General features: G+C 34.8%; 1 non-coding gene across 1 annotated transcript; it reads left to right on the top strand.

Moving 5' to 3' along the window:
• Positions 1-35,495: 35,495 nt before the first annotated feature.
• LOC113594890 (small nucleolar RNA SNORA72) lies at positions 35,496-35,627 on the top strand. The gene has a single exon (XR_003415373.1). It is a non-coding gene; the product is annotated as a small nucleolar RNA SNORA72 (small nucleolar RNA).
• The last annotated feature ends 36,462 nt before the right edge of the window (positions 35,628-72,089 follow it).

Genomic DNA, 72,089 nt, shown 5'->3' with positions numbered 1-72,089 from the left:
GATAACCAGTCTTAATTTTATGTTATAATATTATATATATTTACAGTATTTAGCTGATACCAAATCTCTCTTAGACCTCATGTTCAACATAAAATATTCATCCTTGGTATGTGAAACAAGTGAAAAAGCTCCCTCCCCCCAAAAAAAGAATATATATATGTATATAGCAGATTTTAGCATCCCATTTGTTCACTGTTTTTGCCACCATTCCTGTACATGGATTAATAATTATACTTTTTGAACCTAATAATTTATGCATTAATATTTTGTCCTTGTCATGTCTTTAATTTTTGCAATTAATTGTTTTAATAATGGAAAGGTTAATTGTGCCATTCATCAGAATTGCTTGCTGTGACATGGTAGACAAATAAGAACCTTACAGATAAAGGGCATACTTACTAATCAAGCCTGTCATTTCTTTAGAAAGAAAACTTGCTACCACAACCTAATATATTTATTTAATTTGCAATCTTGGGATTCAGAAAGTTCCTGCTAAAACAAATAGAGTTACAACAAATTGTCAGATTTATATTTACACTCAGACATATCCAAAGCTGCATATATTTATTTATGTCTAAGTATATGTCCGTGCACATTTGTGTACACTAAGCACACATGTACATGGTCTGTATTCATTTATTAAACTCTTAAACTAGAAAACCAAAATTTCATTTTAAAACCATTATCATGGGTGCTTGGGTGGCTCATTCGGTTAAGGATCAGACTTCAGCTCAGGTCACAATCTCATAGTTTGCAAGTTTGAGCCCCACATCAGGCTCTGTGCTGACAGCTCAGAGCCTGGAGCCTGCTTTGTACTCTGCGTTTCCCTCTCTCTCTGCCCCTCCTCTGCTCACTCTCTGTCTCTCTCTCTCAAAAATAAATATAAAACATTAAAAAAAATAAATAAAACCATTATCAGAGATCATGCCTCTTCAAATTATTAGTGCATGGTAGAAACTTATTTCTGGAAAAGTACTGGAAAAGTGGTAGAAAGATATAATGAAATAAATTTCTGTACCTCCAAAACAGCAAGTCACAAAGTTTCATCTGGGTTGGGGGAGCTATTGGTATGAATGTGCATTTAGGAACTACCTTTGAATGTGTTAGGAACTACCACTCCCTTCCTACTGCTGGAGCTCTAAAGCCAAAGGATGGCTTCTTAAAGGTTCATATCAACAAGGTTTTTGTTGTCTTGTTCTTTTTTATTCTTTTCAATAAATTTCCTTCCAAAAGTTTAGTAGATTTCCAGTCTCTGCTTCTGGTTAATTCCTTGGTTGAATAACCACAACCAAAATCTTGTTTTCACATAGTTTTAAGCCTGGGAAACTCTTGACATTTACTTCGTACTTTGTAAGTTCTGCTTTTAATTACCATGATCAGTTTTGCCTGTTTACTAAGAATTAGCCATTGTGTCAAGAACTTTACTTCTAAGCTTCTTTCTTAAACTTTTGTCCCTGAAAACAATGGTTCAAGCAGGAAGACAATGGCTTTTTCCTGTCTTTACTAGAAGACTGGATACCAGCTTTATCTTCTGCTGAAGCTTTAGTTTTAAAGCCACCATGGACAACCATTTCAGTTTAGAATCCAGAAGCAGTTGGATTCTCAGTGTTAAAAGGTCCCTATTCATAAGACATTTCATTGACAAAGATTGGATAGCGGAAGATAGCAGAATTTTTCTTCCATGTCTCTTTTCAGAATAGCTTGCTCTACTCTGAGTTTATCTCTATCTTATAGAACTTTACTGAAAATGGCAAGAAGGGAACCAATAAAATGCCACCAGTCTTACCATTTACCTCTGTGGTTCAGCTGATTTCATTTTCTAAGTAATTTGTGAACTAACCACATCTTGCAAAGACCCTTTGTAACAAGGGTTATAGGTTGATCATTAGAACACCAACGATTTCATCCCTGATGTAGACTCAAGGAAAGGGAGAGAATATTAATGGTACTAATTCCAGCTCAAGTAGCCCCTTTATTTTTATTTATTTATTTTTTTCTAAATTAAAAATGTTTATTTATTTTGAGAGAGAGAGAGAGACAGAGTGTGAGCAGGAGAGGAGCAGAGAGAGAGGGAAACACAGAATCTGAAGCAGGCTCCAGGCTCTGAGCTGTCAGCACAGAGCCTGATGAGGGGTTCGAACTCACAAACTGTGAGATCATGACCTGAGCAAAGTTGGGCACGCAGCTGACTGAGCCACCCAGGTGCCCCTCAAGTAGCCCCTTTAAAGAGCTTCTTTGGAAGGTTAAGAAATACTTGCATGTCTCTTCAGAGATAGCATTATGTAATGCCATCTTGAGTAAAGATTCTTTGCCTTTAAACATGGGTTTTGCCCTTTCTTTTGGAAGCATTCATCATATAGATGGCCTGGTATTTGAGACAGAGAGGGATGCATTTCATTCATGCCACAGGAAAAGCTAGTTGCATTACGCAAGAAACCACGCTGGTCAGCGGTAAGTTCCCAAATTCTAAGGAATGACAATGTCAGTTCTCTCTCTTTTTTTTAATGTTTATTTATGTTTTTTTTTTTTTTTTTTTGGAGAGAGAGAGAGAGCAGAGGAGGGGCAGACAGACGGGGAGAGAGAGAATCCCAAGCAGGCTCCACGCTGTCAGTGCAGAGCCTGACATGGGGCTCGATCTCAGGAACTGTGAGATCATGACCTGAGCTGAAGTTAAGAATCTGACACTTAACCAACTGAGCCACTCAGGTTCCCCAAGTGATGGCATCAGTTCCTAAGAGAAAAGTTTGATTAATAAAGAGAGGAAGAGATTACACTCACAAGTTCAACCCATTAATAGACAGGATATTACAATAATTCTCACAGTCATGCAATAAACAGTCATGCAATAAACAGTCATTGAACCCTGTTATGTGAGATGCTTTTTTGGATTGGAGAAATAAGGATGAAACAAGGTTAATACAATCCTTGCCCTCAGAAACCCTGAAAGGTAGCATGGTAGACAGATGGAAAAGATATCCATGTTGTTATAAGAAATTTGGAAGAAACAGATTGCTAAGATATGATAACAAATATTTATTGAGTGTTTCTCTTCTTCTAGGCACTGAAGTGCTTAACTTTATTAGTTTATTTAACCTGACAACTCTATGGGGCATCATCATCATCTCCATTTTGTAAATTATGAAACTGAAGCATAGGAAGGCTGCCGTTGGTTGCCTACAACATTATTGATGGCAGACTAGGTATTAAAACTGTTATTTTAATATAGATCTTATATTCTTAATCATGCCACTACATCTCTTTCACAAGACAAGACAGGAGGGACTTATTTTAGGCGGGGGGGGGTGGGGTGGGGGGGAGTAAAGGTGACACCTGAGCTGAGACCAGAGGGATGAGAAGTCATCCATGACAAGTGTGAGAAAAGATTGTTTCAGGCAAATGAACTGAATGTAGGCGAATCTCAAGATGAAAATGGGTACAATGTGTTCAGCAAACTGAAACAGGCCAGTATGTTTGGAGAATTGTGAACAAAAGGGGCAAGTGATGATGGATCACATAGAATGTTTTGGCCCTGAGAAAAATTTAGATTTTATTCCAGGTGCAAAGGGAAGCCATTAAAGGGTATTAAAAACCATTTCATCTGCTAAACATTGCTGTCCTTTTCAAGGTATAATGAAGTTTCAGAATACTGTAGCAGAATGGTTAAAAATGAGATAGTCTTTTAAAATATGGCATCTGATCATTCTATTCTTCACAGAAAATCAAATCAACATGATTTCAAGTATTCTCAGAAAAAGGCACTTTAGGCTAAAATCTTTTCATTCATCCACATCCGTCTTTTGTCTTGTGGCTTCTCAGTGGAATACATAGCCACAAATACTTCTTGTTTCTTCAATCAGAGAGAAAGAAATAAACAGATGGGAGATCAAAGGAGCAGCTGAGCAGAGAATCTGGCAGAAATATGCAGCAATTTATAGGTGGATGAATAAAAACTTGAAGGGCTAGTATAGAAACAGACTATAAAAGTGACTCTTTCTATTCACATAATTATGGATATGGAGATAGTGTGTACTCTTTTCTAGTAGGCATTGGTATCAGAATTGGTGGCTGAGCTCTTCTCTAGATAGCCACAAGAATTGCTATCAGAACATGTGTACCTTTAGTTAGGTCCATTCTCCTCCTGTCAGATCTAGCAGGGATTTCTCTAAGTGAAACTGTGCAATGAGAGCTTCTAAATTGAACGTACTTTAAGAGCAAAGATCTGCTTAGGACATTCAGTCTAGATATCACTAATCTGTTTCTGCCATTCTGTTGCCACCTTCTTTTTTTTTCATTCAACATTATTATATGTTATTTTATATAGACACACTCTAGCGTCCTTTGAGATTGCCAGTTGTTTTATTCATCTTTCTAGGTCTTACTACAGCACTGAGTATACACTCAATAGCTTTTATGCAAATAGCACAGTTATTTACAATATAAGACAAATATTATCATAATTTAGGCACTTCCTGCTCTAGAATTCTTTGCTTCTGTAGCCTCCATAAATAAGGATTTAAATATTACTTATTGTTTTTTATTTTAATATATGAAAATAAATTATAGCTCTTGAAAGGAAAGTCCACTTAGTTACCTTCCATTTTCTCCTTGCATTCTTCCCTTCAAAATCTATTTAGGTGAAAAGATTTTTCAACATTTCTTCTTTAAACATTTATTTATTTATTTATTTATTTATTTATTATTTTAGAAAGAGAGAGGGCACAAGTGGGGGAGAGGGGCAGAAGGAGAGACAGAGAGAGAGATAGAGAGAGAGAGAGAGAGAGAGAGAGAGAATGAGAGAATGAGAATCTTAAGCAGTCTCCATGCTCAGCACAGAGCCTGACACTGGTCTGGATCCCAAGACCCTGGGTCATGACCTGAGTTGAAATCAAGAGTTGAATGCGTAACTAACTGAGCCACCAAGCACCCTATTCTTGAAAACTTTTTTAAAATGATTTTTGAATATATATTTTTTAATGTATTCATTTTGAGAGAGAGACAGAGAATGTGAATAGAGGAGGGACAGAGGGGGAAACATAGAATCAGAAATAGGCTCCAAGCCCCGAGCTGTCAGCACAGAGCCTGACACGGAGCTTGAACCCACAAACTACGAGATCATGACCTGAGCCAAAGTCAGACGTTTAACCAACTGAGCCACCCAGCCTCCCCTCTTTAAACCTTTTAAACACATACTTATTAATGCCCACAGCACTTTTTTCTATTTATGCAGGATCAGGAACACGATACGAGTGTCCTCTTTCATAACTCCATTTCAGTATCATACTGGAAATGCTAGTTAATGCAGTAAGAGAAGAAAAGGAAATAAAATTATATTTTGGGAAGGGATAAATAAAACTGTCTTTGTAGACGATGTAATTGTGTATGTAGAAAATATGAAAGTATTTGTTTAAAAAAAATCCTGGTACTAAGAAATAATTATAGGAAGAGTTAGGATACAAATTTGATGTCAGAAAGTTAGTTACTTCTATGTACACCATCAATGAACAAATGGAATTTGAAACACAAAAATGTAATACCATTTATATTAGACTCCCCTCCAAAATAAAATACCTAGGTATAAATTAAAAATGCACATGATATATAAGAGCAAAACTACAAAAGTCTGATGAAAGAAATCAAAGGAAAATTAAATGGAGAGCTATTTTGTGTTCACATATAAGAAAACACAATATTGTCAAATATTTTTTTCTAACATAATTTATAGATTCACTGTAGTCCCAGAAATTTATTCTATGAATATCAACAAACTGACTTTGCAGTTTATGTGGAGACACAAAAGCACCAGAATAGCCTAGAAAATATTGAAGAACAAATTTGGAGGAGTAACATATCTGACCTCAAGACCTACTCTAAAGCTGGAGTAATCATATAGTTTAGTGTTGGTGAAGAAATAGACAATTGGATCAGTTGAACAGAACAGGGAGCCCAAAATAGATCAATGCACATATAGTCAAATGAACTTCATCAAAGGAGTAAAGGCAATACATGGAGAAAAATAGTTTGTTCAGCAAATGGTGTTTAAACAGCTAATTGGACATCCACATGCAAATAAATCTATACACAGATTTTATATCCTTACAAAAGTTTACACAGTATGAATCATGGGCTTAAATGTAAAATAGAAAAGTATAAAACTCTTTCAAGATAATACAGATAAAAATCTACATGACTTTTGGTATAGTGATGACTTTTTAGATACAACACCAAAGGCACATTCCACGAAATAAATAATCGATAAGCTGTACTTCATTAAAAGTAGAACTTCATCCCTGGGAATGACACTGTCAAGAGAATGAGAAGACAAATTATAGACTGGGAGAAAATATTTGCAAAAGACACTTATGATATAGGACTGTTATTTAAAATATGCAAACAACTCTTAAAACTCAATAGAGGGAGGGGGGAAACAGTTAAAAAATGGGCAAAGACCTGAAGAGACACCTCTCCAAAGAAAATATAGATGGCAGGAAATACCTGAAAAGACATTCAACTTCATATGTCACCAGGGATTTGCAAAGTAAAATAACGGGAGACCACCACACACCTATTAGATGGTGAAAATTCAAAACACTGACAAAACACTGCCACCAAATGCTGGCAAGGATGTGCAGCAAGAGGAACTCTCATTCACTGTTGGTGGGAAAGCAAAATGATACCACCACTTTAGAAGGCATTGGCAATTTCTTGCAAAACTAACTATATTCTTACCACATGATCCAACAGTTTTGCTTCTTGTTACTTCCTGTAGTGAACTGAAATCTTACATCCACACAAATACTGCACACAGATGCTTATAGCTATTTTATACATAATTGTCAAAACGTGGGAGAAAGCAAGATGTCCTTCAGTAGGTGAATGGATGTATGAACTGGGATACACATAGATGATAGAATATTATTCAGCACTTAAAAAGGAATGAGCTACTGAACCATGAAAACACATGCAGGAAGCTTAAATTCATATTAGTGAAAGATGCTAATATGAGAAGGCTACATACTGTATGATTCCAATTATATGATGATCTGGAAAAGACGAAACTATGGAGACAGTGAAAAAGATAAGTAGTTCCAGGTGTTGAGAGGGAAGTAGGGATGAATAAGTAGAGAACACAGAAGTTTTAGGGCAGTGAAGCCATTCTGTATGATACTGTAATGGTGGGTACATGAAATTATACATATTTCCAAACCAATATAATGTACAACACCAAGAGTACCCGATGAAAAATGTGGACTTTGGATGATATTTTTGTGCCATTGTAGGTCCACTGATTGTAATGAATGAACTACTCAGTGAAACGGGGGTGAAGGGGGGGTGGCAGGGTGACTTGTGAATGTGTTTGGTGGAAAGCATATGGGAACTCTATACTTTATGCTGAGTTTTGTTTATAACATAAAACTGCTCAAAAATTAAAGGCTGTTTTTGTTTTGTTCTTTTTTTAATTTTTTATCATTTTATTTTATTTTATTTCAGAATCATAAGTATATTCTTTAATCCTCATCCACTATTTCCCCCATCCCCCACCCGCCCCTCTTCTGGCAACTATTAGTTTATTGCCTATTTCTTGGTTTCTCTCTCTCTCTCTCTCTCTGTATTCCTTTGCTCATTTGTTTTGTTTATTAAATTCAGCATATGAGTGAAACCATACAGTATTTTTCTTTTCCTGACTGATTTATTTTGCTTAGCGTTATACTCTCTAGCTCCATCCATGCTGTTGTAAGTGGCAATATTTCATTCATTTTTTATGAATGAGAAATTTCTTGTATGTGTGTGTGTACACATATCCAATATACACATATATATGCATACATAATGTATTATTTTTTTATTCATCTTTTGATGCACACTTGGTTTTCTTCCAAGTAATGCTGCTATAAAGATACAGGTGCATGTATCCCTTTGATATAGTGTTTTTGTATTGCTTTGGTAAATACCCAGTAGTGCGATTACTGGATTATAGGGAATTTATATTTTTAATTTTTTGAGGAACCTCCATACTGTCTTCCATGGTGGCTGCACCAGTTTGCAGTCCCACCAACAGTGCACAAGAGTTCCTTTTTTTTCCATATTCTTGCCAACACTTGTTTCTTGTGTTTCTGATGTTATTTGAACAGATGTTAGGTGATATTGTGGTTTCGATTTGCGTTTCCTTGATGATGAGCAATGTTGAGTATCTTTTCGTGTGTTCTGTTGACCATCCAGATGTCTTCATTGGAGAAATGTCTGTTCGTGTCTTCTGCCCATTATTGGATCACTTGTTTTTTGGGTATTGAGTTTTATAAGTTCTTTATACATTTTGGATACTAATCCTTTATTGGCTATGTCATTTGCAAATATCTTCTCCCTTTCTGTAGGTTGCCTTTTAGTTTTGTTGATTGTTTCCTTCACTGTGCAGAAGCCTTTTTATTTTGATATAGTCCCAGTAGTTTATTTTTCCTTTTATTTACCTTGCCTCAGGAGACATCTAGAAAAATTTTGCTACAGCCAATGTAAGAGAGATTAATGCCTATGCTATCTTTAAGGACTTTTATGTTTTCAGGTCTTATATCTAGATGTTTAATCCACTTTTAATTTATTTTTGTGTATGGTGAAATAAAGTGGTCTGGTTTCATTCTTTTGTATGTAGCTGTCCAGTTTTTCCAGCACCACTTGTTGAGGAAACTCTCTTTTTCCCATTATATATTCATTCCTCCTTTGTCAAAAATTGACCATGTAACTGTAGTTTTATTTCTGGGTTTTCTGTTCTATTCCATTGATCTATGTGTCTATTTTTAAGTTCCTAAAATTTTTTATTGATTTCTAGTTCTAATTTATTGTGATCAGAGAGTATATATCTCTGTTGCCCTAGTTGTCCCTGAATGCCTACTCGACTTTCTGAAAGGGAAGAATGACAATTTTAAGATTGACTCATTCTATATGAATATATTGAAAGCATTCACATTATATTCACATTACCTAGTTTTCTTCCATTTCATTAAGACCCCTGAACTTAAAAGGGCATTAAAATGTGAAAAGGACAAATGTCTTTATTTTAAAAGTAGAGTTTATTTTGAAATTCCTTGGCTTTCAGTGTCATTCTTTCTAGATGTTGTTTGGCAGTAAATTAAATTTCACATCCTAGGTCTGGTCTGTATTCCTGATGTTTCCTGTCTAAGCCAACATGTACTTACTACAAGACCTGTTATGCTTATTGGGAGCTAGCTCCTGGTACATTTCTAGACAGTCTTGTATTTTTGCTGATATGACAAATGTTCTAGGAAAAGCAGTCCTCCAGTTTCTTCTTTTACACTCAAAAGGCAGAGTGTTTTTACACATAGGGGGTGTTTTTTTTACTTCTGTCTTATTCTGCTTCTGACTCTTATTCACACTGTGATGTACATGGTTTTTTCCAGTAAGGTTTCCTTGAAATTAACTAATTATCATTTACCATTCTTTTGTTTGTTTGTTTGTTTGAAGTATGTAGAGCATCTAGTGTTTCAGTAGTAGTAAAAGAAACTATTTCATAATGATTGCTTTAATTAAAACAAACAAAAACAATATGAAGTGATAATGACAGCAATTTGTGTTTCAGAACAATAGAGAGGTTTTTTGTTTGTTTGGACACAACGTGTATCAACGTGTATCAGTGTTAATTTGAACATGGAAACTAAGTGGTCCAAGATCCTCATTGGTTTCTAACTAGTTGAACTTCAACCTCAGGTAAAAAGCAAACAAACAACCAAAAAACCAGAAAGCTTTCTTTAGATAGTCACCAGTTTAAATATAAACACCTATATTATTCTCAGTACACACTAGATTTATAGAGCACTGTTTTAATATCTACTAAAGTTGACGATTACAAAATAAGGATTTTTTTTCGTGGTTACAGAGTAGACTTAGAGTGGAGGAGGAACATGTATAGAAATGAAAATGAAAATGCCATTCAAAAATCATACTTCAACAAAATAAGCCAAGTTAGATGTTAGATTTTAATAACACAGTTCTAATTACACCTTTCTTTCTGCCTTCCACCATTTTGTACTTACATATCCCATATAAGAAATGGAACTTTTTGACATTTCCTAATATTTTAAAGTGATAAGCTGAAATTACCCTTTGGAAATCATAATTGTTGGTAATAAAAAGCTGCTATATTTCTCTACTATGAAGATGTATTTTAAGCACAAACAGGATACTTCATGTCTTAGCTGTTCTTGTGCATCAGTTAAATTAGAATGCTTTGATATGTTAATTATTTATCATCCTAAATTATGCATCTTCTAAAATTAAAGAAACACATAACCTATAATTTATTATTCATTTAGCACAAAAACGTGTTTTTATGTGGCTGTTTCTCTTCTAGGTACAGGATTTCTGCTTTCATGTAAAGCTTATTAACATATGGCTTCAAGTACAAGATGGGAAAGTTCAGTTATCTAAAAAGATGTACACGCAAAACCTGTATCATTTGTTTTTCAGTGCAGTTTTACCATTTTATATGTAATGATGGTAGAGGCCTGTGCTGTTAGAGATGTCTATATCTATGTATCTAGCTGTGTATGCATTCAGACAAATGCATTAACTTCATAGCAAGTTGAGACAAAGAGAGGATTCTCTGTAATGAAATATGTTACTATGTAGTATTTTGTTTATTTCTAACAGGAAAGATTCTACATTCTTATCTATCTCCAGGTTGCACTGAAGGGAACTATACTAGAAAAACTGACTAGAAAAACACAATATCCTTTACATTAGTGATCTAAAAAACAAAGAAATTATCTAGCTTACCATTTAATTTCTTAAATTAATATGATAGTTACTATTAATAGTTGATGTATATGTTAGTGATAGCTCAAAGAAGAATGCAGTAGATATAAATTCAAACAAGAAATGCTTCCTAGTTAAGGATCTGTGTTATTGTGGGATGTTTGTGCAGAAATTTGAGAGACAAATCTAAGGACTGGTTTTCCCATCTTAAAGTTTTCTCCTAACTTTGTTTAATGTTGTATTAGAAGTCATAACCCTCCTTTGTCATACAATCCTTCCAGAAGAGAAAGAATACCACATTTATTGAATACTTGCATCCATCAACACCCACTCTTGACCTTCACTTGTATTACATACCTTTTGGAGTATTTCTCTAAAATTTAAACTTTAGGACTTTTTAATAGGAACCTTCAAACTTCAATGCAATTATAGTTTTGAATGTCATATCTAAAGTATAACTGTGCTGAACGTATTTTCAAACCCAAATGGGATCAGGTGGTTGCAAGGCTAAATGCTTATGGTGACAATGGATCCGTATGTTTGGCATTATAAATAATTGAATATCCAGAGCAATTAAATTATATACACCTAACACACATTAAAAAAATGTTTTGAAGATACTAGGCTCAAATCTCAAATCTTTCCAATACGGGCTTTTGTGTACTATTTCAAATAATTTTGAATGAATAGTTGGGTAAGGCAGACTCTTAGAAGACTTCATAGTCCATTTATTACATGCTCAATAATTTGAATATATTGAGGGTAAATGATGCCCTGTCAAGCAGTCCAAAACATTTAATGAGGAACTAAGGCCCTGAGCTTCAACACATTATGAGGAAATAAGGACCGCGGTTAAAATCTTGTGAAGAACGAAATAAAGCCTTCCAACAATCACACAAGTGAGTTTGGACACAAATCTTGCATTGCACTTGATTTATTTGGCAGCAAAAGATAATCAGTGTGCAAAAAATAGTAGCATTCCTAAAATTCTAGGAACTCATGTTACTTTATACATAAACCTATTACCACCTGGTGTTTATAAGGGGTTAGTGGTATAATGGTCTTTTATTCTGGTTCCCATTACTACAAGAATTGTCTGCTGTTTTAATCCACTCATAAAACATTCACCAAACAAATTATTTTTCCAATGAAATACTATAGCTGAATGAGATGGTTGAATACTAAAAGACCAATGTCAATCCGTAAAAAAACCCTAAGGACAGCAGTATTTTATTGAGCATCTATTTAAATCACCTTTACTATTCAGCAAATTGAGATTATACCTCCAATATATTCACGTAAAAAGATCTCACTGATAAGAGAGCATTAGAAAGTACTTTTGCCAACATTCTATTTCTCTCATAATTTCTTATTATAAAAGATAATCATACCTTATAATCTAAGCCAATATTCCCTACAGCATAAATCATTGTAACATTAAACCTTTATATTTATTGCCTATTCTGTCTTGCTGCTGAGAGTCCTATTAATGCTTCGCTTAGCAAGTCAAAAAGCGACACCTCAGTACTATATAGTACTAGAAAAGATTGAGAAAACTCTTTGTACACAAATCAGTTGAAAGCATAACTTATCTGTTACAGCACAGGAAGATTAAATACATGGCCATAAAAATCCCTGCAATCATGGTAACTAGAGTTGAGGTTGCTTCTATTGCTTTAATAAATCCTTTAAGTATGCTTTCAATCTCTCAACGATTCCTGACAAAGCTTGTGTGCTGTTGTTGTGAATCTGCCTACCTCAAAAGTCCTGATGGTGAATATTTCATGTGGCTTACCACTTCTTTGTGTCTGTAGTTTAGGAGAAGCTAGTGTACTGTTTGCTTGTGCTTCTTAATACCTTATTAGTAGAAGATGGATTTGTACTTCTAGCCTTCAGCCACCTAATTTCATGCTATAGAAGATAAAAATTTCATTTTTGCAAATGATGAATGGAGTGATTATGTTTCACAAATTTTAAGGGCACAAACCATTAACTGAGTCAATCTGAGCACTTGTCATTTTACCCATATGTGTATGTACCATTAAAGGAGAGGAATGTGTTGTTGTAATACCTGACTATCGCCACAAAAGATTCTCTATAAACTTCACATGAAAATTTATTGGAGCAAGGATAAGGCAAAAACAAATTATAAAAATTCACCCTTTCTAAGAGAAATTGATTGCTCATATTTAATTTTGGATTTGAAGTAGTTACTTATTTGCTCTTTATTATGAGGATCCCTGATACAGTGTCAACCAGAAGATTATGGCAAACCGCATTAGGAGAGTACAAATAGTTGTATATTCTTGTTCAACTATATATGTATGCCTTTATTGCAGACTTACAGGATCAGGCAAAATATCAGTATTGGAACATTTGGAAGAAATGGACTATTAAGATACTTCCCTTTCTGGGTATTTCAAGAATGATCATTTCACTTCAATGTTGTTGGGCATTGATTCTCATTTCTGTTTTGAGGATTAGCGCTTGATATTTCTCAGTGACACCATTAGGCAAGCAAAGTAAACAGTAATTTCCAGAGTGTCTGGTAAGGAATTCTATGTCACAGAAATCACCATTCCTAGAACATTAATCCCACCACTTTTTAACTCTAGACTTTCTTCTTATGGAGCCATACAACCCACACGTGAAGTAAATGGGTTTATAAACCTCTAGGCAGGTGACAGTATCAGCTGGAAAAGTAACAAAGCTTGAGTTTTCAAAAAGTTTTGAGATTCTTTTATTTGCAGCCCTATTCCATCCCCTTGTGATATCATCTTAGGTCAAATTAGTTTATTTTGTTAACATATGGCTTTTCTCATGATAACATCACTAATATTAAGACAGGGCTTTATTGCCAAGAGACAGGCTAAGTGCCTGTCTCATCAGCTTTGGACAGACACTCTGCTCCTTTCCATTGAATGTCAGCTGGGTGTCTTTAAGAACATGTCTTTAGAACATGGCCCTCTATAGCCTCTTCCTCTTCACCTCTTCCATTTTTCTATGTGTCTTACTGACTTGACATGTTTTATATCTAGGAATCAAACCTGTTATAATTATTTCACAATATATACTTCATTCTGGTAGTTGTGACCAGCCATGTGCATTCTATATATAGCGGTCTTCCATTACTTTATGTAACTTGATTTGCTGATTATTAGACTTACCAGATTTTTCAAAAAAATGCCGCGTTAGCTTAAAATAGTATGCCAGAAATGATTTTACAGAATTCATACCTTCTCTCCAGTTTATAGAATAGCATAGAACTATTCCAAAGAGTCTCATTGGTTGCTGTGACTTTTAATAACAAACACCAAATTGCAGAATTATCTAAAATTACTTAATAAATCTGTTGACTACGTGGGGTATTTCTCTTCTGGTTGGGTATAGCACTCTTGTGCAGAATAAGGGTAGCTGTTCTAAGTGCTCAAATCTGGCACCAGGAGCCCTTGCGCTTTCGCCCCTTCCAGAACACCATTTCCCCCAAGCAGCAATGCCAGCCAGAAGACCAAGCCAAGCATGTAGGTATGCACCTTCATGACACATTATATATATTGACTTGACTGGGGACAAAAAGAGAATCATAATTCTGTAGTTCTTTTTTTGTTTTCAATATATGAAATTTATTGTCAAATTGGTTTCCATACAACACCCAGTGCTCATCCCAAAAGGTGCCCTCCTCAATACCCATCACCCACCCTCCCCTCCCTCCCACACCCCATCAACCCTCAGTTTGTTCTCAGTTTTTAAGAGTCTCTTATGCTTTGGCTCTCTCCCACTCTAACCTCTTTTTTTTTTTTTTTCCTTCCTCTCCCCCATGGGTTTCTGTTAAGTTTCTCAGGATCCATATAAGAGTGAAAACATATGGTATCTGTCTTTCTCTGTATGGCTTATTTCACTTAGCATCACACTCTCCAGTTCCATCCATGTTGCTACAAAAGGCCATACTTCATTCTTTCTCATTGCCATGTAGTACTCCATTGTGTATATAAACCACAATTTCTTTATCCATTCATCAGTTGATGGACATTTAGGCTCTTTCCATAATTTGGCTATTGTTGAGAGTGCTGCTATAAACATTGGGGTACAAGTGCCCCTATGCATCAGCACTCCTGTATCCCTTGGGTAAATTCCTAGCAGTGCTACTGCTGGGTCATAGGGTAGGTCTATTTTTTAATTTTCTGAGGAACCTCCATACTGTTTTCCAGAGTGGCTGCACCAATTTGCATTCCCACCAAGAGTGCAAGAGGGTTCCTGTTTCTCCACATCCTCGCTAGCATCTATAGTCTCCTGATTTGTTCATTTTGGCCCCTCTCATTTGGCCAGATATCACTCAGAGGTGATATCTAAGTGTGGTTTTGATTTGTATTTCCCTGATGAGGAGTGATGTTGAGCATCTTTTCATGTGCCTGTGGGCATCTGGATGTCTTCTTTAGAGAAGTGTCTATTCATGTTTTCTGCCCATTTCTTCACTGGATTATTTGTTTTTCGGGTGTAGAGTTTGGTGAGCTCTTTATAGATTTTGGATACTAGCCCTTTGTCCGATATGTCATTTTCAAATATCTTTTCCCATTCCGTTGGTTGCCTTTTAGTTTTGTTGGTTGTTTCCTTTGGTGTGCAGAAGCTTTTTATCTTCATAAGGTCCCAGTAGTTCATTTTTGCTTTTAATTCCCTTGCCTTTGGTGATGTGTCGAATAAGAGATTGCTACGGCTGAGGTCAGAGAGGTCTTTTCCTGCTTTCTTCTCTAGGATTTGGATGGTTTCCTGTCTCACATTCAGGTCCTTTATCCATTTTGAGTTTATTTTTGTGAATGGTGTGAGAAAGTGGTCTAGTATCAACCTTCTTCATGTTTCTGTCCAGTTCTCCCAACACCATTTGTTAAAGAGACTGTATTTTTTCCATTGGATGTTCTTTCCTGGTTTGTCAAAGATGAGTTGGCCATACGTTTGTGGGTCTAGTTCTGGGGTTTCTATTCTATTCCATTGGTCTATGTGTCTGTTTTTGTGCCAATATCATGCTGTCTTGATGATGACAGCTTTGTAGTAGAGGCTAATGTCTGGGATTGTGATGCCTCCTGCTTTGGTCTTCTTCTTCAAAATTACTTTGGCTATTCGGGGCCTTTTGTGTTTCCATATGAATTTTAGGATTCCTTGTTCTAGTTTTGAGAAGAATGCTGGTGCAATTTTGATTGGGATTACATTGAATGTGTAGATAGCTTTGGGTAGTATTAACATTTTGATAATATTTATTCTTCCAATCCATGAGCAGGGAATGTCTTTCCATTTCTTTATATCTTCTTCAATTACCTTCATAAGCTTTCTATAGTTTTCAGCATACAGATCTTTTACATCTTTGGTTAGATATCCCTAGGTATTTTATGCTTCTTGGTGCAATTGTGAATGGGATCAGTTTCTTTATTTGTCTTTCTGTTGCTTCATTGTTAGTGTATAAGAATGCAACTGATTTCTGTACATTGATTTTGTATCCTGCAACTTTGCTCAATTCATGTATCAGTTCTAGCAGACTTCTGGTGGAGTCTATCGGATTTTCCATGTATAATATCATGTCATCTGCTGAAAGCGAAAGCTTGACTTCATCTTTGCCAATTTTGATGCCTTTGATTTCCTTTTGTTGTCTGATTGCTGATGCTAGAACTTCCAACACTATGTTAAACAACAGCGGTGAGAGTGGGCATCCCTGTCGTGTTCCTGATCTCAGGGAAAAAGCTCTCAGTTTTTCCCCATTGAGGATGATGTTAGCTGTGGGCTTTTCATAAATGGCTTTTATGATGTTTAAGTATGTTCCTTCTATCCCGACTTTCTCAAGGGCTTTTATTAAGAAAGGGTGCTGGATTTTGTCAAAGGCCTTTTCTGCATTGATTGACAGGATCATATGGTTCTTCTCTTTTCTTTTATTAATGTGATGTATCACGTTGATTGATTTGCGAATGTTGAACCAGCCCTGCATCCCAGGAATGAATCCCACTTGATCATGGTGAATCATTCTTTTTTATATGCTGTTGAATTCGATTTGCTAGTATCTTATTGAGAATTTTTGCATCCATATTCATCAGGGATATTGGCCTGTAGTTCTCTTTTTTTTACTGGGTCTCTGTCTGGTTTAGGAATCAAAGTAATACAGGCTTCATAGAATGAGTCTGGAAGTTTTCCTTCCCTTTCTATTTCTTGGAATAGCTTGAGAAGGATAGGGATTATCTCTGCTTTAAACGTCTGGTAGAACTCCCCTGGGAAGCCATCTGGTCCTGGACTCTTATTTGTTGGGAGATTTTTGATAACCGATTCAATTTCTTCGCTGGTTATGGGTCTGTTCAAGCTTTCTATTTCTTCCTGATTGAGTTTTGGAAGTGTGTGGGTGTTTAGGAATTTGTCCATTTCTTCCAGGTTGTCCAATTTGTTGGCATATAATTTTTCATAGTATTCCCTGATAATTGTTTGTATCTCTGAGGGATTGGTTGTAATAATTCCATTTTCATTCATGATTTTATCTATTTGGGTCATCTCCCTTTTCTTTTTGAGAAGCCTGGCTAGAGGTTTGTCAATTTTGTTTATTTTTTCAATAAACCAACTCTTGGTTTCGTTGATCGGCTCTACAGTTTTTTTTAGATTCTATATTGTTTATTTCTGCTCTGATCTTTATTATTTCTCTTCTTCTGCTGGGTTTAGGCTGCCTTTGCTGTTGTGCTTCTATTTCCTTTAGGTGTGCTGTTAGATTTTGTATTTGGGATTTTTCTTGTTTCTTGAAATAGGCCTGGCTTGCAATGTATTTTCCTCTCAGGACTGCCTTTGCTGCATCCCAAAGCGTTTGGATTGGTGTATTTTCATTTTCGTTTATTCCATATATTTTTTAATTTCTTCTCTAATTGCCTGGTTGACCCACTCATTCTTTAGTAGGGTGTTCTTTAACCTCCATGCCTTTGGAGGTTTTCCAGACTTTTTCCTGTGGTTGATTTCAAGCTTCATAGCATTGTGGTCTGAAAGTATGCATGGTATAATTTCAATTCTTGTATACTTATGAAGGGCTGTTTTGTGACCCAGTATATGATCTATCTTGGAGAATGTTCCATGTGCACTCGAGAAGAAAGTCTATTCTGTTGCTTTGGGATGCAGAGTTCCAAATATATCTGTCAAGTCCATCTGATCCAATGTGTCATTCAGGGCCCTTGTTTCTTTATTGACCATGTGTCTAGATGATCTATCCATTTCTGTAAGTGGAGTGTTAAAGTCCCCAGCAATTACCACATTCTTATCAATATGGTTGCTTATGTTTATGCGTAATTGTTTTATATATTTGGGGGCTCCAGTATTCGGCACATAGACATTTATAATTGTTAGCTCTTCCTGATGGATAGACCCTGTGATTATTATATAATGCCCTTCTTCATCTCCTGTTACAGCCTTTAATTTAAAGTCTAGTTTGTCTGATGTAAGTATGGCTATCCAGCTTTCTTTTGGCTTCCAGTAGCATGATAAATAGTTCTCCATCCCCTCACTCTCAATCTAAAAGTGTCCTCAGATCTAAAATGAGTCTCTTGTAGACAGGCAAATAGATGGGTCTTGTTTTTTTATCCATTCTGATACCCTATGTCTTTTGGTTGGCGCATTTAATCCATTTACATTCAGTGTTATTATAGAAAGATACGGGTTTAGAGTCATTGTGATGTCCATAGGTTTCATGCTTGTAGTGATGTCTCTGGTACGTTGTCTCACAGGATCCCCCTTAGGATCTCTTGTAGGGCTGGTTTAGTGGTGACAAATTCCTTCAGTTTTTGTTTGTTTGGGAAGACCTTTATCTCTCCTTCTATTCTAAATGACAGACTTGCTGGATAAAGGATTCTCGGCTGCATATTTTTTCTGTTCAATACATTGCAGATCTCGTGCCAATCCTTTCTGGCCTGCCAAGTTTCAAAAGAGAGATCAGTCACGAGTCTTATAGGTCTCCCTTTATAAGTTAGGGCACGTTTATCCCTTGCTGCTTTCAGAATTTTCTCTTTATCCTTGCATTTTGCCAGTTTCACTATATGTCGTGCAGAAGATCGATTCAAGTTACGTCTGAAGGGAGTTCTCTGTGCCTCTTGGATTTCAATGCCTTTTTCCTTTCCTAGATCCGGGAAGTTCTCAGATATGATTTCTTCAAGTACACCTTCAGCACCTTTCCCTCTCTCTTCCTCCTCTGGGATACCAATTATGCGTATATTATTTCTTTTCAGTGTATCACTTAAGTTCTCTAATTTTCCCCTCATACTCCTGGATTTTTTTTATCTCTCTTTTTCTCAGCTTCCTCTTTTTCCATAACTTTATCTTCTAGTTCACCTATTCTCTCCTCTGCCTCTTCAATCTGAGCCGTCGTCGTTTCCATTTTATTTTGCATTTCGTTTAAAGTGTTTTTCAGCTCCTCCTGACTGTTCCTTAGTCCCTTGATCTCTGTAGCAAGAGATTCTCTGCTGTCCTCTATACTGTTTTCAAGCCCAGCAATAAATTTTATGACTATTATTCTAAATTCACTTTCTGTTATATTATTTAAATCCTTTTTGATCAGTTCGTTGGTTGTTGTTATTTCCTGGAGATTCTTCTGAGGGGAATTCTTCCTTTTGGTCATTGGATAGTCCCTGGAGTGGTGCGGACCTGCAGGGCACTTCCCCTGTGCTGTGGTGTATAACTGGAGTTGGTGGGCAGAGATGCAGTCAGACCTGACGTCTCCCCCCAGCCCACCGCTGGGGCCACAGTCAGACTGGTGTGTGCCTTCTCTTCCCCTCTCCTAGGGGCGGGATTCACTGTAGGGTGGCGTGGCCCATCTGGGTTACTTGCACACTGCCAGGCTTGTGGTGCTGGGGATCTGGTGTATTAGCTGGGGTGGGTAGGCAAGGTGCACGGGGGCAGGAGGGGCAGGCTTAGCTTGCTTCTCCTTAGGTGATCTACTTCAGGACGGGCCCTGTGGCAGCGGGAGGGAGTCAGACCCGCTGCCAGAGGGTTGGCTCCGCAGAAGCACAGCGTTGGGTGTTTGCACGGAGCAAGCAAGTTCCCTGGCAGGGACTGGTTCCCTTTCAGATTTTGGCTGGGAGATGGGCGAGGGAGATGGTGCTGGCGAGCGCCTTTGTTCCCCAACAAACTGAGCTCTGTCGTCTGGGGGCTCAGTAACTCTCCCTCCCGTTGTCCTCCAGCCCTCCCACTCTCCAAGCAGAGCTGTTAACTTATGACCTCCCAGATGCTAAGTCGTGCTTGCTGTCAGAACATACTCTGGCCCCTCCGCTTTTGCCAGCCATACCTGGGCTCTGCTTGGCCAGCAGGCTGTCCCTCCACCCCGGCTCCCTCCCGCCAGTCCATGGAGCGTGCACTGCCTCTCTGCCCTTCCTACCGTCTTCCATGGGCCTCTCGTCTGCGCTTGGCTCCGGAGACTCTGTTGTGCTAGTCTTCTGTGGTTTTATGGGTTAGTTAGGCAGGTGTAGGTGGAATCTAAGTGATCAGCAAGATGCTCAGTGAGCCCAGCGTCCTCCTACGCCGCCATCTTCCCTCCCTCCGCCCGTAAATTCTGTAGTTCTGATGATATTCTCAAACCCTGAGCCTTAGTGTCACATACTTAAACACAATCAAGCCAATTAACTAACCAACAGAAACAAGCATATCAAAAGTCATTCTTCATTGCCTCTTTCTCTGATTCTATCCAAGTTTCTGTTCATCCTCCCATAAGATGGTTTATATCACCTTCTCTGTAGCTATATTAGGCTCGCACTTCTGGTTACTTCAGCTGGTCTTCCCGTTTTAATGTCCTTGGAGCTTAGTTTTTGCCTGTTGTAGAGATCTATTTTTCATTCTTAAACAAGTGTTCGGTTTTATCTAAAATTATGAGATATATCTTAGTTTTCTCCCTGCCTCTAAAACCCCAAAAGAAGTAAGCTTTGCTTTATTTTGTCACTAAGAAGATTCTGATAAACTCATAGATGCTCTAAGAAGTGCTGAATATGGCAGCTTCTGCAAATTCAACAAAGAAGCTTGAAATCTATACCCAGATTTTATTAGCTAAATAAAATATTGAGATATTTTATAACATTATAATGTAAGAAGTCATATCTCTAACAAGCCAGATTGTCTCAGTTTATAAATTACTTTCAGTAATTAATACATTGTTGAGGGATTTATATTAAAATCTGAATAAAAAACCTACTTGAATTAGGATCCTTTATGGCAGATATAATGGCAATATGGTATGATTTAATAAGACAATAAAGACTTTGGTTTATGAATTATTTGCTTAGTACTGTGTTAGTTTCTGCAGAGAGTTAAGTGATATCTTATTCCCTGTGCTAAGTTTTTTCAATGTATTAGCTAATTGAGACCTCATGACAATTGTATCACTTAGGAGGGTCAAACTAAAGGTAAGCGTCTACTTGCTCAATTTATCAAGAATTTGAAAACAAACCTATTTTCAAAGCCCGTGCTTTAATCATTACTCATTTCTGCCTTAAGAGGTTTTTATATTTGTTTGAGACATCAAGCATATAGTGAGATCGGTAAATGTTTATTTAGTGAATAAATGAATGAACGAAGGGGAAAGAAGAGACTTATAACAATTTCTTGTCCTTGGAATAAGGGCCTTGGAATTTGTACAGGATTTTAAGAGTAGTTACTGTAATAGTGAACTCTGCTCTAGGATAGCCATTTTTTACCTCCCCAATTCTAAATGTGAAAGTGAGTTAGAAGAACAAGATGTTAAATTTGACTAATTATCATTTGCTGTTAAGAAGGAAGAAGAACATCTTTAATTTACTAGGGATACTGTGTCTCTGTAAACAGATACCATGTTTAAAAAAAAGTTTTTTTCATGTTTACTTTTGAGAGAAAGAGAGAATGCAAATGAGGGAGGTGCAGAGAGAGAGGGAGACACAGAATCTAAAGCAGGGTCCAGGCTCTGAGCACAGAGCCTGACCAGGGGCTTGAACTCATGAACTGTGAGATCATGACCTGAGCCAAAATTAGACACTTAATCTACTGAGCCACCCAGGTTTCCGAAAAGATATCATGTTTTTAACAAATAACCAGAATTTATCAAATAGGTAGGATTAAAGCTTGAAAATATTCACCACGGAAACATTGAACCAAAAGAGATTCTCTCTCTCTCTTTTTTTTAAACTTTATTTATTTTGAGAGGGAGATAGAGTAAGGATGGGGGAAGGAGAGAGAGAGAGGAAGAGAGAGAGAGAATCCCAAGCAGGCTTTACACTGTCATCACAGAGTCTGACACAGGGCTTCACGAACCATGAGATCATGACCTGAGCTGAAACCAAGAGTCTGACACAACCAATTGAGTCACCTAGGTGCCCTGATAGTCTTTGTTTTAAGCTGGTTCCAGCTGTGAACATTTTGTGGGAAAGTTTTTTAGAAGTTCTATGTCTCAAGCAAGTAAAATGCTAAGGTGTTAGAAACTTGATTCTTTTGAAATTTTGAGAATCAAGGACAGTATCTTTTCTGACTCATTATAAGGTGAAGGAATAGACATCTAACAAAAAGTAAAGATACATAACAAAAAATAGGCCAAATCGAATTGATCCCAAAAGTCATAGAAAATGTAATGTTTTTTAGTGTGTTAAACTCATATAGTCCTGTAGAAATTTGGGATTGTTGGAGACTTGTGTGGCTTCAATATTTTTTGTGCATTAAATTAATAATTTTGAAAGCACTTCCTTAATGCCTAATGTTATAGGGGAAATGATGGCCCCCAAAGATGTCATAACTTTGGAACCTGAAAATGTTACTGTACATGTTATGTGAGATTTTACAGATCTAATTAAGGGAGGATCTTGATGAGAGAGATTATCCTGGATTATCCAGGTTGGTCCTGTGTAATCAAGTGTCCATGTAAAGTAAAGAGAAGAGAGTCAGAGTCAGAGGAGTTCTGATGATGGAAGCAGAAGTTGGAGCCAGGTAGAGCCATTAGCCAGGGAATGCGGCAGTTTCTGGATGCTGGAAAAGGCAAACAAATGGATTCTTCTCTAGAACATCCTGGATTAGCAACAGTTCTGGCAACGCTTGAATTTTAGCAAAGCGAGATATATTTTGGACTTCTGACTTTAAAGTAGTAATGTAACAAATTTGTGTTGTTTTAAGCCAATAAACGTGTGTTAATTTGTTACATTAACAATAAGAAACCAATACACTTAAATATAGGAAAAATTAAGCTGTTACTTTTTTTTTTACCTTTTTTAAAAAAATGTTTTATTTATTTTTTGGGAGAGCATGCGCACAAACCGGGGAGGTCAGGGAGAGAAGGGGACAGAGGATCTGAAGCAGGCTCTATGATGACAGGCTGACAGCAGGGAGCCCACTGTGAGGCTGGAAGTCTCTAACAACAAGATCATGACCTAAGATGAAGTGATGCTCAACCGACTGAGCCACCCAAGCATCCCTTTTCTACTTTTAATAATAAATAAAGCTGTGGGGCACCTGGGTGGATCAGTCAGTTAAGCGTCAGACTTAGGAACAGGTCACGACCTGCAGTTCACAAGTTCAAGTCCCACTGTCGAGGCTCTGTGCTGACAGCTCAGAGCCTGAAGCCTGCTTCAGATTCTGTGTCTCCCCCTCTTTCTGCCTTTCTCTCTCTCTCTCTGTCTCTCAAAAATAAATTTAAAAAAGTTAAAAAAATAAATCTCTTAATAATACATCAAGCTGCTAAATGTTTCTGCACTCTGAGACATAGAGAAGAGGATTCAATGAAAGAAATGACACTTTGGTTACTCCTTGAAGAATAAGTAGAACTAGATGGGTGACCAGTTCTTTTTGATTTGTCCAGGACTTTCCTAATTTAAGTACTGAAAGTCCCACATCCTGGAAACTCTTCAGCTGCAGGCAAATTGTGATTATTGGTCATCTACAATAGCCTGAAATTCTAGGTTAGTCAGCCTATGTCCTCATGAATAAAACAATGATGAAACCAGCCCACTTGCTGGTTGCACTACTTAGAGAAGTTGAATTTTACAAATGGCTTGTATGGTAAAGCATGCAGGAAAAAAATTACCGAGAGTCAAAATTGCTTTTGAAAATTCCTTAGGATGAATTTGTGTTGAAGATGGGCATATTTTCTCTCAGCAAGTCTGACACAATTTTTGTCCCAGAGATGCAACAGATTGTTCTTTCTCTCGTTAAGCCCCAGAAGGAATTGACTTGTGTTTAGGGACCATGTAATATGAAAATCACAATAAAACTGGTTTATTGAGTAATCTCAGCTCACTGAGGGTGTAAACACAAAGAGTGTGTTTTTCTACAATCACTTCTTTCAACTGTGGTCTATCAAAATGGTTTTATTCACATCTCTGGTAAGTAATTTTCAATCACTGATTAAAGTCCACTTCAATCATTATAAAAGTTTTCTCTCATCTTGATTATCATCTTCTCCCCATGTAGACTTGAGCTGGGGGTCTGCCTACTGCAGGTGTTAGAAGGTAGGGAGAGAGGGAGGCATTTTTTGTCTCTGAAACTTGATCCTTCTTTCTCCTTAAGTCCTCACTCTAGCAATGTGCTGGTAAGATGGGGAAGGAGAGGAAAATACATCCACTTAATTGACTGCTATGTGGTCAATTTTCTCTTGGCAATTCCTACTTCTTTAGCTAAGGTGGACTGGCCTCTAATTTGCTTTTTTAGGACATAGGTATGAATTCATCTGAGGGCTACAATGGATCTCTCCATTTTGCTTCCTTCTACTCTTTAGGAGTGATCTCCACAGCCTTCATCCCACCAGGGCTCTTTGGTCCAGTAGGTAGTCAACTTGGGTGATTTTTAATGAATTTCCTCCCTGAAGTATGCCTAATGCTGCACTTTTTGACATGTGATTGTGAGATGAACTTTTATCCCACAAGAAAAAAAGTAATTCTTCATACTTAAAAGGAAACATCTGAGCACAGAGAAATAATGTGTAGGTAGTTGTCTAGATCACTACTCTCCTTCTCCATCAAAATGATAGAAACATATATTCAGAAGATCACTTAGTATGCATGAATGTATACATGTATGCTGCAACATTATGCAAACCAGATTCAATTATGTGAGAATTTTCTATTTCATTCCAAGATTCATAGAGGTTCCAGATAATCATTTTGTTTCTGTAAGATTCAAAGTGAAGTAAGATTAAACATGAATTCAGAAGTCCACACTTGCATTCCTCTAAAGTCCATCACATTCTTGTGCTTTCCATAGTGTCTACATTATACACTGGAGCTGTAGGTCAGTATACTAAAGTGAGTCTATTAAATTTAGTCCAGGTTAAGCATGAATTTGAAAAGATAGATTTAGATTTCCTGAGATATCACTTTTTAATAATGATAAATATTTCTAGTTTAATTAATCACCTCACTAATTTATTCCAGCCTAATCCTGTATTTCTTAGCGATATTAAGGATGAGTATCTCAGAAGGATTTAAATAGACTCCATTGGGAATCACACTTAACACACAAAATGATTTCAAACTCATCTTTTCTCCCTACTCCAAGTGTCTTAATTTGCTTTTCAGATCAGTATATTCAGAAATGACTAGAAAGTAATCGTCAGCAAATTAACTAATAATATGAAAACAGTTTATTTCATGTCACCTAAAAATATCACAGTATTTATACCTAAATGTAGTTTATTGTTTCTGTAAATAGTTTAGAATGGTATTTTCAAATAATGTTATTAAGATTATTCTAAGTATGCTTGGGGAGCCTGGGTGGCTCAGTCGGTTAAGTGTCCGACTTCGGCTCAGGTCATGATCTCGCGGTCCGTGAGTTGGAGCCCCGCCTCGGGCTCTGTGCTGACAGTTCAGAGCCTGGAGCCTGCTTCGATTCTGTGTCTCTCTCTCTCCCTGACCCTCCCCCCGTTCATGCTCTGTCTCTCTCTGTCTCAAAAATAAATAAACGTTAAAAAATAAAAAAAAAGATTATTCTAAGTATGCTAATAGCTCATACACTGCTATAATAGAGGGGCTCTGCAGTCACAAATACTTATGGAATACTGAGGATGATACATTCCTCTTAAAATTCTTGGCACATGTTAACATAATAAAAGCTTTGATAAGTCCTATAATATAGAAATATCTAATTTATTTAACTGAACATTTCTCAAGCGTATTTAATCTTGGAAATTTGGGGGGAAACATTAAAATATTTCAGAACACTAATGTTCACTAATGTCAATTTTCGAAATGCTATTTGAAAGGCTTCTTCGTAACTTGAGCAGATTTTTAAAATAAATGCTAGCAGTTTTTAGTATATGAATACAAGATCAGAAATTTATAAAAATGAAGCTTATATAAAACAATCTTTACACAATAAAACAATTTATATTTTACGCTTAGTATGTCCCATGTTTTATTGTCTGTACACAGTGATAAACCTAACTGTAGATGAAACTGTATGATGTTACTTTTAGAAGTCTTTTTATAGAACAAGGGACAAGTAATAAAGGAGTGAATTAAAACACAGCAAGTGGGGATGGAGAAGAGAATATAGATTTGAAAGTACGTAGCAGGTAACTCAATAGACCCTGGTGACTGAATTGAATGTAGGGACAAAGACAAATTGCTTATGACGAGATATTTATTGGTGGCACAAATGCAAACATGCATACAAGAGGGGGCAAGATGTAGCAGGGAGGTGGGGAGTTCTGTTTTTGACTCTTTGGTAATGAGTTAGCTCTGTAACAATCAAAAACAGACGTGTAATAGTTATTAAATATATGTAAGAAGTTCAAGGGAAAGGTTGGGACTAAAGCTAATAAGTAAGGCATTATCAGCATAAAGGACATAGTTGAACATATGGAATCATATAGGATCATTCAGGAAGAGAATCTTTAGTCAGAAGCATAATGTGGAATACAAAATCATGGGGAGTACAAATTTTTTAAAAGTCATGTTGTACAGGAAAGGGAAGTGAAGAGGATCCAGGGAAGAGATAAAAGAGATAGGGGTCTGTATTAGGAAATCCATAACAATTCAACATCCTAGTAAAGTAACCAAGCAGCTAGAGAATTTCAGGAAAAAGGGAGTGATCGGCAATTCCAAAATTTAGCAAGTAACCCCAATCAGAGCAATAGTAAACAGTTGCTACTAAACTTGACATTTGGGAGCTCATTAGAGCATTTAATGAAAATACTTGAAAAATCTTTTGGTAGCAGAAGTCAGATTTCAAGAAAACAGGAGAAAGCAGTGAGGAATAGAAGTGGTTAAAAAGATTCTTTCAAGAGTTTTAAATGGCCTGGGCAGGAAAAAAGATTTTGTATCAACTGGAGGTAGTGAAGTGTGGAAGGGGAGTGGAGAATGTGAGCTCTTAAGTTTGTTTATAGACAAAAGGGAGGAAGCATTGGAAGAAGGCACAGAATAATAAATCCTAGGGAAAACAGGAGGGAATTGGATTAAAAATACAAGTTGGATAAATAGGACTGAATATAGAAAGGAACTCTTAGAGGTTTAGAGAAAAAGTGGTAGCTTACAATACTTTTGGGTCAATTTCCTTGATGTTATAGGAGGTAGATTTTGTGATGCAACTGAGGAGTTGACTATCAAAACTCATAATGAAGATTTGTGAATGTTTTTGAGATGAATGGAAAGGAATGTCTCATTTGGTGAATTCTGGGGTGATTTACTTGTTCTCCACCTGGAGAACAATCACTTTAATTCCAGTGCAGTATATCCTCTACTATCTTCTTTTTCCTTGCCCTTTCCTAAATTAGTGATATATTCAGATATTCTGTCTTAATATGTTGTTGGAGTTTTTCTCCTCCCTTACTTTTTTTCTTCTTCCTTTTTCCTCTCTTATGTTGCTGCAATTCCACATACAGTTGACCCTTGAACAACACAGGGGTTAGGGGTACTGACCCCCGACTCAGTCAAAACTCTGCATATAACTTTTAACTCCCCCAAAACTTAACCACTAATAGCCTACTATTGACCTGAAGCCTTACCAGTAACAGTCAGTTAGCACATATTATGTGTGTCCTATGTATTTTATGCTATATTTTTAAAACTATATAGTAAGCTAGAGAAAATAAAATATTATTAAGGAAATTGTAAGGAAGAGAAAATACATTTTACACTACTGTGTTGTAAAAGATTTACATATGAGTGGAGCCATACAATTCAAACCTGTGTTGTTCAAGGGCCTGTGTATCCTACTAGACTAGGATAAGCATTATTATATATGTATAAAGATAGGTATGTATACATAGGAACATTTGGAAAAAATAAAATCATGACAAAGTGCCCTTTCTAGAGGAAGTGTTTTTTTATTATAAACAGTCATGTAATCAATATTTTTAAACAGCTTAATAAAAGAAGTAAACTTTTCTATATTGCTATAATATTAAAGTCTTTATTTTCTGTCACATTTTACTATTTGCCAGAGGAAACTTTTTTAATGTGTCTCCCGATAAATATAATATCTCATGCCTTAGATACAGTCTTTCCTCTTTTTCATTTGTCTTGCTTTCTTTTTTTAATGTTTAGGAGAGTTTAGAATATATTACATACATAGTTTATTCTTTATTAGCTTGCTTCTCTTTTCTCCATACAAGATACTTAAATCGTTGAAGGCCAGGTCCTATTGAAAAAAATTAGCTAAATATTTATCACCTTGGTGACTTTAGAAAATGTTAGTTGCTTAGTCCTTCTCTCTTTCTCCTCCATTGTATATTCCTATAGAGGACTAAATATGGCACCTATCACATAGAGGTTTTCATACACTCCATTTGAATTGAATTGATAAAGTTGCATTTCCCTGGAGTGAACTACAACTGCTGCTGGCTTACTTCTTAAAATTGTTAACCATTAATCTTTACTGTTTATATCTCTCTTTAATTTTATATATAATTTATAGTGAGTTCTACTTTTTTTTCCAAACTGCCAAACCTGTTTGGCTACATTTCGGGTATTCTCTTTTTGAGAATTTTTGTTGGGAGGAGAATCAACCTCCCATGAAACAGACTAAAATGTTACATACTCACTTTTGTGGTTCTTTTGCAGCTAGGAAGCAGGCTTCAGAATGAATTTTGGCCAATTTTACACCTGGTAAAGATTTTGCATTGCAATAGTCAAGCAGAGGATTTATTCGAGCTGTGAGAATAGCAGTAAGACCAACATATCCAGTTTCTGGACTGGCCTTATTTTTGGTTCTAGCAGCCATGCCTGGCACCCAGTACTTTTGGAAACTTGCTGGAGTTCAAATTTCTATTGCTTGGGGTGTCCTCATTGGGTCGATATGGATCGTATATGAATTGTACATGGATTGTATTTGCTGTGTAACCACTTTGTTCCTACTCATACTTTCTGGCCTAATTCTTGAATTTTCCTGTCAATTTAATGAGCCACACAGTTTTTTTGTTTTTTTTTAGCCTTAGTTAAGAGTTGGTTTTTTGTTACTCACTGTAAAATACATTGATTAATATGTCAGAGAACATCATTTTTTTTTACTTTATTTTATATTTTGTTTAATATCACCTGTTTCTTGTGACAGTTTGACATAGATTTGGGATATGGCATGCCTTATTTGGTTCATAGCTAAAGAATCTGTTTAATATTACTTTTAGGTAGTAGGAAAATTGTGTCCTTATATGTATTATATTATAAAAGCTTAACATGGTTTTAAGCACAGATTATATCAAAGATTTGTATTTCAAAATTCAGTTATTTTTGTACATTTTTAATCTCAACAGGTCACTAATAAAAAGCTAGGAGATTTTTAACACAATTTTGTTGAATTAATTAGGACAAATTATACTTCATTTAAACTGCCCTAATTAATTTTTGCTTGTGCTATAGTGTTAAAATACTTTGTGGGCATTTGGTGTGCACTCTTTGCAAAATGAGGAAATATAACCTTATCACCAGTTAACATATCAAGTGTCTAACTAAATTTAGCCGAGACTTGTCCTATTATCCAAGTTCCCACTTATCCAAGTTGACTCCCATTAGCCACTATGCCATAATGGCTTGTGGGAAGACTGAACAGAAAATTGAATTAATGCAAGCCATTTCTCAATCATTTCTCATTCTCATAAAATAATTAAAGCTGATGTAAGAGGGCTCATTAAAACGGAAAACATTAGGCTCATTAAAAAGCCATTAAACCATCTCACTTCTCTGATTTATTTTATTGTAACCTTATTCGGCCATTGTTTAAAAGTCACTGCACCCAACATTTCTTTTCTCATCATTGAGGAAATGTTATTCAAAATGCACATCCTGGCTATGTGGCCATTTGATCTTAATATCATCTCAGAGTACTTTTGCTTAGCATTTAACTCTCTGAGACCAGCATATGACTACTGCAAATTAGAAATCATGTAACAATACCAGATTGGATTGGATTTACACTTCAATATTTATTTCAGCTATTCTTAAATTCATAAAAGCTCATAGTCTTTTAACCTTATGTTGTTTAAACTTGAAGCTGCATTACTACTCATACAGCCAAAATGAATGTCCATTGGTCATTATATGATAATGTTTATTCTTTTTAAGCAGCAAGTTTCTCTTGCCAAACCAATGAAAGATCTAATCTGGGAAAATACATCTCTATGAAAGGTTTCAGTCCTACAGGTTGTATTTTAAGTATGATAAAATTGGATGCTAACTGGTTTTCTTTTTTTCTCATAACATTATTTCCCTAATATGCCAGTGCAAGTATAGATCTAAATAAAACTGACTTGGTTTAAAAATAGTGCAGTAAATATAAGAATTAATATAGAAGATATCATATAGGAGATAAATACATTCTAATATATTCTTGTATTAGGAAAACTAACCCTAGCAAAGCAGTAGACAAGCCCTGAAACCCAGTGGCTTAATCTTAATGTCACAGTCGAATGCTGCTTTTGGCAACCTTTCTCCATCTTATAAGTGTGCCTTTTGGAATGTGGTGGACATGATGATGCGTCACAGAAGGACTCATTGCATCTAAGGACTGATTGAAGCAGGTACGTGAAGGCATGACTGCTTCAATGTAATATTCGACGTTAAATAGGCCCTTTCCTTTCCTTTCCTTTCCTTTCCTTTCCTTTCCTTTCCTTTCCTTTCCTTTCCTTTCCTTTCCTTTCCTTTCCTTTTCTTTCCTTCCCTTTCCTTTTCCTTCTCTCCCCTCCCCTCCCCTCCCCTCCCCTTCCCTTCCCTTTTCAAATTTTTCTAGCTCCCAGAGAGAGCAAGACAGGTGCCAGGATCTCAGCTTAAATTTGATCCTCTGCCCAATCCTGTTTCTTTCCTCTCCTTTCCACAGGTATTATTGATCCCAAAGGCACTATTTACTACATACAGTGTATACTAAACTGTATCTTGGAAAATCCAGATTCCAGAAAATCCAATCTTCATTGTGGACAACATAGTCTCCAGTGTTGTTGAGACAGATATAAAAAAGAGAGAGATGGGAAGGATGTCAAATTCCACAGTATCAAAGTAGCATATCATTTCTATTCATTTCCATGGGCCAGAACTAATCATATGGCACCAAGTGAACTATAAGCAGATTGTAGATATGTTGGAACTCTTGTTTGACTCCTTTCTGTACAATATACTAACAGTCATTATGACACAGTGAAAATATTATTAATCATTGTAGTTATTACAGGACCATCTTTATGTCCAATCCTTTTGGATTTTTATATGAAATATTATGCCTATTTCTTTATGATAATTTAAATTATTCTTTATACTTAAAGAAAAAATATATATATTTACAATCCTTCGCAGCATTTTTGCCCTATGTATGAAGAAAGATTAAAAGCAGGGAATTGACTTGTTGTTGTTGTTATTATTATTATTATTAGTTGTAGTAGTGTATTGGGTCACAGTCTGATTGGATGAAATTAATACTATTTAGAATCCTAGTTTGAAAGGATAGTTTTTCCCACCCACCCAATCAGTGAACCAGATTATGTGTTTGTAGCACAGTAAAATAATAACTATCATCCTAATGATCATACTGAGAAAAGAAATTACAATGATAATTAGAAGTTATGGAGAACTAGTTGTATGATAAGCTACAATTATAAAAGTGGATAGCATTATTGTCCCTATCTAGTAAGAAACAAGAAGAGGCCTTGAGAAAGTAGAAAACTTCCTTAATATCAGCAAGCCGTAAGGATTGCTGGAGTTGCATTTCACATCCATCTGGCTCCAATACCTGTGTCATAACTATTGTACTAGACTCCTTGGGAGAGTCACGCCTTACATGTTTTTGTCCAGCTTTCCTCCTTTGCTTTAAAGTCATCATGAAACTAAATGCCACTGAACACTTTCCATTCTCTGTATTTAAACTCAAAACAATTGACTGAGCCTAGAAAATACCTTAGAAAAGTGTCTCTAAAACAACATGCCATTTTTCTTTCTCAAATGCTTTTGAATCTGTGTTTGTTTCTTATGATTTTATGTTTATGTTCTTGAGTAAATTGGGAAAATGGTCATATGACATGGGTGTGACTATTATAAATGAAGTAACACTAATACTAATATTTCCACTTACTAATATTTATACTGATTTAATGAGTAACTCTTACTGAAGTTTAAATTTATAGTATAAATACTTTAATCTTAGATCCAAATGAATTAAACATGTTTAATTTGATTGAAGAAGGAAGTTGCAGTTGGAAGAAACTCAAATGCAAAAATGTTGAATATTATTTGGAAAAGCCCTGAAACATCACAAGCTGATCAAACCCAAGGATGTTGCAGGTTAACTGAGCTCAGAATAGATGCATACAAATCAGGCATCTATTAGATTTTAAAGGAGAGATATTTGGAATAAAGATGTGAAGATATGCCATTTTTTTTTCCTGGTCATTGTACTGTCTTTGTATAAATGTACATGGAAATCCTAAATATAGTCAGACACTAAATTGCTAAATGTGTTACAGCACAGGAAAAATCAAATAGATGAATTTTATTGTTTCTCACCTGAATAACATAGCTTCATGAATCCAACTCTACCTGTTACCACCATAGGAATACTAGTTCTTATTCAGATCATCCTCTTTCTGGAACTAGACTGGAAACACTGTTGAAACTAGGTACTCTGTGCTCCATTTCTAGGCTTCCGTTGCTTTCCAAACACAGATTTCTACAAATACAAACAGTCACACACATATGCAAACACACACGCTCACTGGCATTCACACTACTAGCCTCTATTCGGATGCATTTATAACTTCAAATTAAGTAATCTGACCTTGTTTTGGAAAGCATTGCTTCCCTTCAAGGTTTCAGTACATAATTCTTCTGTTGTCATTATATTAGTGTCACATGCACCTAATACTTATAAGCATTGAAGATAATTCATCTTTTCAGTATTAGAACAAGGATTCAAACCCACCCTCTTCGATTACCAAAAGTAATCATTTAACAATGTGGCTGTATTGAGTTCCCATTCATCTTAAAGCCTTAAAAAGGCAAGAGTATTTTCTTACGTTGAAATTCATGGAAGTACACCATATTTTGACCTTTTTTTTCTCATTAAGATTTTTTCCTTTTGAATAGTTTTAGACTGATAATAACTTATGAAGATAATACAAAATTCTCATTCTCTGCAGCCATTGTCTCCTATAATTGACTTCTTATATTAATGATATAGTTGACTTTTTATATTAATTTGGTACATTTGTTACAATTAATGGGTCAATACTGATACATTATTATTTACTGAATTTTTTTTACATTTCCTTAATTTTGTCTTATTTTTATTCAAGATCCCATTCAGGATACCACATTACCTTTAGTCATCATATTTTCGTAGACTCCTCTTGGCTATGACAATTTCTCAGACTTTCCTTGTTTTTGATCAAGTTGATGGTTTTGAGGAGTACTGCACAGGTATTTACTCACATTTTCATGATTAAATTGGGGTTATGAATTTTTGGTAGGATGATCACAAAGGTAAAGTGCCATTTTCATTATGTTATATTAAGAATGCATATTACTAACATAATTTATCACTATTGACATTAGCCTTATACAGCTTGCACATATGGTTTTATTGGGTTTCTCTACTATAAAATTAGTCTTTTCTTCCCTTTCTATGCTATCTACTCCTTAGAAAGAAGTTACTATGAAAAGCCAACATTAAGATTTGAAGAAATATATTCTGACTCCTTAGAGTATCAAGTATCAATTGTTTGGAATGAGGTGCTTATATATTTTCTCTCATTTATTTTGTAATCATTTTTGTATCAGTATTAACCCGTGGATATTTATAGCATACTTTGGGTTATAAGCCAAAACTATCTTATTTATTTTGTTTGCACAAACATTTTCATCTTGACTATCAAGAATTCTTTCATTTGGCTCCTGTGTTCTATGACATACCCCCATCATTGTGACCTTTCCTTCTTTTCATTATAAAATACTGTAAATTTTCTGCTATATTAGCCCCTGACTATAATTGGCCATTTTTTTAAAGATCCCTCGTTCCTTTTGTCAAACAATGAAAGCAAGACTTGGACACTAGGTGTACTTATTGCTACTGGAGTGTCATTACATAACAAGCTTATCTATATTAAGCTAAACATGAATTGATATGGATGTCTCCAACTCTCATCTGTTACCACATGAATCTGTCTTTGTCCCCTTGCTTATTTGCAAATTCCCATTCCTATAATAAGAAACCTGACTCATACCATCTGCTATCGACTTACCTTATTGTTCCTTTCCAGTGTGCATACATACGAGTATCAGAATTATAGACCAATACCATTACTAGAAACAACATTATCAATTAGACTACAGGACTTATGTCCTTTTTCTTTTCTTTCCCCCCCCCCCCCCACTGTGTTTTATAGGATTTCCTTACTTCCAAGTTACTTAGGTCAGCATCTTTTTCACCACGTCCTCCAGTGATGTTGTCTGTACAATTTTAATAGAGTTAAATTATTTTGTTACAGTCTGCATTACTTCCTGGGAACCCTTGATATCCTAAACAGTTTTTTAAATGTTGTATATATTAAGGATCAACCTTTGTGCTACTGTAAAGTTCAATATGTTTTGATTAATATATAGTCATACATCCACCATCTTGGTCTCATACACAACAGTTTCACTACCTTAAAAAAATTCCCTGTGCTTCACCGTTCAGCATTCTTCTCTTGTCCCATGCTGTGTCAGCCATTGATCATTACAGTGTCTGTGTAGTCTTGTCTTTCCCATAATGTCATACATATGATTGGAATCATACAGTTTGTAGCCTTTTCCAACTGGTTTCTTTCACTTAGGAATAAGCATTTAAAGTTGATCCATGTCATTTCTGGCTTGATAGCTCACTCTGACAATCTCTGTTTTTAATTAACATATGTAAACCATTCATATTTAAAGTGATTCTTGATGTATTTGGATTTAATATCTACCTTTTTGTAACTGTTTTCTTTTTATCATAATTGTCTTTTGTTTCCTGCTTCCCCTTTTATCCTTTCTCAGGTTTTAATTGAGCGTTTTATATGATTCCATTTTATCTCCTGTATTTGCATATCAGTTAGGTTTCTTTAAAAAAATAGTTTTTTCCCTTGAAATAACCCAAATCCCCCTTCAACTAACACTATATTGCTTCCCATGTAGTGCAAGTAACATACAAAAGAGCATGTTCAGTTTCTCTTTTCCATCCCTTTTAACCTTGCTGTAATTCATTTCACTCATCCCTATACTATAATCATTAAATATATTATTAGTATTATTACTTTCAACAAAGAGTTTTCTTTTTGGATCAGTTAAGAATAGGAAAACTTACTGCAAATATTCTTGCTGTTCTGATTTTGTAATAATCCGGGTGGGCTAAATATTCACTGTATTAAGACTATGCATATGTATCCAGAAATAATTCTTTCCCTAGGTCTGGTTTTGTTAATGCTTGTGATAAATCAAGTCTGATTTATATGTTGCATCTTATGTGGGAAACATCTGTGACTTTAGGTATCTGATCATCCTTAAGAAATGACAGCACAGCTAGTGTAATAACTTTTGAAGATAACCATTGCCAATTTAATGATTACCAGTTGCCATTAAATGAATTGTAAACTATTGTTTTATTTTTTCGAAAAAAAGTAGAGTGTACTACTTTTAGTTGCATTCAATAATGATTGTTGAGCACTTGCAAGTGATGCTTCTGTACTTCTTACCTTGATAAAATAATTGGAAATGTAAAAAAAAAAGAAGAAGAATATAGGAATTAAAAATATTTTTCCTTCAATTATTTTTTCTTTAGTCCTATTCCATTTTTCATGTAAATCCAAGTTTTAGACTTATATGAAATTCCTTCATCCTCAGAACTTGTTAAACATTTCATATAGGGTAGTTGTGTTGTCAGTGAATTTTATTTTTTTATTTTTGTTTGAGAAAGCCTTGTATCTCCTTCAGTTTTAAAAGATTATAGAATTCTAGGTTTTCAGTTATTTTCTTTCAATACTTACATATTTCACTCTACTCTCTTTTTGCTGCATGGTTTATGACAAGAAGTCTGTGTACATCTTGTTACTTTTCTCTGTAGTTAAATTGTTTTCATTTTTAGCTTCTTATCAGATTTCATTTTTATCTTTGTTTCTCTGCAGTTTGAATATGATATGCCCAGGTATAGAATTTTTAGTCATTACCTTGTTTGGTTCTTTGAGCTTCCCGGATCTATAGTTTGCTATTTGTTAATAATTTTGGAAACATTTTAGTGAACATTTCTACAAATATGTCTTCTTCATCCCCTCTCGCTTCTTCTGCTATCTAATTGCCTGTATCTTACAGCTTTTGAAATTGTCTTGTGTGTTCCTTTCTTTTTAAGCTGTTATTATTCTTGTTTTTTTTTTCTTTTTGCATATCAGTTGGAATGTTTCTATTGACCTATATTAAATCTCATTTATTCTTTCCTCTGGCATGTCCAATTGTACCAATGAGCCTATCAAAAGCATTCTTGATTTATGTTGTAGTGTTTTTTTATTTCTACACTAACTTTTGATACTTACTTAGAGTTTTAATATCTCTACTTATATCACACATCTCTTTTCATATGTTCTCTACTTTTCCCATTAGAGCCCTTAATATAGTAATCATAATTATTTTAAACTACTTTTCTGAGAGTTTCAACATGCATGTCATATCTGAGTCTGGTTCTGATGTGTACTTTGTATTTTCACACAATGTTTTTGTTGTTGTTGGTTTTGTTTTGTTTTGTTTTATTGTCTTTTAGCATAACTCATTATTTTTTGTTGAAAGCCTAACATAATGTATTAGATAATAAGGACTAAAATACATAGGTCTTTTGTGTGAGATTTTAGGTTACTCTGACTAGGAGTTGGGTGGTGTTTAGTGCTTGCTGTAGTTATAGGTAATGGATGCTTCAAGTTCCTGTATTGTATTTGAATTTTGTTTCTCTGGGTTGTCTTTGGGCTTCCCTAAAAACTCATCCTTAGAGTCAGTGCCTTGCAGATCTCTCCACTGTAATCCACTGTTATTGATTTGGAGCTCTTTTGTTGTGTTGATAAAGAGTGGAGTAAGGAATGCATTTTATAATCTTATGACTAAATCTCAGTCTGTTAATGATCCTACATGCCTTGCCTATGTGTGATCTTCACAAGTGTTTCTTAGGGTGTTTTGTTTTGTTGTTTTTGTTGTTGTGTTTTTTGTTTGTTTGTTTGTTTGTTTGTTTTTTTGCTGTTGTTGTTTTGTTTTTCCCCCTGCCTAGTTGAAGGTACAGTAAAGCCTGTATTTGGGGAAATTCCCTTCCCCCACTTCAGACAACAATCAGTCAAATGTTTTCCAGTAAAGATTAAGCCTTGTTATATAGAATTCTGTGAGTATATTTCCAAATGGTTACTTATCTTTTCCATCTGCTGGAGCCCCAAAACCTTTTCTTTCTTGACTCTTTGTTATGAGGATCATTGGGATTATTTGAGGTAAACCCATGAATTTGTGGGGATTTCTTTAAATTGTGGCCCCTTGAACTTTCTCACTCTTAGGTTATTTGATATTCAGCCTGCAGCGGTTTGTCAAAATAACCATTTAAGTTTTGTGCTCTAGCAGATCTGCTCCATGTAGGATCTTGACTATGATACCCTAGATTCACCTGCCATTCTAGATTTTAGGGTGATCATTTGCTTGGTGCTCTCTGTTCTCTAATGGATTCATGAAAAGTCATCATGCTCTGTCTCTTAAAAAGGAGTAAACATTAAAAAAAATCAGCAACAGAGAGTGAAAGAAACTAGTAAATACAATATTTTATAACTTAATATGATCATGGGTATGACATCCCATCACCTTTACTGCATTCCATTGGTTACAAGCAAGTCACAGTTTCTACCCACACTCAAGGGGAGGGTTTTATGCAAAGCATGAACAAAAGGATGTAGAAATCATTGAGAGTCACTGTAATGTTTGTCCACTACAGAATGTGCCATAACCCTGGTAATATTTAGCAGATGTGAAGTCTAGAAATTGCTATTGCACTTGGAGAAAAGTCAAAATTGTGTAGAAAAATATTATCTATAGGTATATAATTTTATTTTCTTGAATTAGTTACAACTCTTAGATAACTTGATGACATTATTGAATATTAAATGAAAGGAAATTGGCTTATATTCACTTGCTAACAAACACATGTACGTAATTATTACATAAGAAAAACAGCTTTTAGAAAATGAAAATATGTTAAACTTTTATTGTTCATAGCCTTCACATATTAGATATTACATATACCAAAAATCATAAATTAAGTTGAATAAATTTGTAAAGTTAAAGTAAACATATATGTATATTGGTTAACAAAACCATATTATTGTGGAAAATTATACCAATAATATCTTAGTAACAAAAATTTAAATACCCAGGGTACCTGAGCAGCTCAGCTGGTTGAGTGTCTGATTTTGACTCAGGTCATGATCTCATGGTTCATGGATTCAAGCCCCGTGTTGGGCTCTGTTGTTGACAGCTCAGAGCCTGGGTCCTGCTTCAGATTCTGTGTCTCCCTCTCTCTTTGCCCCTCCCCCACTTGCAGTGTCTCTCTGTCTCCGAAATGAGAATAAACATTAATTTTTTTTATTTAAATACCCAAGATAATATCATGAATCAATGTATAATTTAATACTACTCAGGATGTCCATAACAGCTTCAGTGATCATTCAAAACTCTTGAACAGTTGTGTATGACTCCACAGAAAGATACTTCCAGAGACTCATAAGCAGAATATGGTACAAAGAATCCCAGAATAGGAAATCAGAAACAGATCTTGCTGTGAATTGATTCAGATTTCAGGCATATCAGTCAAGTCTTCATTTTGAAAAGGAGTTGGATAGAGGCTATGATTTAACTGAACTGTAAAATCTATTTCTGCTTCTACATTCTGTTTCCAAACCTAAACAAGTACAGATTAGGCTCTTGTAGAATGTTCAGAGAATGACACAAATGATCAGGACTTGGTTGTAAGGGATGAAAAATACCTTCTCAGGCATGTTCAAAAAGCTCATGTAAGTTTGGGCAAGAGAAGGGAATTAAAGGAATGGGATCACACTTTAAATAGGACAAAATACATTGGAGAAAAAGACCAGTATGCTTTTATGGGGAAAAAAAACTCTATAATTTTACTTAATTCTCTGTGTATTTATATGTTGAACTCTTATTAAAATCAGAAGTAGATAAAGATACTCAGAAAAGAGATCAATGTATATATTTGACTCAAAAATAGAATTCCTTTCTGTCATTTCTACCTATTTATTAATTGCATTTTCTTTTATTGTTTTTCTTGAGGTATAATTGACAAGAAACATTATAGTGGTTTCTGGTATACAACAACATGATTCAGTATTTGTATATACTGGGAAATGATCACCATAGTAAGTTTGGTTTCCTCCTGTAACTATGTAAAGTTACATAATATACAATGCAATACAATATTAATGACTATCATCACCATATTATAAATTACATCCCCATGATTTACTTATTTTATGACTGGAAGTTTATACCTCTTGAGCCATTCATGCATTCTATGTCCCCCCAACCTCTTTCTGGCAACCACCAATCTGTTCTGTACATCTGTGAATTTTGTTTTGTTTGTTCATTTGCTTTGGTTTTAGATTCCTCATATGAGTGAAATCATACATATTTGTCTTAATTTCACTTAACATATTACCCTCATGGTTCATCATGTTGTCACAAACGTCAAAATTTTATTTCATTTTTTTTATGGCTGAATAGTATACTATTGTATGTATACCACATCTTCTTTATCGATTCATCCATCAGTGGATACTTTGGCTTTTTCTATATCTTGGCCATTGTGAGTAATGCTGCAGTGAACTTAGGGGTGAAATTATCTTTTCAAAATTTTATTTATTTTTGAGACAGAGAGAGAAGAATGTGAGTGGGGGAAGGGCAGAGAGAGGGGGATACACAGAATCTGAAGCAGGCTCCAGGCTCTGAGCCATCAGCACAGAGCCTGATGCGGGGCTCAAACCCACAAGCTGTGAGACCATGACCTGAGCTGAAGTTGGATGCTCAACCAACTGAGCCACCCAGGCGCCCCTGAAATTATCTTTTCAAAATAGCATTTTTGTTTTTGTTTTTGTTTTTTCATATAAATGCCCAAAAGTGGAACTGTTGGATCACAGGGATCTGTATTTTTAGTTTCCTGAGGAACCTAGATACTGTTTCTCATAGTAGCTGTACCAGTTTACATTCCCAACAACAGTGCATGGGCATTCTCTTTTCTCCACATCCTTAGTAACACTTGTTATTTCTTGTCTTTTTGACAATAGCCTTTCTGAAAAATGTGAGGTTTCATTATCATTGTAGTTGTGATTTGCATTTCCCTGATAATTAATGATATTGAACATCTTTTCATGTCCCTCTTGGCCATTTGTATGTCAGATGCTCTGCCTATTTTTAATTGTATTTGTTGTTTTGTTGCTGTTGATTATGTTATTGGGTTATATGAGTTTTTTAAAATATATGTTGAATATTAATATTAATATTTAAAATGTCTATGTCTTTCTGTTTTGGGTTTGGTAGTTTGTATGTTCTGTGTCTTTTGATAGTATAATTTAGTCCAGTACATTTAAAGTAGTTACAAATAGGTAAATACTGCCGTTTTGTTCATTGTTTTCTGCCAGTTTTGTAGTTCTTTCCTGTTCCTTCTCCTCTTGCTATTTTTTCTTACAGTTTGATATCTTTTTTTGGATGTTATGTTTATATACCATTCTCATTATCTTTTGTGTTTCTACTTTAGAGTTTTGCTCTGTGGTAATCATCATATGAGATATATATATCTCAGTCTTAAAATATATTTATAGATATAGATATATATATCAGTCTATTTTAAGTTGATAACATGTTAAGATTGAACATATTTTGAAACTCTACAATTTTACTCACCCTCTCCCACCTTTTTATGTTTTTGATGTCACATTTTACATCTTTTTGTTTTGTGTTTCCCTTAACTGTTATCATATTTATTTTTATTACTTTTGTCTTTTAACCTTAATGCTAGCTCAATAGGTAATTAGTTCTTTACCTTTACTATATATTTACCATTTTGAGGGAGATTTCTATTCTCATGGTTTTTGTTACTAATTAGTTCTTTCTTTTCTAGCTTAAAGAAGTCTTACAACATATTTTTTGTAAGGCCAATTTAGTGGTAGTGCATTTATTTAGTTTTTGCATTTTTGGAAAACTCTTTATTTTTCTTTTAATTCTGAATGATAACCTTGCTAACTAGAGTATTTTGGGCTGCAAACTTTTGCTTCTAGCACTTTGAATATATCCTGCCATTTCTTTTTGGCCTGCAAAATTTCTGCTATAAAATTTGCTGTTAGTCTTGCGGAGTTTCTCTTGTACATGAGAAGTTGTGTTTCTTTTATTGCTTGTAGTAGTCTCCCTTTGTTTTTAACTCCTGAAATTTCAATTATGGTGTATCTTAGTGTAGTTGTGTTGTCAACCTGAAGCCCACTCCTTAGGTTGAAGCTCCAGAATACTTAGGTAATAAGGCTTTTTTTCATAGAAGGATTTGAATTTGTTTCATTCAGTTGTCAATACAGTTCCTTGCATTTGGTAGCCTGTCAAAAACTGTCTCTTTGATTGTTTCAATCATACCAGGCCTAGAAAAACAAGACCTCCTTGCCACCAGAGCCATTTTTTTTTTCAAGGGAAAGTCCTTATGTGGACTGTGCATATCAATCAGCTTGGGTAGGGACATGGGGGAATGCTGGCCCTGGGCATGTCCACCCTCCTGCTTTGGTGGGGTGGGGCTTTTGGGGCATGCCAACCTAGGGCATGCCTATCCATTGGGTTGGACAGGGCAGGTCTAAACAGAAGCATCTGCCTATGGAGTTTATCAGTATGGGACCACAGAAAAGCACAGGGGTGGGGTATACCAGGGTATATCAGGTTTAGCAAGGCAGGCCACAGGAGAGTGATAACATGGGGAAAATGTTGCTATCAGGGTAGAGGGAAAGGACAAAACTGCACCTAAAAACACTGGTGCCTATAAGGAAAGACAGTGCAAAATGATGCTCGCCAGCACCTTCATCCCTGGAGAGAGTTCCAATAGGCCTCTTCCCCTTTGGCAGACACTTTAAGATTAGCCGGTGAGTCCCCTTCACATAAGGTCTCCATGCTTTAAAATCTGCTGCTTTTGTTCTGGGTCCTAATGTGAGTGAATCTGTGTGTGAGACATTGACTGAATGATTGATTGACTGATTGTGAGACCTTTAAATGTGTAGTCTCAGTTTCATATAGCCCTCTGGGTCTCCTGGACATAATCCCTGTGGATTTTCAAAACCAGGTGTTTTAGGGGCTCCTCTTGCCTAATATGGGGATCAAATTCCTCACTCAAGGACATACTCTGTTTTTGTGAGATCATTTCCACTTTTGGATCACCATGTTATGGGTGGATTTTTCACCAAACCACATCTCTGCTTCTCCTACCCATTTCATTGTAGTCTTTTTATTCTATGTTGTGGAGGAGCTGCTCAGCTAGTTTAAGGTCTTTTTCAGAGAGAATTGTTCATAGGTAGTTGTATACCTGGTATATTCATGGGATGAGGTGAGTTCAAAGTCTTCCTATGCTGTCCTTTTAATCACCTTCTCCTCTAGTACTTTTTAAGAAAGAATTCCTCCTTCTGTTTATTATCATTGGTAAATGATTATTTCATTTGTAAAAGTGCAATTCAGAAAGCAAAACAAGTTTGTTTGCTCCAAACCCTGATTTGGTTTTCTAAAATGGTGATTGATAATTATTTAGAGAGAATCATGGAGATCTATAGTACAGATACAAGCAAAGCTTTACTAATGTGGAATCATTCGCAGTCAATATTGGACAATGTTAAATATAGAATGAGCATAATCTTTGTCTCCATAGTAGCTTGGTTTAAAATCTTGGTTTTAAATACTGTCACCAACAGTACAAACTCATGGACAAGTTCTCTCTCACACTGTATTCTCATTTTTTAATTGGATGTTATTGTTTCAACATAAGAGACTAGTTGTGAGAACTAAATAAGATAACCTAAGTAAATAAACTACCTACTATGATTTTGTTACTCAAGAATGAATATCAAATGACCGATATTATTTTAATGGCGATAATCATGATTATGAAACCTTTCTTTCTATAGTTGAAAATTGTATTAATCCACACATTAAACTAGTTCCACCTCTATCTGTTTCACCAGAGTGGAGAAACTCACATAATTCTCCCCATGGAATATGAAATACAGTTTTAAAAAAAGAATTCAAGGTCATAGAAGAATTTCTGTTTTTCTTATATGTGCATCATTGGTGATACAGCTTAAATAATATTCTGTTAGAATATTTTAAAACTATGGAGCTGAGAGATTATTTAATCTGTCCTCACCATTCAAAAGATGAAAAAGAATGAGGAAATTTATCGTTCATTTAAAAAAAATATTGAGTACTTGAGGCACCTGGGTGACTCAGTCCGTTAAGTGTCCAATTCTTGATTTCAGCTCAGGTCATAATCTTATGGTTTGTGAGTTTTAGTCCCACAGTTTTAGGCTGCCATTGAAGAGCCTTTATGGGATTCCTTCTCTCTCTCTCTCTGACCCTCCCCCACTCTCTCTCTCTGAAAATAAAATTAAAAAAAAGTATATTGTGTACTCAATGAAATGCTAGGGATACATTGGTTATAAATGAATAACTGAATGAATAAATAAAATAAATAAATAATGAATGAATGAATGAATGAATGAATGAATACTAATAAATGGATACACAAATGACTCTACCTTGACTCTAAAATAGCTTATACTTGAGTGTAATAGATAAGATTAATCATATCTTTCTACATATACATACTCCAAGGAGATTGTGATATTTTTCATGGTTTTAGAGTTCAAGGACTAAAATCCACCTTAAGGCAATGCTCAGAAATAATTTATTGCACAGTGTATATAGTCTCAATTTTGTTTTTTTTTCCTAAAAGTTTTCACACTTTTCCCCATTAAACGATTTCATATTTTGCAGCTAAATATATTATGCTAATCAAATGATGCCAGTAACATTTATCATATTTACTTGATTCTCACTCATGATGAATTGTGTAATCTCAATCTTTCAATTTAATTATTGGTGCATTTTCAATTGAATGTTGTAGTATTCCACATGATATTTTTTGCAAGTTTAGTGTTCAGTAAAGTTGCATGAACATATAAATTTGTTTAATATATAGTGTATATTATTTGTTTACCAGATACATAAAAACTAATGACTCTTACACTAACATAAATCAAAAAGTTCAATAGTACATTAACTCCTACACTTTCCAATTCAAGTTAATAGGTTAAATAATATGGTATTCTTAATATATTCTAAAAAAAACACAACCCTCTAGATTAAGAACATATGTTACCATAAAAACACCAATTCTTATTTATTCAGCAGTGTGTTTTTATGTATACAGCCCTGGTTTAGCATTTTACATTGATTAGCTCATCTAAACTCTACTTCAGCATCTGAAGTATATACTATTATTAATTTCATTTTAGTTATAGAGAAAATATATAGAGAGAATATAGAGAAGCAGAGAGAGTGTAAATAACTTGGTCCAGATCACATCTCTAATCAGAATGCTACATAAAAGATATGATAGGTGACAATAAACGTACAGACAGTACAAGTTACAGGCATTCAGAAGGAGAGACCATGGGAGAGGGAAGACGATGAACATTTTCGCTTGAGTCATGGCATGAAAAGCCCAGAATTCAGATAAGGATGTATTTGTGCCGCTGAGCTGTGATTAAAATAACATGTTTATAGACTATTATTTGAGTAAAACCATAAGGAGAAAATCAAGATGAAACCTATGATCAATAGAGTAATGGTGGGAAACATTGTTGGAATGATAGGTTGGTTCAATTTCAAAGGATTTTAAAAGTCACGGAAGTAAAACATGGAAAGAACTTGTTTTTCCTTAACGTGTGTAAGGGATATTTGCATTTCTCCCTTATCTTATTTTGTAAAGGAACTTCTCCTGTGTTGGATACTGTTTGAAAGTAGAAAATCATCTCCTGGGTTGACAGCCTGTACTTGGGACTAGAAGAGTATGTCCAGTACTTTCTCATGCCAATAGGAAGAATCATATTACCTTTTGTATTGATTTATAATGGTGCTTTCAGTGCTGCCATCTCCCATCCATATGGGGACTAAAAATGAAATAATGATACATGTAAATGCTCCATAAAAAAACTATAAAGTAAATCAGAACTCTTATTTATCATAAGTTACTAGGGACAGTTTTATAGATTTCATCTTTACCATCAAGATAATAAGTAAGCATACTTTTCACCCAATCCCATGTCAAGAACTTATAAACTCTATTACAAAGGCAAAGATTAAAATAATGGAGAGATGAGACAAATAATTTGAATTGACATTGTTAGTTTTGTGGTGCATTCATTCTAAATTCTTCTGGCTTTATTGAAAAAACCAACTAAACAAAACCAAAACAAACAAACAAAACAAAACAAACAACAGCAACAACAAAATATTTACTGGTTTTCATTGATTTTGAATCATTCAGTCAAACCCACTTAAACTCATGTGTTGCTTTATCTGGATAAACTTAGTGTTAAGAGTGTCTCATCAAAAATAAATTCTGAACAAATCTTTAATCATCTTATCATTTTCTGTGTTTTCATAGCGCTTTACATTTTAAGTCATTCCTTATCTTTTTACTGCAGGGCAGTACAAACTGACACACTTCTTCAGATGAAAGCAGGTATCCTATTCTATATGGTGGTCTAAGCCACAGCATTTGTATTGTAATCTATCACCTTTGTAATATTTCTGAGGTTTCTATTTTCTGTCTTCTTTTGTTATGCAGTGTATTTTTAATGCACTTCCTTGATTTCCTGTGCTTAATATAACTGGAAATTTACTTTGAATGTTTCATATAAATGTGAGACATAAAAGCATAGTTATGAAAACTTTGCAGGATGTAAAGTGGTACTTAAATACTTAATAATAATTAATCCTTCTGTATCTCAAAGAAATAAAACAGGACCTCAAGCACATACTTCCAAGTGAATTATCTTCTCTGTCTAAAGCTTTCTAAATAGATGGTGCCTTTGAATTCCTGTTAGGCTGGAGAGAAATAAAACCATCATATGAAATATCAATGTAGAAATCATAGTATAAATAACATCCAAGCAACAGCAATAAGAAAGCAACAACATCACTAAAGCATCATTAGGTTGAATGGAATTGTGAAATACCTGTTTATTATTTAAATCAAAACAGTAATTAGAATATATATAACATAAGGAAATATGAGGAAAAGCTGAAGTAATAAATGGTTTTTCTAACCTCTGAGGGTTGGTACCTGAAATTGGAGCAATATGGGGCACTTTCAGGACCTCTAGAAAGTTAATGGAAGACATGGGGGGAGAAAAGATGGTCATAAGACACAGCACAGCTACACTAATTAAAAACAAAGGATAATTATATATGACTTTTTGTACCTTAACATAAAATTTGATTTACACCGTGGAATCTGTTTGATTGCTCTGTAATAAATTGTCAACATAGCAAAAATGCTAAGTCAACAATGTAGTCATGTATTCAATGTATAAATATGATAAACTTCTCAGGGGACAAAAACTTAGTAATTTCTTTAGTAAAATAAAACTTATAGAGTATCTCTTTTCTACCGAAGCTCCTTTCATTGAAAGGGAAAAAATGAATATTTCTTGTCTTTTAAGAAAATTCAATGTTTTGTTGAGGAACATTTCATAAAAATACCATGCATAGTCACTCAAAATCTATAAATTCAGCCTACTGTTGTTTTCATTTATATTACAGAAGAGGTACTTTGTGGTGGATCAGTAATTTGAATAATGAGATGTATAAAATAAATACAAGGAATTAAGACTTAGTGGATGATTTTAGTTAGTTGGTAACAGATTTAAATAGTAAAAAGAAAATAAAATGATATTCTTTTTGCACACTAGCTAACATTCACATAAATATTATGCAAACATTTTATTTCTTTAAAAATACATTTTAATAGACATTTTAATAGATGGATGCAAATGCTTCATTTGATGCTTTTAGAAAAAGAGGATGTTTTAGACCCAGCAAAATAAACTGAGTACATTAAAATACTCCTTCTTTCTCTGACTTGTATTGAAGTGATAAAGGAGAGATTTAGGGTCATAAAAGGAGTAGTAATAAAGCTGAGGTCCTAATTTACTTCCCGGTTTTATTTCAACTTAGTTCTTCATCGCTATAAGGCACAAAAGTTATTGAATTTTACTACATTCACCTCACGCTGGTTTCCTATCAAACAGAATATCAGTGAAACACCTCTGCTGAGCTCCCTACATGAAATTGTCCTTTTGTACGTCTCATAATCGGCTGCGATGTGGCCAAGCATCTGGCGGTGACAAGCAGACGTCTTTGATTTATTGGCTAATATCACCACTTGTTAGTGGATGGTTGAGCAGGAGACTAAAAGAGCATAAAATCAGAGAGAATAAATTATGAAGGCACCGAACTGTGCCATTATAAACCCTTCCTTGTCACAGCTGTGACATCTCATAGGAAATGGAGGGTGACAGCAGCGTTCATTCTTCAAAGGGCCAATACCTTCTACTTGTGATCCTGACCATAAATAAATAAATAAAGCAAACAAACCACATAAGCAAGTCGGAACTCAAATAAGAAATGCCTTTACTAGAGCACTTGGGTTCGAGTTTTCTTCTTCTACTCTTGAAAGTAGTACAGAACAAAGCCGACTTAGATTAGAAGCATGCATTAGGAGAACTCCAGGATATTAAGTACATCTGTCCCGCGTGCTAGAACCTGAAAACCTCCGGAGGTTGACTTACCTCACAGTGCTTTTCCCTTTAGTCTCCCTAAGAAGCATACTCTTATTCAAATTGGTTACCCAAATAGTTTTTTAGTAAGTCAGTTCAGCCAATCCATGCATATTGCAAATCTCTGCCTAGCAAGTGACTTTAAGGCTACCTACATGCAGATAGTATCTGGTAAAACATTGTTCCAGAATAATTTAAGATTTGAATTGGCTTTTTAAATTAGCATAATTTGTTAAAGTAATCAAAGCACATCTGAGAATACAAATTTGTTAAAAATGCATAGTAGTAATAAAATAACTATGCAACAGTGGAGAAGACATACATCTTGGAACTTGAGCTTAGATTTTCATCCTCTGATATATTACCACAGTTAAAAATATAATGAAGTTACTTTAAAATGTAACATTTACTTTATTCTATATTGACATTTTAATATCTTATAAATTCCTAAATTTAGGTAAGATTACATCAAAGAAAAGGCAAAGTAAATAAGCATATCCTTCACTTTCATAGACAGCTACATACTGTCATTAATTTATTTGCAAGTCATGAAAGGATAACTGTGAGTTCAATCTTATGCATATCATTTATACAGAAATGACAATGGAAGGGCATTGTAATGTGAGGTTTAGCATTGTTAAACAGTGTGTCCAGAAAAATCAAAGAAAAAATATATTTTACATTAAATGTTTTTAATACCAAAATAATAATTAATAATAATAATAATAACACCTAAAGTGGGAAGGGAGAAATGTTTGGAGGTGATGGATGTTTTTATGGCATAGGTTGTGGTGATGGTTTCATGAATGTATACTTCTCTCGATTTTCATCAAGTTGCATTCATACATACCTTATGTTAGACCTTAATAAAGTGATTTTTAAAAACAAGTGTAGATAGGGGCACCTGGGTAGCTCAGTTGGTTGAACGTCCAACTCTTGATGTCAACTCAGGTCATGGTCTCACAGTCCGTGAGACTGAGCCCTGCATAAAGCTCTGCACTGTCAGCAGTGTGAAGCCTGCTTGGGATTCTCTCTCTTCTTCTCTCTCTGCCCCTCCCCCATCCTCTCCCTCCCTCTCTCTCTCTCTCTCTCTGTGTCTCTCTCTCAAAATAAATAAATACACCTTTAAAAAATATCATTGTTGATAGAGAAATAATGCTTCAGTAGAATAGTGGGAGACACAGCTAAAGAGAGATGTTGAGGCCATGTTATCTATCAAAGGATCTATCATGAAGTCTATTAAGTCATCTATTAATTTATAGTCTCCCTTATTTTATAAAGGCTTTATTACTAATTACAAAGACATAAAATACAGCAAAATACAATATGTCAAAAGTAGGGTTAAGAATAAAAATACATATAAATTTAAAAATGAATTTAAGAATAAAGCTAATACTGAACTATAAACCATAAAAGTCTCTTCAGTATTCTACAGATGGTTCAAAATCTTTGGCCAAAGCTTTTTATCAACTATAATAAAAAGAGAAATTGGATCATTTATAATGAGGCATCCTAAACATTGCAATAGAAAAGAAGAATTACTTTTGCAGGATAATTTTTATAGTCATTTATAATATTTTCTTATTATATCATTATAAAGTATTGAATTGAGACCAAGCAATTCCATGGGAGTAGGTGACTAAAATATTGACTAGATATGTGGAATAAATGATTGTGTTGCTATAGTCATTCCCATTTCTTTGACTAGAGCCACAGTTTACTTCCAAGTAAACTTCCTTCAAAATATTTCTCAAATTTGTTTAACCATAAAAAATATCTGCCTATTTTAAAAATGTATTGTCGACATTTGTGCAGTCACACGAATGGGTTTTTGCTCAAGTTGGAAAATACATTTGATACATAATGACACATGTAGTAATGTGTATACAGTCACGTGGGATATGAAAAACTCACTGTGGTGTGCACTGATGGATCCTTGTAAAAATGGTTATCTTACATAGAAGCTGAAACTGAGGTTAAGTGAAAGGTTTCTGTAACCTCTGATTAAGAGGAAAGTGTCCCTTAAAATCCTAGAGTTAAAAACACCAAGAAATTGCATCTGTAGCACAAGATGATAGACTCTATACATAATTATGGGCTATAACTACCTCTCCAGTGAGTTTCAAACATGATGTTTAAGATTATATTTCTGCTTTATAGTGATTCTCTTTTGCCTCTTTTAGAATCTAGATTAATTATTGACTTCATGTATGTAATTTTAACTGTAAATTAAATCTCATCTTGGAGCAAAGTCCTGAATTATATGTGTGATGGTATATCTATCTATCTGTAGGTGTGTGTGTGTATATATATATGATATATATATATATGTGTATATATATATCATATATATATATATGATAACTCTACCAGGTTATAAACAATTTTACTCATTCATTTGATCTTCAGTAAAGCAGCTAATTTAAAAAAAATTATACATTTACATATAAACAGGCACATAAACCTGCACATTTAAAACATTCCAATGAGCAAATTATAAATTTTACAATTTTTATATAATTTGTGCACAATACACATTTATAAATATTAGCATTTTCTGAGTAGATACTATATTTTGGCTTTACATCCTTGAATGCTAAGTGGTCAATATGTATTATTTTAATTAGTCTTCAAAAAGTATCTGAAAGGTAGGCATCATTATTCTAGTAGTTCAGAAGTATGAAATATACAGCTAATAAGTAGAAGAGCTCAGACTCAAAATTTGATCTCTTAAATTGAAAGTCTGATTTTTTAAGCAGATCATTCTTTTTTCATTAATAAGTTGAATAATGAAGGATGCTAAAGGGCTATAATGTTATTTTTTTTAATCTAACTTTAAAGAAGGATTGAATGACACAGTTGTAAAATTTTGTGTCTTAAATTGAGCTGGGACTCCCTGCCAAATACCATTTTATGATCTGTTGAAATGTTGCTAGTTTTCAAGGTGTTCACCTTTTCCCTTAAACCTTTTGTTTTGGTTTCTCAATTATATGGAAAATGCATATGGATATTTTCTGTATTGGGCGTTATCCAATATTTAATAAAATACATGGATGTTTAGTTCCTTTACGTGAAAAGGAACAATCTTGTTTATAAATGTATTTCAACAATCCAGAGGGCATTCTCAACATTTTCACATGTAATGATAAAGTGTCAAAAACATACTTTCAAATAACCTGGTTCTTTGCATTAAAGATAGCAGCAGTAACGGCGTGGATAACTTTTCTATCGGGCTTAATTTCTTTGGTTTGAGTAACACTGCAATTAAAACATTACTGAGGTGAATTCTCAATGGCTCAACACTAGACACTTCTTACACACTTGAGTGGGTACAAGTGTAGCCATGTGCAGCCACGTGTGGTAAATCTGTCAGAACTAACAGCAGGGGTTCTGATAAGAGTCCTCCATCAGTAAGCCTACTTGATAGCTCAAGGTCTTTGAATTGTTATCATAACCGGCACCTAATAGTGAGACCAGTATTAAGGTCTGTTCATATTTCCTCAGTGTGTTTCTGAACTTTCCACTGGTTTATTCTATCTTGGTTATTTAAGATGATGTTGTAGTTTTAACCTAACAATAGCCATTGTTGGAACTTAAATACTTTTTTCTCCTTGATAGGAAAGAAAATGTAGTATATGAAGGATGGTAGAAGAAACTATTTTCTAAACAGAATAGCATGTTTTATGATGATTAAAAAAGAAAACAATTATATGGAGATTGAGGAAGGCACTTGTTGGGATGAGCACTAGGTGTTGTATGTAAGCCAATTTGACAATAAATTATATTCATTAAAAAAAAAAAACGTTAGCAGACTTCACTGGATTCCCATTCATATTGAGTAACCGTAACACAGAAGCTCAAAGCAAATAAATTACAATTTCCTGTTGCCAGGTTTCTCCAATCTCTACTTGAACTACTCTACTAATCTCATGCTATTTAATTTCACAATCTGTGTGTGTGTGTGTGTGTGTGTGTGTGTGTGTGTGTGTATGTATGTGTGTGTTTGGGTAATTTTATTGGAGTATCTCATTTAGTAATTTTGCCACATGAGTAATTATATCAGGAATTACAAATGCAAAAGCCATCAGGGACCAGGAAGGTGATGTAAATGAGTAAAAAACAGGTGAGGTGTTAGTAGAGCAACAGGGCAAGCTCAAAATTAAGTGGCAACAGATACAAAGCTCCAGCATTGGGATGTAATAGGGAGTGGTGGAGACTGTGGAGGATTGAACACATGCTCTACTCAAAGTGGTCCTGTGTTACTCACCTCTGACCATTTGCAGCTATATGACAATGCATGCTCAGATTAGCCAGATCTCATGTTATTTATAGAGAATTTGGAAATCCAGATTTATATTTGAAATTTCACTTTTTTTTCTGTGTCGGAAAATAATTCACAGCATAGAACAAGCATAACCACTGGTTGAACTCAGGTCAGTTCTCAGGTTATTGGTCCATAAATTCTGAGCATTTCATATATTTGAGGGGCGATTCTAAAATTGATAGAATAATGAGAAAAACACTTCAAAAGAATCTAGGAAATAGTTTTCTACCATTACTGACAACATCTTAGCTGATTAATGTTAAACATAACATGAAAAATGTGTAACAAAATACTATTTCAAGAATGCTCCAACCTGTGGGAAGGAAAGATTATATAAAAGACATGAAGAAATATTTGAAGGTGATGAATATATTCATTACAGTTATATGTAATTTTATATATTTGTTGATTGTGGTGATATGTCAAAGGTTATTAAATGGTAAAATTTAAATATGTGTGGCTTATTTTTGTTACTTTTACTCAATCTGTTAAAAAAAAAACAGTAGTACTCTTTAAATGAATCCAAAATAATATAAATACCACACCATTTTTTTAATTGTGAGAAAATTTACATTCACTGATATGCATAGACTTTAAGTGTATAGTTTGATGAGTTTTCACAGATGTTCACATCAATATAACCAACACCCCAATCAAGATAAAGAATGTATCCATCAACTGAAAAATTTTCTTTATACTTTCCAGTCAAACCCAACCCACCATAGGCAGACACTGGTTTGATTTCTATCACCTCAGACTAGTTTTGCCTATAATAGTGTATCATATAAATGGGCTCATTGGTATGTGTTCTTTTCTATCTGGCTCTTTTCACTTGACAATGTTTGTGAGATCTAGCAAGTCTGCTGTGTACATGAGTGGTTCATTCATTTTATTGCTGAGTATAGTTCTCTATCATTTGTTCATGCATTCACCTGTTGATGGACATCTGGGCTATTTCCAGTTTTTTGGCTATTATGAATAAAGCTACTATGAGCACTCTCATACAAACAAACAAAATGAAACAAGATAAGACATATACAAAAACAAAGAATATTCCAGCCTGGGTTATGTCTTCATGTAATGATCAGAGTTCATCAATATATTTTATATTATATTTGTTCTTCCAGGCAAAAATGAACATAATTTGGGGCCCCTGGGTGGCTCAGTTGGTTAAATATCTGACTCTTGAGTTCACCTCAGGTTATGATCTCATGGTTTGAGAGATCAACGCCCCACATCAGGATTGGGATTTTCTCTCTTTCCCTCTATCTCTGCTCCCCCGCCCCCTGCTCACACACACACTCTCTCAAAATAAATAATAAACTAAACTAAGCATAACTAATTGAATAGGGAGTAAGGGGAAGGATTTTGGGGATAGAACAACTATATTGCGATTTTAGATCTATCATTGGTTAGTTGTCTAACATTGCACAAGTCAACTTAACCTTTCCAGACATAACATTTTTGTTGTCATTATTGTGCAGTGTTGGATTAGGTTGGTTGTTTGGTAAAGTTAGTATATTACACAATATGGATTATGGAGCCTTTCAAAAAAGTAAAATGTTAAAACTATAGGTAATATGATGAGAAAATCATTTGGAAAACTGTGTGACCTTCACAATGCACTTACTGTTTGTGAAATGTTTTAGATTGAGAGGTTTGAGTTAAAACTCTCAAAGCTCTGGTATAGTGACCTTATTAATTTAATAGCAGTAAATCGGGATGTTATATCACTTTGGAGTCATAATCAAAAAAGAAGTTTCACAGTTGAAATCTGCAATAACATAATTCCACTTGTGTTTTCACTATGCATAGCATTATTTGGTTTTCCTCTTCAGAATGTGGTATGGGCAATGCATAGTAGATGGAGTGTCTCCAGTTTTAATCACTTCACTTTTCATTTGAAAAGTAATTCATCATGAGAAGTCAGTGGGGTATAGAGAGCACTAATTGCAGCAAAATATCAAGGACAGTTTTCCTCTGTCTTAATTAAACATTAATGAGTAAACTTATTTGCAAATGCATGCTGCAGGGATGGACTTGTCTATCTACTTTTGGTAAATACTGACACTGGGTGTCAAAATAAAGCACGTTAATTGATTTATACAGGAATAGTTTAAAAAGATCGCACCTGGCTTGACATTTTTCTAGGTTTTTATAGAGTAGTTTCTGATAAATTATTTATAAAGAAACTTTTCTTGACCTATCCTAATTACAGAAGTGATTGTTTCCAAACTAATCAATTCCGTATAAATTTGACTTATCAACTTAAGGAATTCTGTTGTAGATGATGAGGAATCAAGTTTCTATATATTTTCATGAGTGATATGTGGGCAAGTCACTTTTTCCTTTATTATTTGCAATATTTTTAAAGATTTTATATATTTTAGTTGCTTTAATTAATAATGTTTATGAATGGATTCAAGTTTTTTTAAGTATATTTGTTAATCTAAATACTTTACTTGAACTATAATCCAAAAAACATTAAACAAAATTAAAAGCCTAAGGAGTGCATTTAGCTCAAGGTTAAAATCTTAAAATAATATTTTTTTAACCTTTCCTTTGAAATTTTAAAGTACATATGGTAAGTGAATATGCTAAGTAAAGTCATAAAATAAAACATTTGGCCTTTATATTAAGTTACTCTGTAGATATCAAAAGAATTTCCCAAAATAATATTTAGTTAGTTGATAGGCAATTTTTGACCACATTTCCTCATACTCATTTCTTTTTTTTTTATTTTTTTAATGTTTATTTTTTTAAGAGAGAGAGAGACAGAGTGTGAGTGGGCGAGGGGCAGAGAGAGAGAGGGAGACACAGAATCCAAAGCAGGTTCCAGGCTCTGAGCTGTCAGCACGGAGCCCCACATGGGACTTGAACTCATGGAACCATGAGATAATGACCAGAGCAGAAGTTGGACGCTTAACTGACTGAGCCGCCCAGGTGCCCCTCCTCATACTCATTTCTGAATGATTCCCTAGCAATGTTTATTTTGAAAGGTATAGTGAAGTAATAGTTTTGAAACCTCAAAAATTATAGTTGATATTTAAAATAACCATACTTTACATCAAGTACTTCTAATTTCTTACATCAGAAGAGAAGTTACCAATAATTGAGTTCAAACCTTACGACAAAATTTTCTGTAGATCAGTGTAGCAAGGGTGCAATTTGCAGAAAATGGCAAGACTGTGAATACTGTTTTAAAATATTAGTATGATAATATTTTTTAAAAGGAGAGAGAAAAGAAAAAAAAATCATCTGTGTCTTAGAATAGCTTATACACTCTTCAATTTACTCTGTTTTCAGATAGTAATGTTAAATCTCTCTCTAGATTCTCTTGGAACTCGCAGTTTCCCAAAACATATGGCTTGATGCAGATGAAATTGGCTTATGGTAAATAATGGAAACACACTTCACATTTTTCCACCTGTGAAACTACTGAAGTGTTATGGTGTACATTTTTCAGGTTATTAGAACCAGGTTTTCAGTGGGTATAATTTTCAAGAGTCCTTTTCTACTTCTAGACAACTTTATTGCTCATTTGAAAATAATAAAATGATCCTTACCTTCATCCTCTAAAGCTTAGACTTGAGAAGAATTTCATTTTCAACTTGAGATTAAAATGAATGTAAGACGGGGCGCCTGGGTAGCTCAGTTGGTTAAGCGTCTGACTTCAGCTCAGGTCATGATCTCACCGTCCCTGAGTTTGAGCCCCGCGTTGGGCTCTGGGCTGATGGCTCAGAGCCTGGAGCCTGCTTCCGATTCTGTGTCTCCCTCTCTCTCTGCCCCTCCCCCGTTCAAGCTCTGTCTCTCTCTGTCTCAAAAATAAATAAACGTTAAAAAAAATAAAAATAAAATGAATGTAAGAGACTTTAATATGTGTTTTAAAATTTTTTTTTTGGAGGAGGAATTCCTTTTTTAAAAATGTAAAGTAAATATAGCATACTCTCCCCTTCACTTTCTGGAAATCATAAAAAGTAGAAAAATTAATAGAATCTAACAGCAAATTCATCTTTGACAGAAATTAAGAAATCCCTGGAAGCACAAAATAGAAAATAGTTGTGTCTTCCAAAATCAATGATGAATAATGATGTTTGGATACGATATAGTGAAAGGACACTCTTGACTGTGGTGTTCATGAAAACCCACACAAATAGAAGTTTAAATCCTGAAAGACGCTGCAGTACAAAAGCAGCATTTCTTATTTGCAACAATGGCATTGGGGTTCTCATGTTGATGGTAGGCATTTGACTAGAATTGGTTTTGTTCTAAGCATAAGCACAGGAGGTAGGTGCTGAACAAGGAATCATAAAGCTAAGACTTGTTTATAATACACTCCTGGTGTTAGAAATTAGGAAAGAGACACTGTGAACAGACATGTGAGAAAAGATCTCACACTCATCATCAGTAATAAAACTTCATACTTGCTTGGAGCATGAACATAACTCATCCCTCACATGTAAAACAAAAGTAATTAAGATGACGCATGGATTCTATACAAATACAGAAAAAAAGAAGGAGAAAGGGAAGGAAGGATGAGTGTGTGTGTGTGTGTGTGTGTGTTTGCGTGTGTAAGTGAGAGAGAGAGAAAGAGACAAAGACAGAAGAAAAGAAGGAAAGAAGGAAGGGAGAGAAAGAGGTAGGGTAGGAAGGAAGGAAGGGTGGGAGGGAGAGAGAATGAAAAGAGTGAAAGAAGAAAGAAACATTACCCAGGTGCCTGGCTGACTCAGTTGATAGAGCAAAAGACTGAATCTTGGGATTGTAAATTCAAGCTTCACGTTGGGTATAGAGATTACTTAAGAAAATATTTTTTTTTTTTTAAAGACAGAAACATTCCTTATAAAGAACACTAAACAGAGAAATGTTCCCATGGAACAAATAAAATGTAACCATGTGTTTTTCAATGAATTAAAACAAAACCATATTCAATAGCATAATAGATTCACTGTTTTCATGTCTGTCATAATGACATACTACATTTATATATGCATTGAGTCTGTGTCTGGATTTCCTATTCTATTCCATTTGACTGTTATCCTGTTCAAGGACCAATCTCAGAAATCACTTAATTAGAGAGGCTTTAAGTATGTTTGAATGTTGGTGTGATTACCCCCTACACCTTATTTTTCAGGATTTTACTAAGTATTCTTGTTAGTTTATTTATTTTTGTTTGTTCGAAATTTATACTCAACTTTTTAAAACCTGGAAAAAGCAAGTGGTGTTATTGGGATCATGCTCAAGTCGTGAATTAAGGAAAATTGGCCTTTTTATGCTGTCAAGTCCTCTTCTCCAGGATCTAGGGATACCCTTCTATTTATTTAATTCTACTTTTTATGACTTTCAGGAATGTTTTGGGAAGTTTCTTATTAGGATTTATGCCTACGTATCCTTTTTTTAATTGAAATGTGCCTTTTAAATTATTTATTTATTTTATGTTTGACAGTAATTGATTTCATTGCATTTTATATCTCGCTATTTTACCAAGTTTTAAAATTAGTTTTTGTTGTTATTTATGGGTTTTCTAAGTACACTAACAAGTCATCTGCAATATAGGTACTTTGCCTAATGTTTCCAAAGCAGTGTTAATAGTGGTGAAGATAGTGGGTACCCAAGTCTTGTGCATGATGTTACTGGATATCTTTACCATTGTTCCACAAGTGAAATACTTGACTTGGAGCTGAGATACACATATTTTGTTATGTTGACGAAGTATCCATTTATTTCTCTCTTTTTTTCATTTTAAATTTTATTATTTTTTTACTTGAGGTATAATAGACATGTATTTGTTTCAGGTGTATACAGTGTATACATTGTATACATTTCAAAATGGTAAACACAATGTCTAGTTATGACTTGTCACCTTACAAAGTTAGTACAATAATATTGACTGTATTCCTCAAACAATACATTACACTCCCATGACTTATTTATTTTATAGGTAGAAATTTGTACTTCTTAATCCCTTTTACCCTTTTGTCATCCCAACCCCATCCGTTCTGGCAATTATCATTTCTTCTCTGTATTTAGGAGTCTAGATTTTCTTTTGTTTTATTTTTTAGATTCCACATATAAGTGAAATCATGCAATATTTGTTTTTGTCTGACATTTCACTTAATGTATATGTCCAAGGTCCATCCATGTTGTCACAACTAACAAGATTTATTTTTTTATGGCTAAATAGTGATCCATTATTTATATTTATATATAGGTACATATCTATATCTATATCTGTATTGATCTATATCTATAGATATAGTGATATATATCTATAGATATAGATATATATCATTTCTGTAGTTTCTTGAGGTAGACCTGTATTGTTGTGAACTTACCTTGTAGAACAACTTGGGCTGCATGTCACACTGGTGTTTTCATTTGTCTGTATCTATTTTTTATTTCTTCTTTGATGCTTTCAGTAGTTGTTCAGTAACATGTGGTTTAATCTCTACTCCAGTTTTCTTCTTGTAATGATTTCCAGTTTCATACTATTATGTTATAAAAAAGTGCTTGATATTATCTTGGGCTTCTTGAATTTACTGAACTCCTTTTGTGGCCTAACATGTGATATATTCTGGAGAATGTTCCATGTGCATTTGAGAAGAATATATTCTGCTGCTGTTGGATGGACGGTTCTGTATATATCTATTAGGTTCATCTGGTCTAATGTGTCATTTAAGACTGCTGTTTCCTTATTGATTTTCTGTCTGCATGATCTATCCATCTATGTAAGTGGGGTGTGAAAATCCCTTATTATTATTGTATTGTCAATTGCTCTTTATCATTCCTTCAATTCTGATTGATAACCTTGCCAAGTAGAGCATTGTTGGTTGAAAGTTTTTCCTTTCAGCACTTGGTATATATATTATGTCACTCCCTTTGGGCTTGCAACATTTCTCTTGAAAAGTCCTTTCATGGTCTTATAGGGGTTCCCTTGTATATAAAAAGTTGTTTTTTTCTTGTGCTTTTAGGATTCTTTGTAACTTTAGCCTTTTAATTATAATATATCTTGGTCTGGCTCTCTTTAGGTTCATCTTCCTGGAACTTTCTGGACTTCCTGGATCTAGATATCTGTTTTCTTCCCTAGGCATGGGACATTTTCAGGCATTATTTCCTTAAACAATGTTTCTACCTCTTTTTTTTTATCTTCTCGTCCTCGGACCCCAGTAATGTAAATATTATTCTACTGATGTTCTTGAAGTTCCTTAATCATCTTCATTATTTTCTTTTCTTTTAACTGCTCTGTCTAGATGAGTTCCATTTCTTTATTTTCCAACTTGCTGGTCTCTTCTGCTTCATACAGTCTGCTGTTGAATCCCTTTAGTTTATTTTTCAGTTCAGTCATTGTATGCTTCAGCTCTGTGCATTTTGTTTGGTACTTTCTTATGTTTTCTGACTCTTTGTTCAAGACTTCATTGTGTTTATTCACTCTTCTCTCGAGTTCAGCAAGCATCTTTATGATCATTACCTTTGAATTATTAGGTAGATGATTTATGTGTATCATTAAGGTCTTTTTCTAAGGTTTTGTCATTTTCTTTTGTTTGGTACATATTACTCTGTTTCCTAATTTTACTTAATTTCATGGATTTGTTTCTATGTATTAGGCAAAACAGCTATTTCTCAGTTTTGAAGGAGTAGCCTTTGTGTATGACAGTCCTTCGTGTTTAATCTAGCCCTAGCTCTTGATTGTCTTTTGAACCTTTGTCTAAACTGCTTGGTTTATTCTTTTCTTTTATAGTTTTGTTTTTGTTTTTAATTTTTTTTTAACGTTTATTTATTTTTGAGACAGAGAGAGACAGAGGATGAACGGGGGGAGGGTCGGAGAGAGAGGGAGACACAGAATCTGAAACAGGCTCCACAGGCTCTGAGCTGTCAGCACAGAGCCCAACTCGGGGCTGGAACTCAGGGAGGGCGAGATCATGACCTGAGCTGAAGTCGGATGCTTAACCAACTGAGCTACCCAGGTGCCCGTATAGATTTTTTTTAATGTTTATTTATTTTTGAGAGAGTATGACTGGGGAGGGAGCAAAGAGAAAGGGAGACACAGAATCTGAAACAGGCTCTAGGCTCTCAGTTGACAGCACAGACCCAAAATGGGGCTTGGACGTACTAATCGTCAAGTCACATGCTTAACTGACTGAGCCACCATGGTGCCCCTTGTTTGTTTTGGATATGCCTCCATTGTTTAGGGTTTGCCAAGACCTGTTAGTGGACCAAGGGGACACCTAGTTTCAGGCTGACTGGAAGCCAGACTTTCAGGCAGCTGTTTTTTTTTGTTTGTTTGTTTTGTTTTGTTTTGTTTTTCAATATATGAAATTTATTGTCAAATTGGTTTCCATACAACACCCAGTGCTCATCCCAAAAGGCAGGCAGCTGTTTTTAAAGTATGCAGATGTATACCATCCTGTGGGGCTGCAATCGTAATCCCTGCAGGTGTCTTTTGGGTGACAGTTGCAAAAGTCAGAGCACAAAATGAGTATATATAAGCCCCATTTGGGAAGTCTTATCTAGCTGTAGTAAGGCTATGGATGGGGTCTCCCAGCTTACATTCCCTGCAGGTGCCTCCTTAGCTTCTTGATGTCTGGGAAACCTGAAGCCTGTCCCTCAGGCTGAAGCTTCTGGGTATGTAAATAGGCCTTTTTCACAGGGGGACTCAGGTTGTGCTCAGTATGCTGTCTGTGCAGTGCCCTGGGGTTGGTGGCCTGCCAAGATTTATAGTGTTGTTGTTGTTGTTGTTGTTGTTTAAGAACAATCTTTTTTTGATTGTTACAGTTCTGTGGAGTTCTGGAACATGAGTCCTGTTGGCCACCAGGGCCAGGCCATTCAGGAGTATCCCTGTGTCAATTGTGCACATCTGCAAGGCTGCTGGATAGTGTAGCGTACAGGGCATATTTGCTGACTTCTGAACGACAGTGGGACACGGTGCCTGGGTGTCTCAGTCAGTTAAGCATCCAGCTTTGGGTTTAAGCTCAGGTCATGATCTCACAGTTCATATAAGGGAGTCCTGCATCAGTTTCTGCACTTATAGCACAGAGCCTTCTTGAGATTCTCTCTCTCTCTCTCTCTCTCTCTCTCTCTCTCTCTCTCTCTCTCTCTCTGTCTCTCTCTCTGCCCCTGCCCTGCTCATGGGCACTCTTTCTCTCTCTCTCTCTCCCAATAAATAAATAAAACTAAACTTAAAAAATAAAAAAAAGACAAGTAGTGGGGAAATGTCCTGAATGCATGTACCTACAAGCTTAACTAGTGAAACAAGAGTGCCTTTTCTGTGGGTGAACACTGGCTCTAGGCTGTGAGCAAGAGGACTCCCCGCTCTTCTGTGCTCATCTGCCCCAGCCGGCGAGCAGGAGAGTGCTGCATCTGATGATCCACTTTGGCCTCAGCAAGAACTGGGACCACTCACGGCAACCTACTCCAGCAATATGGTGGAAGGGTGCCACATCTGAGTTCACCTGCCTGTGCTACTACAGGCTATACTTGGAGTTCTTGACTGGTATCTGTCAATGCCTCTGTCTCTGGGGACCATCTCAACTGTCCTCTGGCTTTCCAGCTGATGCCCCAGATAAGCAAATGAATCTTTCTCACATATAGTCTAAATGCTTTTCAAACTGCAATTTTTTTTCTGTGTCTCAAGGGAAGCGAGGCTGCATATGAACCCTCCAAGATGGGAATCTAAGTTTCCTTTTTTAGCATTTTGGGAACCCTGTAGGTCACCACATTGGTTTTCCAGTCCATGCATTCAGAGGGCTGAATCTATATGTTCAGTATATGTTCAGTATAGATCTGAGGGCCAAGGTTCTTGTTGTGGGGAACCAACTCCTCACTCACTCTTACTGGAGAAGCACCTGTATGGTGAGATTGCTCCCTATGTGTGTCCCTACCATGGGTGAGTTGTTTTTTGTTTTTTTGTGTTTTTTTGTACAAGACCATGACTCTGACTATCCTACTTGTCTTGAGCTGTCTTTTATCCTTTGTTCTGGAGAACTATTCATTCAGTTGTCAGATCTGTTTCAGAGGGTAGGGATCTATATGTAGCTCTAGATTTGGTGTATCTGTGGGATGAGCTGAGTTCAGGAATTTCCCACACTACCACCTTGGACCTTCCTCTTTTACAGAGTGTTTTAATTATGAAAATATCTTGTCAAATGCTTTTTTTTTTGTATTCACTGTAGAAAATCATATGGTTTTCCTCTTTTTTATTAACTTAGTAAATTATATTAAAATATTTCCTAATATTAAATTACCTCTGCATTTCTAACAAACACTTAAGTGAGTCATAATGAATTATTTAGCTGACATTTCATGGGATTTGTTTCCTGGTATTTTCTGTAGTTTTTTTTTTTCTTTGTTATACATAAGGGAGATTTTTCTGCAGTGCTTTCTTCTTTTAATACCTTTGAATGTTTTGAAATAAGTGTTTTACATGACAATATGAAATATGTGAAGTGCTTGTTTCTTCTTCAGTGCTCTGAATTGAGTCAGTTACCACCAATCATCTGATATTTATGTTTTTTGAATAGCCATATAAAGGCATCTGGGTCTGGTTCTTTTTATGGTGGAAGCACATTTGGAAATTTCTCTTTTTCTTTTACGGAAACTAGTTTGAAATTTTCCTATTGAATGTAATCAATTATGCTTAAATTCTATTTCCAGGGATATATCAATATTATTTATGTTTTTGCAAATATATTTGCATAGAATTTCTCCCACAGTTATTAATGAATTAAAAAAAAAGATTTTCCATGTTTTGACAGCTCTTCCCTTTTCTCCTGTGTCTCTGCTTACTCTCTCTTTTTAAAAATGAGTTTGGCTACTAGTTTACATTTTTTAGTAGTTTCTTTTCAATGAATCATGTTCTTGATTTGTTAGTTTTAATACATTCTTTTTATAATGTTAATTTTTGCTATTAATATTATTTTCTTTCTTTTAGCTTAGCTAATTGATCTGCTTTGGAACTGTATGGACTTTTTAAGTTTGTTTTGTTTTGTTTTGTTTTGTTTTGTTTGTTTGTTTCCTATTTAGCTGACATAATCCCCTGAAATATTATTGGGTCCCTATTTAGCTGACATAATCCCTTGAGATGTTATTGGGTCATTACTTTAACTGACTTCCATAGATCAGATATATTTTATATTATCATTATTTTGAAGACATTATGTAATTTCATTTTGCTTCTTTTTTTTTAATGTTTATTAGTTTTTGAGAGAGAGAGACAGAGTGTGAGAGGGGAGGAGCAGAGAGAGGGAGGGAGACACAGAATCCAAAGCAGGCTCCAGGCTCTGAGCTGTCAGCACAGAGCCCAATGCAGGGTTTGATCTCAGGAGCCATGAGATCCTGACCTGAACTGAAGTCAGAAGCCTAACTGAATGAGCCACCCAGGTGCCCCTTTTAATTTTTTTTTTTAATGTTTATTTATTTTGAGCAAGAGAGTCTGGTTTTTTTTTTTCTTTTTATCTTTTTCTTTTTGAATTTATGTTTTTCTTTTAATTCCAGTTAATTAACATACAGTGTTATCTTAGTTTCAGCTGTACTATATAGTGATTCAACAATTCCATACATCACCCTATCACAACAAGTGCACATTTTAATCGCCATCACCGATTTAACCCATCCCTCACACCATCACCCACTGGTAACCATTTATTTGTTTTCTATAATTAAGAGTCTGGGTCTTGATTTGTCTCTTTCTTTTTTCCCCCTTTGTTCATTTATTTTTTTTCTTAAATTCCATATATGAGTGAAATCATATGGTATTTGTCATTCTCTGGCTGGCTTATTTCACTTAGTATTATATTCTTTAGCTCCATTTATGTCATTGCAAATGGCAAGATTTAATCCTTTTTATGGCTAATATTCCATTGTGTATTTATAACACTTTTTTTTTTCCATTCATGAGTCCGTTCATGGACACTTGGGCTGGCTGCTTCCATATCTTAGCTATTGTAAATATTGCTGCTATATACATCAGGGTGCATGTATCCCTTCGAATTACTGTTTTTTATATTCTTTGGGTAAATACCCAGTAGTGTGATTACTACATCATAAGGTAGTTCATTGAGAAACTTCCATATTATTTACCACAGTGGCTGTACCAGCTTGCATTTCCACCAGTAGTGCCAGAGGGTTCCTCTTTCTCCACATCCTTGCCAACACCTGTTTTTTTTTGTGTTGTTGATTTTAGCCATTCATACAGTTGTAAGGAGGTAACTCATTGTAGCTTTGATTTGTATTTCCCTGATATTAAGTGATGAACATTTTTGCATGTGTCTGTTGTCCATCTGTATGTTTTCTTTGGAGAAATATCTGTTCATGTCTTCTGCCCATTTTAAATTAGGTTATTCATTTGTTGGGGCATTGAGTTGTTTCAGTTCTTTATATATTTTAGAGACTAATCCTTTATGAGATTTGCATCTGGTAAAACATCATTTGCAAATATCTTCTCCCATTCAGGAGGATGCCTTTTAGTTTTGTTGATTGTTTCCTTCATTGTGCAGAAGCTCGTAATTTTGATGTAGTCCCATTGGTTTCTGTTTTCGTTTCCCTTGCTTTAGGAGACATGTATAGGAAAATTCTGCTATAGCCAATGACTAAGAAGTTACTGCCTGTAACTTTTATGGTTTCAGGTCTCACATTTAGGTCTTTAATCCATTTTGAATTTATTTTCTTGTATGGTGTAAGAAAGTGGTCCTATTTCTTTCTTTTACATGTTGCTGTCCAGTTCCCAGCACCATTTGTTGAAGAGATTGTCTTTTTTTTCCATTGGATATTCTTTCCTGATTTGTTGAACATTAATTGACCATACAGTTGTGGGTTCACTTCTGAATTTTGTATTCTGTTCTGTTGATCTATGTGTCTGTTTTTGTGTCAGTACAATATTCTCTTGGTTGTTAAAGCTTGGCGATACAGCTTGAAGTCTGGAATTGTGATGTCTCCAGCTTTGCTTTCCTTCCTGCCACCCCCCCCCAAGATGGTGTTGGCTATTTAGGGTTTTTTATTACTCCATATAAATTTTATAATTGTTTCTTCTAGTTCTCTGGACAATATGATTATTATTTTGATAGGGATTGCATTAAACATGTAGATTGTTTGGGGTAATATAGACGTTTTAACAATATTTGTTCTTGCAATCCATGTGCATGGAATAGCTTTCCATTTTGTGTGTGTGTCATCTTCAGTTATTTTCATCAGTGTTTTACAGTTTTCAGAGTACAGGTTTTTCAGATCTTTGGTTAAGTTTATTTCTAGTTATCTTATAATTTTAGTGCATTTGTAAATGGGATTGTTGTTTCTTTAATTTCTCTTTCTGCTGTTTCATTATTGGTGTATAGAAATGCAACAGATTTCTGTACATTAATTTTGTATCCTTAGACTTCACTGAATTAGGTTATAAGTTCTAGCATTTTTTTTTGGTGGAATCTTTTGAGTTTTCTATATATAGTATCATGTTATCTGCAAATAGTGAAAGTTTTACATCTCTCCTATGGATTTGGATGCCTTTTATTCCTTTCTCTTGTCTGATTGTTGTGGCTAGGACTTCTAGTACCATGTTGAATAAAAGTGGTGAGAGTGGACATCCTTACTTGTTACTAGGAGAAAAGCTCTCAGTTTTTCTTCATTAAGAATGATGTTAGCAGTAGGTTTTTCGTATATGGTCTTTATTATGTTGAGGTATATTCCCTCCAAACCTACTTTTTTTGCAGGTTTTTATCATGAATGAATGTTGTACTTTGCCAAATGCATTTTTTTGCACCTATTGAAATGAACGTATGGTTCTTATTCTTTCTCTTATTAATATGGTGTATCATGTTGATTGATTTGCAAATATTGAACCACTCTTGCAACCCAGGAATAAACCTCACTTGATCATGTTGAATGATTTTTTTAATGTACTTTTGTATTTGGTGTGCTTATATTTTGTTGAGGATTTTTGCATTTATGTTCATCACAGATATTGGCCTGTAGTACTCTTGATTAGTGGTGTCCTTATCTGGTTTTGGTATCAGGGTAAAGCTGGTCTCATAGAATGAATTTGGAAGTTTTACGTCCTTTTTTTACTTTTTGGAATAGTTTGAGAATAGGTATTCACTCTCTTTAAATGTTTGGTAGAATTTGTTTGTAAAGGCCTCCGGTCCTGGACTTTTGCTTGTTGGGACTTTTTTGATTCCTGATTTAATTTTTTGCTGGTTATCAGTCTATTCAAATTTTCCATTAATTCTTATTTAAGTTTTGGTAGTTTTTATTTTTATAATAATTTATCCATTTCTTCTAGGTTGTCCAATTTGTTGGCATAAAGTTTTTCATAATATTCTCTTACAAGTATGTTTCTGTGGTGTTGTTATTTCTCCTCATGTATGATTTTATTTATTTGTGTATTTTATCTTTTTTTCTTGATAAGTCTGTCTAGAGTTTATCAGTTTTATTGATTTTTTTCATTCAACAAGCTTCTGGTTTCATTGACCTGTTCTATTGTTTTTTGTTGTTGTTGTTGTTGTTGTCATTTGTTTCTATGTAATTTATTTCTGTTCTAATCTTTATTATTTCCTCATTTCTGCTGGTTTTAGATTTTGCTTGTTGTTCTTTGTCTAGCTCCTTTAGGGGTAAAGTTAGGTTTATCTGAATTGTTTATCTGAGATTTTTCTTGCTTCTTGAAGTAAGCCTGTATTGCTATAAATTTCCCAAATAGAACTGCTTTGGCTTCATCCCAAAGGTTTTGGGTCATTGTTTTTTTCATTTTCATTTGTTTTCATGTACTTTTTTATTTATTCTTTTATTTCTTACTTGACCCATTCATTGTTTAGTAGCATGTTATTTAACCTCAATATATTTGTGGTCCTTCCGAATTTTTTCTTGTGGTTGAATTTTAGTTTCATAGTATTGTGATCAGAAAAATGCATGGTATGACTTTGATCTTCTTTAATTTGTTGAGGCTCATTTTGTGGGCTAATATGTGATAGATTCTGGAGGATGTTACATGTGCAATTAAAAAAATGTGCATTCTGCTGTTTTAGAATGGAATGCTCCGAATATAATCTGTTAAATTTATCTGATCCAGTGTATCATTCAAATCCAGTGTTTCCTTGTTATTTTTCTGTTGAGATAATCTGTACATTTATGTATGTGGGGTGTTAAAGTCCTCTTCTATTATTGTATTACTACTGATTATTTCCTTTATATTTGTTGTTAACTATTTTATATATTTGGGTAGTTCTATGTTGGGTGCATAAATATTTAAAATTGCTATGTATTCAAAAATTAAAATAATATTGTTGTATCTTTTTGTTGGCTTGTTATATATAATATCCTTTGCCTGACAGATGTTTCTCCATCCCCTAACTTTCATTCTGCAAATGTCTTAGGTCTGAAATGAGTCTCTTGTAGGCAGCATATAGATGAATCTTATATTTTTATTTTTTGTCACCCTGTGTCTTTTGACTGGATCATTTACTCCATTTACATTCAGACTAATTATTGGTATATATTTATTGTCATTTTATTATTTATTTTGTCATTGTTTCTGAAGATCTTCTCTGATTCTTTCTTGTGTTTCAGTTTGCTTATTTTCTTTAGTGATATATTTGGATTTCTTTCTCTTTTTTCTTTGTATATTTATTACTGGCCTGTGACATATGGTTACCATTAGGTTTATATAGAATCTCTTCTGCAAATAGCAGTCTATATTAAGTTGGTGGTTGTTTAAGTTTGAGCTCATTCTTTACTCCTCTCTTCCTCATGTCTTAGGTATATATTGTCATATTTTACATCCTTTTATTCTGTGAGTTCTTTGACATTTTACAGAAATATTTATTTTTACTGCTTTTTTGTGTTTTGGACCTTCATACTGTCACTTTTTGTCTCTCCTTTCCACTCAGAGTCCCCTTTAATATTTATTGCAGGGCTGGTTTAATGGTTATGAATTCTTTTATTTTTTGTTTGTCTGGGAAACTCTTTATCTCCCTTCTATTCTGAATGATAGCCTTGCAGATATTCCTGTTCAGCACTTTGAATATATCATGCCGCTCCCTTCTGTCTTGAAATACTTCTGTTGAAAATACCCTGACCTTATGTGTTTTCCCTTTTAAGTTACTATTTTATTTTGTGTTGCTCCTTTAATTTTTTTTCTCTTTATCATTGTATTTTGACAATTTAATTACAATATGTCTTGGTGTGGGTTTGCTTTTATTGATTTTGATGCGGTTTCTCTGTGTTTCCTGAATTGGGGTGTCTGTTTTCTTCCTGAAATTAGAGAAGTTTATAGCTATTATTTCATCAAATAATATTTGTCCCCTTTCTTGTTTCTTCTTATTTTGGAATCCTGAAATATGATTGTCATTATGTTTGATAGCATCACTGAGTTCCCCAAGTCTATTTTAGTTTTTTTTTTAATAACTTGGTCTTTTTAATTTTTTAAAAATGTTTATTATTTTTTGAGAGAGAGAGACAGAGAACAAGCAGGGAAGGGTCAGAGATAAATGGAAACACAGAATCTAAAGCAACCTCCAGGCTTTGAGCTGTCAGCATAGAGCCTGATGTGGGGCTTGAACTGACGAGCCATTGAATCATGACCTGAGCCGAAGTCGGACACTTAACCAACTGAGCCACCCAGGCGCCCCTAGTCTATTTTAGTTTTGCATAATTATTTTTTCTGCCTTTTGTTTAGCTTATCTACTTTCCATTTCTCTGTCTCTTCTAGGTCAGTAATTCGTTCTTTTGCTTCTTCCAGCCACCTGTTCATTTCATTAAGTGTTTCTCTCATTTTGTTTATTGAGCTCTTTCTCTCTGATATGTTACTCCTTATCTCTGTGATCATTACTTTAAATTCTCTATCAGGTATATTACTTATATCTGTTTTGTTTAGATCTCTGGCCATGGTCTTGTTCTGTTCTTTCATTTGGGATAATGTTCCGTGTCTTTTCACTTTGTTGAAGTCTTTGTGCTTGTTTCTGTGTGCTAGGAAAATCAGGTACATATCCTGTTCTTGAGAATAATGGGTTTATGAAGAAGAGGTCCTGTGGTACTGTTTCATGTAGTGTCCCCTGTTCACCAGTGCCTGGCATTTCTGGGAGTGCCTGTGATGTGTGCTGTATGTGCTCTGCCATTTTATCCTGGTCATTTTATCTTTCAGGCCAATCATCTGTAGAGGCTGTCTATGCAGTGTTTAGTCGCTGGGCTGAATGTGGTGTGTTTTAACTCTGGTCTATTAGATGAGACCTATTGCAACTGCTGCTGGAAGAGATGCTCTGTAAAACTCCTGAGTGAGGGAATGAGGTGTGAGCAGGGGTTTGGGCTAGTCTTCTGGGGGGAGTGCCCACCATACTGGGACTGAGACACGTATGGCTGGGAAGGGTGATTCCACCAGAATGTGATATAAGCAAATAGTGAGTATCTGCTCTGTTTTGATTCCTGCTGAGGGGCGGGGGAGGGAAATGGTGCCTGCCAGTTCCTTATGTTCCTGGAAGAGTCTCTCCTTGAAGCTGTCTCTCTGTGATGCATTCCTAAATGAGTGAATAATCTCCTCCTGGTGCCCCCATTCACTTGTCAGATCACAGTTTGCAAGCTATATGTTCGGGACTTGTTTGCTTGCCTTTACTCCAAGAGCAGCACAGTGCCCTCTGACCTTTGTATAACTCCAGGCTTTAAGACCTGCTGATTGTAAGAACTCACAAAATTTGGCCCCTCTTGCTTTCCAAGTCAATTGCTGTGAGGATTCATTTTTTTCTGTGTGCTCCTCTGTTGTGATATTCTGTCTCTGACCCTTCTCTCCAACTGCAGCCCCACCCCCCACCCCCACTGCAATGCTCAGGATCCTTTCTCTCCCAAACTGCAACTCTGTATTTCTTACCTTTTTTGATGTGGCCCCTGCTCTACTTTTAGTTGTGTGGTTTGTTCTGCCAGTTTTCTGGTCAATTTCTGTGGTATTTAGGATGATTTATTGGCTGTCTAATTGTAATCATGGGACTAGACAAGCTTAGGATACCCCTCTTCCACTACCATCTTCCAACCTCCCACTGCAATTTCATTTTTGTATTACTTTTTGGCCTGTTACATGTTTTATTTAACATGTCACTTTTATCCCTATGACCTAGTCACAGTGCTACAAGTAAATATATCAATGCCCACTAATACACTTTGGAAAGAAACTTTCATCAACAATTCTTGGTCCTTTGAAGCTCATTCTTGAAAGATTTCTTCAGTAAAAACTTATCACTACCAAACTTTTTGATGCCTTGCAGGCCCATAATTGTTCTATAACTATTATTCATGAAAAGTAATTTTGCCTGGAGCTTAAAATCTTTGTACCATTGTTTTGTTTCATGATTTTAAATGCATAATTCAATTGTGTTAAGATGTGCTGCTGTTGATAAGTTAGATGGAAATATATTTTTTTTTATTTAACCTTATTTAGTACCGTTTTTGAATAGCTGTCCAGAGTAATTGATTTGATTATTTATTTATTTTATGTTTAAACTACAGTGGTTTTTTTTTCTAGAATATATTTTAGTTTTAACCCTTCTAGGTTGATTTTCAGAATTGAATACTTTTCACTTCCTAAACAAATTCAATTTCTATTTAATTTGGTAATTTTTTTAATTACATATTTTGCCATTTGTTTTGTTTTGTTGATTTGTTTTCTTCTCAGAGAACGTCAATTATATCTATGTTGGATCTTCTTTGCCTTCTAAACTGATCATCTTTTAATTCTTTTTATTGTATTTTCTGTTCCTTTTTGATTTTCTTACTTCTTCCTTTATTTCTGTGGTCATGATTTCAAATGTGTCTGTCCTTACTTTTGTAGCTTCTTGTTTTCTCTTAATTTTTGAAATATTTTTCCATATTTTCTATTTTTTTTCTGTGTTCTGTTCTCTATTATTCAGTCTTATCATTTTGATTTTTTAATTTCTATTTTATTCTTTTTTCCATTTTTCTATTGTTTTTAAAACTTGTTTATATAATTTTATAGTATTAAATTAGAATACTTCACATATATTATGGCCCTAATTTTCTATTATGCCTTGGTTAACTATTAGTACAGTATTAAAATTATCTTTCCTTTTATTCTGCCTGTCTTTTAATATGTTATTTAATTGTAACATCTTTCCCTTCCTCATATTTAAATGAAATATGCTTTTCTATAATTAAAACACTGTTCATGTAAAAGAAATAGTAGAAACCAAGGTAGGTTTCATACCTCATGTCTCTATGTTAGAAGAGTTCTGTCTTTTGTTATTGCTTTGACTCTGAAAATACAGCATTTGTGTCGCTGTGTCTACATTCTGATATTCATATCCTCGGACCATTTCCTTACTTGTAGCTATCCAAATATTGTGTCTTTCCCTCCCCAGTGTTCTTGTTACTGTATTGTTAAATTTGGAGTCTACTCTCAATATTTTCTCCCTAAGTGAAAAACATAAAGAACATTCGTAAAAGTTACCAACAAGGTATAAGCTACACATTTTTGGCATTATTATGAAAAATTTTGAAAATATGGACTAATTCATTTTGACAAGAGAAAGAAATGAAGTATAACAATTGAATAGAAAAATGTAAATTATTTATTATTTACAGATAATATGACCATATACATGAAGCCTTCACTTAATTTTTAAAAAGCTGACCATTGCAGTTAATAAAATTTCAGCAAGTTTGTTTAGTAGTCTAATTTACAAATATAAAATTTGGTGTTATAAAATGTTAAAT

The sequence above is a fragment of the Acinonyx jubatus genome, chromosome A1 (assembly GCF_027475565.1).
Source record: "Acinonyx jubatus isolate Ajub_Pintada_27869175 chromosome A1, VMU_Ajub_asm_v1.0, whole genome shotgun sequence".
In the NCBI taxonomy this organism is placed as follows: Eukaryota; Metazoa; Chordata; class Mammalia; order Carnivora; family Felidae; genus Acinonyx; species Acinonyx jubatus.
This window is presented reverse-complemented; position numbering and strand designations above follow the sequence as displayed.